We start from the raw sequence: 72,089 nt of genomic DNA on the forward strand, positions 1-72,089 counted from the left end.
TCCCACAACTCCGGGATCACGCCCTGAGCCGAAGGCAGACGCTTAACTGCTGTACCACCCAGGCGCCCCCAGATTCCCTAGTCTTTGACTTCTGTCCCCTTCACCTTGCAAATTTGCCAAAACCACAACTCAGTCTCTCAGTGGTTTGTTTTGGCTCTAGAAATGACCACAGAGTGGGGCCTTGCACAAAGATGCCCAGCTAAGGTGGGTAAGTGGGATCAGAAATATAACCCCGCCCTATGTCACAAGACATGTACTGGAGGAAGAAGGGCCTTTTAAAAATTATCTGGCCGTAGGGAACATTTTTTGTAACTATCTGGGCAGAGGGGCTGCCAGATATGCCAGTGGCATCCTTGCCTCAAGCAAAAGTAGTTTCAACTGCTGGTTTCCTCTCTGGTTTCTTGCCTTTTCCTACATTTTTGCCAATAGTTTTTTTGCTAGCACTTTGATAAGTTAAAAACATTTCATCCAGATTTGTTGGTTCTCCTCAATGGAAGGTGGTTCCAGATCATCTGGCCTGCTATTACTGAAGCAGAAGTTATAGTTAATTTTTTTTTAACTTTGTAAATGGTTCTATTTGGGGTAATCTCATTTACAGAGCAAAAGTCTGTAAGAACAGAATCACTATTCAAGAGTCATTTTTTAAACTTAGTTTCAGAGGTGGAATTTAGTGATCCAGCAGTTGTGTATAAACCCAGTGCTTATCACATCAAGTGCCCTCCTTAATGCCCATCACCCAGTTATCCCTTCCCCCCACCGACCTCCCCTCCAGCAACCCTCAGTTTGCTTCCTAGAGTTCAGTGTCTCTTATGATTGGCCTCCCTCTCAATTTTCATCTTAATTTATTTTTCCTTCCCTTCCCCGATGTTCATCTGTTTGTTTCTTATTTCCACATGAGTGAAATCATATAGTATTTGTCTTTCTCTGACTTATTTTGCTTAGCATAATACCCTGTAGTTGCATCCACATCATTGCAAATGGCAAGATTTCATTCTTTTTGCTGGCTGAGTAATATTCCATTGTGTATAAATACCACATCTTCTTTATCCAGTCATCTGTCAATGGACATCTGGGCCCTTTCCATACTTTGACTACTTTGGACACTGCTGCTATAAACATTGGGGTGCATGTGCCCCTTTAAATCACTATGTTTGTATCCTTTGGATAAATACCCAGGAGTGCAATTGCTGGGTTATAGGGTAGCTCTATTTTCAACTTCTTGAGGAAACTCCATACTGTTTTTCAAAGTGGCTGTACCAGTTTGCATTCCCACCAACAGTGCAAGAGGATTCCCCTTTCTCTGCATCCTTGCCAACACCTGTTGTTTCCTGAGTTGTTCATTTTAGCCATTCTGACTGGTGTGAGGTGGTATGTCCTTGTGGTTTTGATTTGTATTTCCCTGATGCTGAGTGATATCGACCATCTTTTCATGTGTCTGTTGGCCGTTTGTATGTTTTCTTTGGAGAAATATTTGTTCATGTCTTCTGCCCATTTCTTGACTGGATTTTTTGACTTTGGGGTGTTGAGTTTGGTAAGTTCTTTACAAATTTTGGATACTAGGCCTTTATCTGATAAGACATTTGCAAATATCTTCTCCCATTCCATAGGTTGCCTTTTAGTTTTGTTGACTGTTTCCTTTTCTGTGCAAAACCTTTTTATCTTGATGAAGTCCCAGTATTCAAAATTCCCCTTTTCATTGATATTTTAAGTTATCTTTGTTCTTCTAAGATTTACTCTAGCTTATGTACATTGCAATAACTTGACTAGTAATGGCTATGATTTGAATTTTGACTTCTGTAAAGCCTCATTTTTAGAATAGTGTATCAACATATCATGCTCATAAAAATTCAGCATTATAGAAAAAGTATGAAAAGCTAAAAATTCACCCAAAATCTACCCAGAAATAATGATCATTAACATTGTCATGCTAGAAATTTTTCTCTGTAATGTACAGTAACATATCAGATGATTAATATTTTAACATCACACTCTATGTCATTGTGTAATAGTAATAAACTTAATTTATCTGAAATTAACCTAAGAGGATCAAACTGTAAGAACTGACTAACAATGTTCCCTGAGTTCCTCAGGCTTCCTCATGTTGATCCGTTACCTCTGTAGCCGGTCAGGCACGATTTGGCGGAGTACAGAATTCTTTCTGGCCGACCTTACTGTTTTGTAACTCAGGAGGCTTTGTTTTTAGGGTATTTGTTTGCATTTTAAAGTATGCTATTTTCATCCTTTTTTTTTCTTTGTAAGCCTGGATTTAACCAGTAAGCAAATTTGTCAGAAGGGGCACATGGGTCCCTATTGCCTGAGTTTATATCGGCAATGTAAGTCTTTAGCCTTTATAGTTGAATGATGACTTTTTATCTATTCTAATTATTTTCCTTCTGTATCTGTTGTGGTTCTGCGTCCATTAGCCATTACTCTGTTGAGAGGATTTTCATCCATGTCTTTTATTCTTTTACATGGTACCATGGTCTCTGCTTTATTCTATAATCGTACTGATTTGGTTTTCATTTTGCTTCCATATCTCCACCTTTTTCCCTGTGTGTCACGTTTCACTGTTGGTGTTCAGGGATTATGTTTCCTTTTAGAATCGAACCTTCAGCCGTCTTTATATACTTGTTTTGTTTTGCTTCATTATGTTGTTTAAGTGTCATGTAATTTCTTTTCATCTTCCTTGTGCATAATAAATGTCATCTGGACCCATTTGACCTAATAAGTGGAGGGTGAACTCTTCTGACAAACCCTCCCTCTTTATCTGGGGCTGCTTTTGGCCGTCTGTGTTTCACATTACCACTCATTCTCTCTTCCTTTATCTGAAGGTGGGAGGGGGCAAGAGTTGCCCCAACAGCACAGCTGGGCTGAGTCCTGTACTGTCTTTGTTAGGAGATGGGGCCACTTGGCCCTCGTTTGAGGGTTTTACTAGACTAGAGTCCACTTCACTTAGAGTGATTGTATCTTATTCCCATGAGGGCTTCAGAAAACAAGACTTATTATATTGGTTTTTGAGTGTTTTAACATTTTCAATGACAGATGAGGTCTCCAACCTCAAGGCTTTTTCTTTAACTTTGCTCAGCACCTTGTTCCTCCTCCATTTCCACAAAATACAGACCTATCATCAAAATTCTCAAGATTATATTGATTAACCTTCTTTCCGAATATCACTTATTTTTCTTAACCACTGCTTTTCAAAGTTAATGGCATGAGCTTTTAGTTCTTTCGTTTTTTTTGTTTGCTGCTGAATAATTTTTTCCGATTTTTCCTTTTTTTTTTTTTCCTATTTTTTTTCTCCCTTTAGTTAGGTACTGGGGGAGAGAAATTTGCTGTTGTGACTTTGTCACTTTTTAAAGTTAATGATGTGTGAAAAGTTTTATGAAGATATTGCAACAAACACGCATAGATTTTAAAATCAAAACTGGGTTTAACCTTTGCTCTCGATAGTTTTGAGACTTTGTACCAGTTTTATAATTTTTTTTTAATGCTTAGTTTTCCTATCTCTAAAATATGGCTAATGAAGCTATTGTGTGTGTGTGTGTGTGTGTGTGTGTGTATGTATAAAATACACCCAAAAGTGATACACCCAAAAGTCTAGTTACCATTCATCATCCTACAATTTACCCCTTTCATCCACCCACCCCTTAACACACTTCCCCTTTGGAAACTACCAAGTGTTCTCTGTATCTGAGTTTGTTTTCAGTTTCTTTTTTTTAGATTTCACATATGAGTGAAATCATAAGGTATTTGTCTTTCTTCTTCTAATTTCATTTAGTATAATACCCACTAGGTCCAACCATGCTGTTGCAGATGGCAAGGTTTCATTCTTTTTTATGGCTGAGTAGTAATCCAGTGTGTGTGTGTGTGTGTGTGTGTGTGTGTGTGTGCACGCACGCGCACATCTGCTTTATCCATTCTTCTGTCAGTGGACACTGGTTGCTTCCACACGTTGCCTATTGTAAATAATGCTGCAAGGAACAAAGAGGTACATATATCGTTCTGAATTAGTGTTATCTCCTTCTTCAGATAAGTACCCAGGAGTGGATGAGCTATATGTTAGTTCAATTCTTCATTTTTTGAGGAATCTCCATACTGTTTTCCATAGTGGTTGCACCAATTTCAATCCTGCCAACAGTGTTCCTTTTCTTCCACATCCTCTCCAACACCTGTTATATCTTTTTTTTTAAGTTTATTTAAGTAATCTCTACACCCAACATGGGGCTTGAACTCACAACCCCAAGGTCAAGAGATGCATACTCTTCTGACTGAGCCAGCCAGGCGTCCCATCTTTTTGATATTAGCCATTCCTGCAGGTATGAGGTGAAAATCTCATTGTGATTTTGATTTGCATTTCCCTAATAATTAATTATGTCAAACATTTTTTCATATGCCTGTGTCCATCTATATGTCTTCTTTGGAAAAATGTCTATTCAGATCCTCTGCCCATTTTTTAATTGGTTTTGTTGTTGAGTTGTATTAGTTCTTTGTTTTGAATATTAACCCCTGCCAGGTGTACGGCTGCAGTTACTATCTCCCACTCAGTAGGTTGCCTGTTCGTTTTGATGCTGATTTCCTTCACTGTGCAGAAGCTTCTTAGATTGATGTGGTCCCATTTGTTTATTTTTGCTTCTGTTTCCTTTGATTTTGGTGTCTGACCCACAAAAGCACTGTTAAGACCAATGGCAAGGAGGTTACCACCTATGCTTTCTTGTAGGAAGTCTATGCTTTCAGGTCTTATATTCAAGTATTTAATCCATTTTAGTTGATTTTTGTGCATGGTCTAAGATAGTAGCCAAGTTTCGTTCTTTTGTGTGCAGCTGATCAGTTTTCCAAAACTCATTTAGTGAAGAGACCGTCCTTTCTCCATTGTATATACTTGGCTCCATTGTTGTAAATTAACTGTCCGTATATGTGGGGGTCTGTTTCTGGGCTCTCAGTTCTGTTCCGTTGGTCTGTGTGTGTGTTTTCGTGCCTGCACCATACTGTTTTGAATACTATACCTTTGTAATACAGTTTGAAAACAGGGAGTGTAATAACTCCAGCTTTGTTCTTTCTCAGGATTGCTCAGTTCCATCCATGTTGTCAAAAATGGCAGGATTTCCTCTTTTCTCATACCATATCATTTACTTTCTCATGGCTGAATAATATTCCATTGTAGTACATATCAAATCTTCTCTATCCATTCATCTACTAATAGACACTTAGGTTGTCTCCTTATCTTGGCTATTGTGAGTAATGCTGTAATGGACATGGGAGTGCAGATATCTCTTCGATATCCTGTTTTCATTTCCTTTGGGTATTTACACAGAAATGAGATTGCTGCATCATATGGTAATTTTAGATTTTTTTTTTTTAGGAATCTCCATACTGTCTTATGTAGTGGCCACACCAATTTACATTCCCACCAACAGTGCACAAGTGTTCCCTTCCCTCCACGTGCTTGCCAGCACTTGTTATCACTCATCTCTTGATGATAACCATTCTAGTAGACATGAAAGGATATCTTACTGTGGTTTTGATTTGAATTTGATTTGAACTGATGATTAGTGATATTGAGCACCTTTTCATGTACCTGTTAGCCATTCGTATGTCTTCCTTGGAAAAACACCCATTTTAAAATCAAATCTTTGATACTTACTATTAAGTTGTATGTATTCTTTATATATTTTGGGTATTAATCCCACATCAAATAGATGATTGGCAGATATTTCCTCCCATTCAGTGGGCTGCCTTTTTAGTCAGTGGCTCCTTTGCTGTGCAGAAGCTTTTTAGTTTAATAATGTTCCAATTTTTATTTTATTTTTTTTTGCCTCTGTTGCCTTTGTTTTTGGTGTCACATCCAAAAAATCATTGCCAAGACCAATGTCAAGATGCTTATCAGCTATGTTTCCTTCTAGGAGTTTTATGGTTTAAGGTCTTACATTCAAGTCTTTATTTTGACTTGATTTTTCTGTATAGTACAGATAGTAGGTCATTTCCATTCTTTTGCATGGGGCTGTCCAGTTTTCCCAAACACCATTCATTGACAAGACTATCCTTTCCCAACAATATATTCTTTTCCATAAACTGACCATATATGTACTGGTTTATTTCTGGGCTCTCTATTCTGTTCCATTGATTTATTGTCTTTTTATGCCAATATCATACTATTTTGGTTACTGTAGCTTTGTAATATAGTCTGAAATCAGGAAGTGTGCTGCCTTGTTTTTCTTTCTCCAAAATCACTTTGGCTCTTTGGGGTCTTTTCTGGTTCCACAAGAATTTTAGGATTGTTTCTTCTATTTCTGACAATAAATGCCATTTGAGTTTTGATAGGAACTGCATTGAATCTATAGATGGCTTTGGGTAATATGGACATTTTAGCAATATTAAGTCTTCCAGCCCATAAGCGTGGAATATCTTTCCATTTATTTGTATCTATTTCTTTCATCAATGTCTTATAGTTTTAGTGTACAGATCCTTCACCTCGTTTAAATTTAGTCCTAGATATTTTTTGATGCAATTGTAAATGGGATTGTTTTCTTATTTCTAATAGTTTGTTATTAGTGTATAGAAACCTAATTGATTTTTGTATATTGATTTTGTATCCTGCAACTTTACTGAATTCATTTATTCTAAAAGTTTTTTTGGTGGCGTCCTTAGTTTTCTAAATAAAATGTAGTCTGCCAATAGAAACAGTTTTACTTCCTTTACAATTTGGATGACTGTTCTTTTTCTTGCTTAATTGCTCTTGTTAGGCTGTCCAGTACTATGCTTAATAAAAAGTGGCAAAAAAAAGGTGGGGGGGAGCGAGAGTGTGGGTACTCTTGTTCCTGATCTTAGAGGAAATGCTTTTAGTTTTTCATCTCTTCATGTTGTTAGCTATGGGCTTGTCATATTAAGTTGCGGTACATTCCCTCTATATCCACTTTGTTGAGTTTTTATCATGAATTAATGTTGAATTTTGTCAAATGCTTTTTCTTCCTTCTGTTAATGTGGTGTATCACATTGATTGATTTGCGGATGTTGAACCATCCTGAATCCCTAGAATAAATCCCACTTGATCATGGTGTATGATCTTTCTAATGTGCTGTTGAATTCAGTTGGCTGTTATTTTGCTGAGCATGTTTACATCTGTTTCATCAGGGATGTTGTGTCCTTGTCAGGTTTTATTTCAGGGTAATGCTGGCCTCATAAAATGAGTTTTGAAGTATTCCCTCCTCTTCTACTTTTTGGAAGAGTTTGAGAAGGATTAGTATTCTTCTTTAAATATTTGGTAGAATTCACCAGTGAAATGATGTACTCTGAGACTTTGTTGGATTTTTTTGACTATTGATTCACTCTCCTTACTAATAATTGGACTGTGTAGATTTTCTGTTTCTTCACAATTCAGTTTTGGTAGATTGTATGTCTAGGATTTTCTCCATTTCTTCTGAGTTGCCCATTTTATTGGCAAATAATTGTTCCTGTTAGTCTCTTACAATTCTCAGTATGTGTAAGTTGTAAGTCTCTTCTTCTTTTTTAAGTTCCAAAAAGGCTTTATTACTTAGAGGGGAGGGGTTCAGTCCTTCTTGGCTGCCACTTTTCTCATAGCTGCCAGGACGTTGCTCAGCTCCTCTCTCTTCCTCCTGGCATGGATGTGTGTTCCCACCCCGTCCTTGATGAACTTGAGGGTGCACTTATCCTTGGAGACCTTGAGCAGCTCCATAGGATGCCGCTCATGTGGTGACCCCACATACCTCTCGGATTATGGTCCACACGAACTCGATGTGCTTGGTGAGGCACCTACAGCAGCAGCTGTGCCTCTGCTTGCTCACGTTCACTTTGTGGACCTTGTTGAGGCCTGTGGCCGTAAGGTAGCAGTGGAGCCATGGCTGCTGCTCTTCAATAGCTCCCTTGGAGGAAGGGCCTCCTCTTTCATTTCTAATTTTACTTGTCCTCTTTTTTCTTGGCATGAGTAGCTAAAGTTTTGTCTATTTTGCTTATCTTTTCAAAAGCCAGCTCTTAGTGTCATTGATCTTTTCTATTGTGGTGTTGTTGTTGAAGTAGGCTCCACGGCTATCATGGACCCCAGTGTGGGGCTTGAACTCATGACCCTGAGATCAAGACCCAAGCTGATATCAAGAGTCAGACCCTTAAACAACTGAGCCACCCAGGAACCCCTCTATTATCTTTTAACAATCTATTTATTTCCATGCTGATCTTTCTTTCCTTCTACTAACTTTGGGTATAGTTTGTTTTTCCTAGTTCCTTAAGATATAAAGTCAGGTTGTTTGAAAATTTTTCTTAATGTAGGCATTTACTGCTATAAACTTCCCTCTTAGAACTGCCTTTGCTACATCCCTTAAGTTTTGGTATGTTGTATTTCCATTTTGATTGGTCTCAAGGTACTTTTTATTTCTTTTGATTTCTTCTTTGACCCATTACTTATTCAGTTGCATGTTTAATCTCCACATATTTGTGAATTTTCTAGTTTTCTTTTCATTGACTTCTAGTTTCACACCATTGTGGTCAGTAAAGATGCTTGATAGGTTTCAGTCTTCTTAAATTTGACTTGTGGCCTAATGTAGGACTTATCCTGGAGAATGTTCAGTGTGCACTTGAGAACAATGTGTATTCTGCTACTGTTGGATGGAAGGTTCTGTAGTTCTCTATTAAGTCTATCGGGTCTAATATGTCATTTAAGTCCAATGTTTACTGAGTTCTGTCTGGATGATATATACATTGTTGAAAAGTGGGGGACTGCAATCCCTGCTAGTATATCGCTGTTATTTTACTTTTCAGGTGTGTTAATATTTGTTTCATATATTTAAGTGCTATGGTGGGTGTGTAAAGGTTTATAAATGTTCTATTCTCTTGATATATTAACCCTTTTATCATCATACAATAACCTTCTTGGTCCCTTATTACAGCCTTTGGCTTTACGTCTATTTTGTCTGATATAAATACAGCTACCCCAGCTTTCTGTTTCCATTTGCATGGAATATCTCTTCCATCTCTTCACTTGCAGTCTCTGTGTGTCCTTAAAGCTGAAGTGAGTGTCTTATAGGCGGCATATTGTTTGGTTTTTTAAATCCACTCAGTGACTCTGTTTCTGAATTAGAGAATTCAGTCCACTTACAGCAATGGTTAATAAAATGGCAATAGTAAGGCCATGTCTAATTGTTTTCCTTTCTCTTTCTCTTTTGTGTATTTGCTGTAAGTTTTTGCATCGAGGTTACCATGGAGCTTACATACAACATATTTATAAATCCTTTTAAAACTAACAATTTAAGTTCAAATGCCTACTAAAGCTGTTTTTACCCCTCCCATTTGTTTTTGATGTCACAAATTACATATTTTTACATTGTATATCCATTAAATTGTAGTTATAGTTGTTTTTAGTACTTTTAACCCTCATACTAGATTTATAAGTGACTTACCCACCATTACATTAGCATGTTCTGAATTTAATTATATATTTACCCTTACCTGTGAGACTTATATTTTCATATGTTTTCCTGTTATTAATTAGCATCATTTCATTTCAGCTTGAAGGATTGCCCCAAACATTTCGTGTAAGGCTGGTCTAGTGGGGATGAACTCCTTCAGCTTTTACCTGTCTGGAAAACTCTTTATCTCTTCTTCAATTCTGAAGAACTTTGCCAGGTAGATTATTCTTGCCAATTTTTTTCTTTCAGCACTTTGACTGTATTAGCACATTTTCTGGCCTACAGTTTCTGCTGAAAAATCTGCCGATAGCATTATGGGGTTCTCTCGTACATAACCATTTGTTTTTCTCTTGCTACTCTTCAGATTCTCTGATCTTTAACTTTTGGCAATTTAACTGTAATGTGTCTTGGTGTGGATATGTTTGGATTCATTTTACTTGGTATTCTCTGGACTTCTGTTTGGGGAAGAATTCAGCCATTATTTCTTTGACAAAGCTTTCTGCCCTTTGCTCTTTTCCTTCTGTGAGTCCTATAATGCAAATATTGATTGGCTTGATGGTATCCCATAAGTCCCTTTAGCTATCTTCACTCTTTTTCATTCTTTTTTCTTTTTGGTCCTGATTGGATAAATTCCACTGCCATCTTTGAATCTGCTGATCCTTTCTTCCACACAATCTAGTCTGTCACTGAAACACTCTATTGGATTTTTCAGTTTATTTTCCAGCTTTATAATTTGTTTGGTATTTGCTTATATTTTATAGGTCTTTGTTGAAATTCTCACTTTGCTCAATGATTATTCTTCTGACTTTGGTGAAAAACTTTATTATTCTGAACTCTCTATCAGGTCACTTATCTCCCTATCATTAAGGTCTATTTCTCAAGTTTATCTTCTGTATTCCTGTTTAATCATTTTCCTCAACACTTTCTGTTGATTTCTGTGCATTATGTAAAACAGCCTCTTCTCCCAATCTTGACAGAGTGGGCTTATTTAGGCGATGAAACTTGTCATTCAAGTTTCTCAACTCCTGCTGAGCTCTGGGTTCAAGTTTCTCCATCTCCTGCTGAGCTCTGGGTTCTCTCTCAAACCTTTGTGACTATCCAGAGCCACCGCCTTTGTTCTTAGGGTCTGCCACCAGTTGATGGTCGGCCGGTCTGCCAAAAACCTGTCAGAGTTCCAAAGGGGAGGAGGATCTGTCAGTACCTAGAAGCAGGCTGATTGGAAGCTGTTCTTTTAAAGTATGTAAATAGACTTCTTTCAGGGAAAGACTGGGAGATGGGTGTTTCTGCCTGCTCTGTGCTGAGCCCTGAATGGTTTGTTTGCTACAGTCCTGAGGGACCTGCAAACACAAGTTCTGCTGGCCACCAGAGCCAGGCGATCAAGGGGTGCATTCCCTGGGAGCAGCCACAAAAGCCAGGGCACCAGACATGCACAAAGTTCTTCCAGGAGACACCCGTGACCTGAAATGGGCCAGGAGGAGAACGCAGATATGGCTCCCTTCCACCTCTCCAGTCTCCATGGAGTATCACAATCAGTCTCTACACGTGTGCTAAATTAGAAACCTGAGCCTTAGGCTGCAGCTTTTAAGATATGCAAGTAGGCATCCATTAGCTAGTACTTATTGTTAGCTAACTTACTATTGTTAGCTAATGGTTACATTCACTGTATCTACATAATAAAACAAGTGGTTAAGTCACTTTATAGGTTGGTGCATAATTAATGTTGATGACCTCAGTTTACCTTCAGATGCTGTAGTCCAGTTTTAGCTTTGACTATCCCAATCTACAAATGTCTACCATCTTCAAAATGCTAAAGACAGGACCCAGCCATTCCATTCTTAGTATATATCCAAAAGAATGGAAAACATATGTGCACATAAAAACTTGTACATAAACGTTTCAGCTGTGTTCATAACAGCCAAAAACAGCACCCAAATATCCATCAGCCGAAGAACACATTAACAAATGTGGTATATCCGCACAACCGACTATTCAACCATAAAAAGGAATAAAGTACCGATACATGCTACATCATAAATGAACCCTGAAAACAGGTTAAGAAGCCAGACACAAAAGGCCACACATTGTATGATTCCATTATATGAAATGTCCATAATAGGACAGACCCATAGAGAGGAAGTAGATTAGTGTTTGCCAGGAGCTGAGGGGAAAAGAGGTGAGGAATGATTGCTAATGTGTATAGAGTTAATTTTGGGGATGATGAAATACTCTGAAATTAGTGGGGAGGGTTGTACAACACTGTATATTTAAAAGGGTGAATTTTAGAGTATGTGATTTCTATCTTAATAATGCTGTTATTTTAAAATAAAAAGTCAGCATGATTTCCTATTTATTCTTTTTTACAGATTTTATTTTTAAGCAATCTCTACACCCAACGTGGGGCTAGAACTCACGACCTCAAGAGTCACATGCTCTACGGACTGAGCCAGGCACTCCATGATTTCCTATTTCTCACATGCTCAAGGTCAACTGATGCAACTTTCGAATGAGCATGAAAGAAAGGTAAACATTATTTAGCTAAAGAGAATCTTGATACTAAGTATTGTTAGTATATATAATGGTTTACAATGGTTTTATTTCATACTCTGGTCAATAATGGATTAGCTACTTTATCGTTATCTGGGAAAAATTAGAAGTATAGGTAGCTACAGTCTGGAAAGAATTACTACAGGCTAGAATTCTCTTAAAAAGAGAAGTATTCTCAGCAATATGAAAATAAAAACTTATAAGGAACTGACCCATGGGTGACAACAGGTCTGACAAAGTTAACATATGAGACGAAGGTTTACACGGATATATATTTTTTAAATTTACAGCACATGGAAACCCAGAACAAAAAGTTTTTATATTCTAGTTCAGTCTCCTCTCTAGTCTAGGTACTTTCCAAATGGTATTTTTATGGAAGGTGAGGATTGTTCTCTCTGTACAAACCACCCGTGTTCCTCCTAGCGTGGGCTGGAAACAGTCACCGATGACAAAAGGCATTTTCTATCCCTAGCAGCTTGTTCCCTGCACCAGGGACAACACTGCAAAACATAAGCTGGCACACATGGAATTTCTTCTAGCCCTTCATTCTTTGATTGCCACTCTGTGTTGGTGCTTTACAGTGCTTGAACTGAGAACCACATTCTGTTGCCTGCAACACGCTCCAGACCACTCGACGCCACAGTGACTATGTCCGCATGATAGCTCAGAGCTTAAAAAAAGAAACGGAACACCAAGTTTCTTGCAAAATGGAAGAAGATTAACTCAGTTTTCAAGGTCTTTGGCTAAAGTTTCACAGATGAACTGTAAGGTACGCTGGTATAAAAAAGCATCTTTTTTCTTTGGCTTACAAATGTTCAAATGGTCAACGTCCACAGGAATTAGATCTCCAATGCCTAAATCTGAAGAAAACAAAAATGTCAATACAATCTAAGTAAAAATCTAGACTTCCCCTGTCAATATGAAAAGATGATGAATGGATAGTTCTAAATGGTGATTTGGTTGTGATAAGGAACTCTAAAAATTAGATACAGACACTGGAAGTTTGACCAACTACGTGACTAATCACACGAGAATGGATTCTCAGTAGGTATAATTTTAAGCTTTTCATAAATTGTGTGTGTGTTCTGGCCTGCCTCATTTAATAGCAGAACCTGAGCGGTATCATCACACCCTTTATATGCGTGCATGCCACTTTTTCTAGAGTTTATATTATTATACTTCGGAATGAGCTCCCCTGTCCTGACGACAAGAACGGGAACGTCTCACATAGGATCCGTTCTTCACTCTGCCAGGGGGAAGATGACTTAGTGCTTGAGAGATCTAGTTGAGTTTCTGATGTTTCAGCCTAAAAAAGCGCACATAGATGGAAGTGGCAAGTAAGTCCTTACTGCCAGGTAAGGAATGCAGGTGCTGGTTATGAAGGAAGACAGACCTCCTTGTGACCCCAAAGAAAGGGCAGATAGAACCATGACAAGGTTCTATCGCTACAAACAGTTGGTCCACAGTATTACCTTTACTTTTGCTTCAAGCTTCCAAAGTCCTTTTGTTCTTCAACCACTAAATAGTAGCTCCTCCCTGTACAGCATATTACTTTATGGTAAAGCCTCTTTGGGTTCTGAGTCTTCCATTTTATTTAGATAATACATAACGGAGTTCAGACAAAACTTGCTCTACAGGCTGAAGAACCATCTGGCAGACACTCCAGACTCCCCCTGTCCCTGAGAGCTCTCAGTATGGCCAAGTGCCACTAACACAGCACCTAACCCTGCCTCAGAGGTCACCGGGTTGGCCAGGTGAGAGAAAAGCATTTCAAGGAGGGAAATGTGTGGGTTATCCACTACATACTAATTTAGGAATCAGTATAGAGAATTAGGATTTGGGCCCTACCTCAATGAGCCTGTAATAATTATAATACACCACAGTAATAGGTATTGGTTATTTCCTTCAACCCCAGGATTATAAAAGAAATTGTTGCTTGACTATTCCCCAAATGTTTAAAAAAAAAAAAATCTTTCATTTATTAAAGCTTCCACACCTTTAGCTGCATGGAGAAAGCTTTAACAATTATCAGGCTGGTAAATGCCCCTTTCGTTGTAGCTGAAAGAAGGACTTTGAATTCCTACCTTAACAGAACAGAGCTCACTGGGGCAACCAATTAACCCCCGCCAGCTAAATGACAGGAGGGAAGAGTAACGCCAGGTTGTATACTGGCAGAGAAATTTTAATCTATAGCTGAAAAGAATAATAGAACCTAGATCTTCATGAGTATAAAAATGGGTTGTTTATAATTAAATATAGGTACCACCAACCAGGCATCTAATAGCAACCAAATTTCAAAAGAAGGAATACCTGCTGACTCCACGGGTACCACATGCAGTTTAATCATGCTACCAATGTAAGTTGGCAGTGTTTCTACAAAATTCAGCACCTGGAAATTTTTGTCTTTAGCAAACTCCAGAAAGTCATCTTGTAGTGTTTTAAGTGCGGGAGAATCTGTAAAATTACAGAAAACAAGATTGTGACAAATTCTGTTTACGTAATTCATAATAAATGTACTAAAGAGAAAATTAGGGTTCTGAGTCAAGATAGTAACTTGTTGATTTTCTCTCCTTCCTAAGAAGTCATTAAGATGAGAGCAGAGCTAAAGCCACACACGGACGGACAGAGGCCAGCAGCCGAGGGAGAGGTTCCACAGGTTACCAGCTGACCAGAAGCATGTGGGGCAATGTGGTATGTGGGACTGGGGTCCCTCAGTGTGCTGGCTGGCACCTTCACCCTAAAGCACAGCTTCCCATCAGTGAGGCCTGTCTATAATCACAGAGTGTCTGTCCCCCATCCTCAACTAGGAAAAGGCAACCAAGACATACCAGACCCTAGAGGATAGCTTATAACCTAAAAGAGACCCAGTGAGCAAACAAAACACCTGGGCACAGAAGACACAGAACTCAGTGAAGAAACAAAGGAACTTTAAGGAAAAACTCTAATTAGTATTGTTAGAATGATTGATTTCAAAAGAATCAGAAAACAAGAAAGCTTCTGGAATATAAAACTTGACTGCAAAAAATAAAGTTCAGTAAAAGGTTTAGAAAAAGTTAAGTAACTCTCCATAAAGCAGAAGAAAGAAAAAATATGAACAAAAAGACAACTGGCATATTAAAGGCTCAGCCAGGGCCTCCAAATTGATTAACGGGGGTTCCAGAAACAAAGAAAATGTTTATTAATCAAAATAAGTATGTTATAATCAATATCCTGAAAATCTTAAGTTTGTTTATATTTTAACAGTTGATTTTCCAAACTCATGGAAAAAAGCATGGAATAATCCTTAAAACATAACTTAAAATTTTAAATATTTAAGATAGTATTAAAATTGTTATATTTGAGCAAATAATGGCTTAAGGAAAGGTATCAAAGAAAAATCAAGCCCAAACTAAAAATTTTCCATGAGAGTCTAAACACAATTTGTATACAAATAATAAAATGGGATGGATAATATAGCCAAGTTAGAAACCGTCTTCTTTTTCTCCTTCTCCTGTATAACTGATATTAATACAATCCCAATTCCCCTTCATGACAGAACATAAATATTACCTTTGCTGAGTTCCTTGACTTCCAAAGAGGGAAAGAGAAGATAGCGAATATTGACAGAGTATTCAGCCAGATGGGATCCATGATGAGGGACACTATAAAAAATTATTCCTCTGGTATTGTTTATAACAGTACTCATTTCTGGCTTCTTAGAGGCTTCCAACAGCATCTTTTTTACAAGAAGACCTAACCACACAAAGAAAAACAATGCATAAGCTGTTTTTCTTCCCTCCATTATTCTAAAACAAGAGGGCGTGGGGAACAACACAAAAAGAGATGTTTTCTTTAAAGTTTAAATAATTCTCTAGAGTCCAACAGACAGGGCCTTAAAATACTAGCACTGGGTAATAATGCTGATCTAGAATCCCGCTGACCCCTGAAGAGCATGGTTTGAATGGTACAGGCGCACAGACACACATGGATTTCATACAGTACTATTAATGTATCTTATCATTTTCTTTACATTTTCTTTATTGTAAGAATACATACAGAATACATACATAAAACATGGGTTAACTGTTATCAGTAAAGCTTCTGGTCTGCAGTAGGCTATTAGTAGCTAAGTTTTGGGGGAGGCAAAAGTTCTAGGCAGATTTCTGACTGCACAGGGTAGTCAGTGCCCCTAAACCCCATGCTGTTCCAGGGTCAACTGTATGTAACACAAGCCTACAAACAGGTAAGATTCTAGAAACTCACTTCAAAGGCAGATCTTCTATCAATCACAGGATACACTATCCCATAGAAGTACTAGGCATTGCTATGTTGGGTGTCCATCAATGAAGTAAATATGCAGCACCATGTCTCCCCATCCTCCCCCCAGTGGCCTACTAGTGACCACACCATTAGGACAGTACTAATATTCAAAAAAGAGCCCCATAAAGCTTCTCCACCATGGAAAACAACTTTTCTGTAGGAAAATGAACCTAGGAAGGCACCATTGCTTCCATCCCCGCACCCTGAGCTTGAAGCTGATAATGCAACACAAAGGTCACTTAGATGGTAACCGTGGATCTCTGTGGACACAAAGGGCTACATCTACCTCTCTCTCAGCAAAAAGCCCCAACTCAGAGTCTGCAATCCTGAGCATTTCATCAGATAAACTAGGCCAGAGGCTGTAGCAAGGCCCTCTCCAAGGCCACCCGTGACAACTCGCGTGAGCTGAGAGGAGCAGATGACACTTAGCAAGCGCACACCAGGACCCAAAGAGCAGACATCTGCCTTCACACCTCCCCCTGCTCAGCAGGCTCGAGGCTGAGCCTGTGGGCTCTGCGATGCTTGGGGGTGCAGGAAAGAAAGGGGAGCACAGGGACTAGCCAGGAATGCTGAAGGATATTCACAACTCAGGCTTACAGAAGCCACGGACTGCTTCTGATGTTTACTGATTATTGCTACATGAAAGCATTACGTTGCCGAATGCATGTTTCTTTGATAAGGTTTGTTACTAGTGATCCCCTTGTAGAAAAACAGGATGGAAGGAAAGTAGTAACTTAAAAACTCTTAGCTATAGCCAAAAACATTAATTTAGAGGGAAAGGGGGCCAGTAGTAAGTGAAACAGGGAGCTGAGGTAACAGGTTAGCCCCACCAGCTGACAATAACCTCACGCACTGGCTTCACGAAAATGAAACATACTTACCTCCCATGCTGTGTGATACCCAAATGACTGGCCTATCCCCAACACCAGCAGCTCTGAGCTTCCTTAGAAGTTCGTTGCTCCTGAATGCAATGGACTTTCTGAACAAAATGAAAACAGCAGGCGTGATATGAGGCTATTGATTTCACACCCTCCCCCCATCCAAATTTTACTATCCAAGTTTTTAAGGCAAGAACTTTTATTGGGCCAATATTACAATACTACATTTTGGGGTCAGGAATACCCCTACTCTCTCTACAAATGCTTGTTCCCCATTTCTAACTTAGGCACACTGGCATAACTGGCAATATCGAGGCCCAGAACAAGCCATTCACTTACTAAACAAGCAGGGTTTGAGCATTTAATACGCATCTGGCAATTTTTGCAAGTTGGATCTCACACTGACTGCCCCCACAACTTAGGATGTGTGTCCCTGTGATGATGCGGCCTGAAAATAATGCTGTGTTGTCTCCTCTGAGCTCACCTACATGGTCAGCTGCCATTCCACTTTGTTCTACTTGTATTTATGCTGCAAACATTAAGCTTTCATCCTTTTGGTTTATTTAGAAATACCAGAAAGCTATTAGAATCAGAAAATTCAAAGTGATTTTCGAGCTAAAAGGGAACTTCAAAACTATCTACTCTGGTAGTTTCAAACTGTTTATCTATAAAAACCTTTCCTTGCAATAAAGGTTTGTCAAAACTCCTCTTGGTGCAATGGGGAAAGACCCCTGAGCTCTTGCCTGCTGACCCTCAGAACACCTGCTCTGGCACCTACACGGGGGCCATTCAGAGACCGCGCTCAGCTTAGTAACAGTGACTCAGACCAACGCTCTCAATTTGCAGACCACGCTTCCCAGACAAGTTAGAGGACCTGAGATCACACAGTGGGTCAAAGGTAGAAGCAGCCACCATCTAGGGCCCAGAGCCCAGAGGTCCAGTGCTCCTCCTCCCGTATACACAATCAGCACATAGCACACAAAGTGACAGAGGCTCACAGAAGTGGTGAGCCTATGCTGCTCACCATCTTTTTCTTTGCTTCCTGTAGCCGATACACTTGCGAACACAAAAGCAAAAAGCCTCGCGTTTACTTCTGGGAGTAAAGGAAATTTTGCTATAGAATCCATGGTTCTTACTACTAGAAGAGTTATAAATGAACCCCTGTAGGAACCCAACACTGACACTGTATCTTAGCCTTACACTATTTCATTGTTTATATCTTACTATCTCCTTCTAGAAAGAAGAAAAAAAAGGTTAGGTTTTTCATAATAAAATTCTGTCTGTGGCATCAAAAGATAAAGCTCCCCTCTATCCCTGAGGATTCACTTGTGGCCTGGACCCCGGCCCTTCCTCCCAGTCCACAGCGTCCCCTCTGGTACCTCTCCATAGGACACCTCGTTCTCCAGTCGCTAAGGCTGGTGTCATATTCCACAGATATAATTCGGAGAGCGGGACAGTCTCTTGCCAACCATGTCTATGCAAAATATAAGGTACAGAAGAACACACATGAATTTCCCCTGCTCCAGTTTGCTAATGACACCTGTAACTAAAGGCCACTGTAGACTGACGACTATAAAATATAGCATTACAATAAAGTTAAAAGGGTGACTAGAAAACCAGTTCTGGCATTTTATCTTTTTATGTCTCTGGTCACAAAGAGGCATCAATATTCATAGCAGAAAGCCAATGGGAGTTTCAAGAGAATATTCTCAGTTTTAATGTGCTGTAGCCAGAAGGAAGGAGTTTTTGGAGTCCAGATCAAATTGGCTTTTCGAAAGCATTTAACAGAAAGTTATGATCTCAGGACAGACAGTACAGTGTGACAGTGGGAGATTCGAGCTGAGAATGCAGAGATACGAATGACGGTCACAGTCCTGTCTGTGGACCCAGGGCCAGTTGTCTTCTCCATACGTCAGTGTTGCCAAAGTGCAAATCATTCACCTCCGTGAAGGTGAGGAAGCTACGGTGGGACAAAGCCCTGGAAACGACGCGAATTTCCGTCTTCACTAAGCTTTAGCTATACTGCATGCAATCCGTTCATCCCAGACTTAAGGCTCTCAGAAGAAATATCACCAAGGAAATCCAAAGTTGAATGATTTCTTCAAAGTATTTCTATTTTTATAATTATTAAAATCCTAGAACTAGCTAACCATTATGAATGTATTATTTGTTATATTTTTAACAGGAGTGAACTAATACTGGTCCTTGCCTGTTTTTTCCTCAATGAACTATTCTTTTAGAGTTCTAGCCCACACCCTAACCAGAAAGGACACAACAGAAGGCAGGGTGACAAGCCCAGCTGTTCGTGAACATACTACAAGAGTCCCTAAAGGACAGAAAAACTGCATGGTAGAAAAATCCCAGGAAAAAGAGAAAAATAAGCAAATCCGAATGCAGGCTTCAATAGCCAGAGACGCCACAGCACGTCACAAAGAAGATGCCCTATCAGAGGTGGCACTTCCTTACCTTGGGCCAACACGTCGTATAGCTGGCTTCATCCTCTAAAATCTTTTCCGTTAAAACCTGCTCACTGTCCTGCTGGCGCCATGTTTTGAATGCTGCTCCCATAAGGCCATGAATAAAAAGGACATCTGCTTTAATGGGCTGACTGATGGGGGAGAGAGTTTTAAAAAGAAGCAGAATAAATGCATTACTGCTTTGGTAAGAGTCTGCCTAGCACTCTGCGGCTGGTGCTTAGCAAGTTCACATACAGAAAATAAAACCAGGAAGGCAAGCTGTATAAGCACAGGTGTGGCAAAGACATACATGGAGTGTGCTCACTGCTCTATGAAAACGGAGGCAGAGCCAGTCCTAGCCAGGCTGACCAACCAGAATCAACTGTGATGAGTTTAATAACCAATAAAGTGACGTATGTCATAGACCGCCCTCCAAAGAATTTGAGAATATTCCACAAATCAATAAAAGTATTTAAGAAATTAAATAAGAATGGCTAGTGTAGTTTCAAATTGAGTATGCATGAGAGATTTTTTAAAACTTATCAAGGGGGGCACCTGGGTGGCTCAGTCGTTAAGCGTCTGCCTTCAGCTCAGGGCGTGATCCCAGGTCCTGGGATCGAGCCCCGCATCAGGCTCCCTGCTCCGCTGGGAGCCTGCTTCTTCCTCTCCCACTCCCCCTGCTTGTGTTCCCTCTCTCGCTGGCTGTCTCTGTCAAATAAATAAATAAAATCTTTAAAATAAAATAAAACTTATCAAGGAAATAAATGTTTATCAGAAATGAGATTTTAGGGGCCCTGGATGGCTCAGTCGGTTAAGCATCTGACTCTTGATTTCAGCTCTGGTCATGATCTTAGGGTTGAGGGATTAAGCCCCATGTAGGGCTCCAAGCTCAGCAGGGATTCTGCTTGAGATTCTCTCTCTCCCTTCTCCCCTCCCCCCCACTCACTCTCTCAAATAAATCTTTAAAAAAATGAGATTTTAAAGTATTTCATAGTCTTTAGATATGACTTTTTTTTTTTTTAATAGGAGGGCAGGGGTAGAGGGAGAGGGAAAGAGAGAATCTTAAGGAGGCTCCGTGACCAGTGCAGAACCTGACATAGGGCTCAATCTCATGACCCTGAGATCATGACCTGAGCTGAAATCAAGAGTCAGATGCTTAACCACCTGAGCCACCACCCAGATGTTCCTAGTTATGACACTTCTAAAAACTGTAGATAGCATATGACTTGTAAGCTATTTATAGTACACGACATATAAAATACATTTCCATATTATTTTGTTTATAAATTAGAATTAACCACACAATCCATTTTTCAATTAAATGATTTTGCTATTTTCTGAGGTATTATTTTCAAGTACCTGTGAAAAATCCAAGAAATATGTTAATTTTTTCATTGTGGTCCTTCCTATATTTATTATCTCAGCAATGATACAACAGAAATAATCTTAAGGAGGAGCATGAGTCAAATTTATTACAACTTACTCCTTCCAGTGCACGATTTTATACATTGCATAAATTTTGTCCAGTCCTTCTGAATTCTAGACCCAGGCTAATAGATGGTTGCCTGCATAGGATGTCCTATCTCCTCCCATCCAGACCAGCCTCTACAATCCAAATCAGCTATTAACTCAGATCTAGAGGAAGCAAGTAGTGAAACAAAGAACAATGCATTACAGAGTTTAAGGGGGGCACATTACTAGAGGTGAAAGCGATCTTACTGAAGGTCAGCCCTTGGTGTAAAATCACGCTGATAATTTAGCTAGTTCCATACTTTCATGACAGCCTGCAATTCTTCTCAGGTTATTACAGACAAATTGTATCAGCAAATAAGGTTCTCGGGATTATTTTTAAGGTATTTAACATCTGAATTATGCAGAAATAAAGTAAAATGATAGGCCCCCTAGGCTTTACGCCCCCACAGGAGACAAAGTGTCTGATCTCACCTTGTGCGGTACTGGGGGTGTAGCACGTACACGCCATCCTGGTATTTTTCTTGCATGGTCTCTCGGTCTAGATTAGCCAGGGTTCTGGCGGCATGTGAGGCCTCCATAATGCGGTGAGACTTCACTGCCTCTGCCAGTATGGAAACCCAGCCTGGTGAAGAGAACAAACGCACTCAACACCCACACCACTCCGTCTCAGACTGTGAGCGGATTCTGACTGAAAATGGCGGGAGAAAGGCAGACACCAGTGTCTGCCTCACAGAAAAGAAAGAATACTTCAACTCCATTCTGCCCTAAGGGCCTCCACATCCCACGGCACATGATGTCCCAAGACAGGTACCCTGTATAGGGGTCTCAAAGAAAGTAGGAGGGGTTTAAGAACCATTTCCTTTATTTACAAAATCTAGCTAAAAGTTGCAATTACTAGAGATATCATCAATAATATGATATTCTGCTTTTAGTGAGAATTACTAAACTCAGTAAGTTTTAGTGTCTTAGATTTAATCCAGAAACAAAAATTCAGAAATCATATTCTCTCAATAGATGCAGAAAAAGCATTTGACAAAATACAGCATCCTTTCCTGATTAAAACCCTTCAGAGTGTAGGAATAGAGGGTACATTTCTCAAGATCATAAAAGCCACCTATGAAAAACCTACAGCAAATATTATTCTCAATGGGGAAAAGCTGAAAGCTTTTCCCTTAAGATCAGGAACACGACAAGGATGCCCACTCTCGCCACTATTATTCAACATAGTACTAGAAGTCCTTGCAACAGCAATCAGGCAACAAAAAGGTATAAAAGGTATCCAAATCGGCAAAGAAGAAGTCAAACTGTCTCTCTTCGCAGATGACATGATACTCTATATGGAAAACCCAAAAGAATCCACTCCCAAACTATTAGAAGTTATGTAGAGCAAATTCATAAAAGGCAAAAGCAAAAGGCAGCAATGTGGCAGGATACAAAAATCAATGCTCAGAAAATCAGTTGCATTTCTATACACGAATAATGAGACTGAAGAAAGAGATAGGAATCCATCCCATTTACAATAGCACCAAAACCCATACGTTACCTTGGAATTAACCTAACCGGAGCAAAGGATCTATATTCTAGAAACTATAAATCACTCTTGAAAGACATTGAGGAGAAACAAAAAGATGGATTTGAAAGAAATTAACATAGTTAAAATGTCCATGCCACCCAGAGCAATCTACAATTTCAATGCTATCCCAATCAAAATACTCGATGTACATTTTCGGAACTGGAACAAATAGTTTTAAATTTTATGGAACCAGAAAAGGCCCCTGCCAAGGAACAGCTGAAAAGGGAAAAACAAAGCTGGGGCATCCAATGTCAATTCGAGCCACTACAAAAGCTGTGATCACAAAGACAGCATGGTACTGGCACAAAAACAGACACATAGACCAATGGAACAGAATAGAGAACCCAGAAATGGACCCTCGGCTCTTTGGGCAACTAATCTTTGATAAGGCAGGAAAAACCATCCGGTGGAAAAAAGACAGTCTCTTCAATAAATGGTGCTGGGAAAATTGGACAGCTACATGCAAAACAATGAAGCTTGACCACTCTCTCACACCATGCACAAAGATAAACTCCAAATGGATGAAAGACCTCGATGTGAGACAGGAATCCATCAAAATCCTAGGGGAGAACATAAGCAGCAACCTCTATGACATCGGCCACAACAACCTTTTTCATGACACATCTCCAAAGGCAAGAGAAACAAAAGATAAAATGAACTTGTGGGACTTCATCAAGATAAAAAGCTTCTGCACAGCCAAGGAAACAATCAAAAAAACTAAGAGGCAGCCCACGGAATGGGAGAATATATTTGCAAATGATGCTACAGATAAAAGACTGGTATCCAAGATCTACAAAGAACTTCTCAAACTGAATACGCAAGAAACAAATCACAAAATGGGCAGACGATATGAACAGACACTTTTCCAATGATGACATACAAATGGCCAACAGACACATGAAAAAATGTTCAAAATCATTAGCCATCAGGGAAATTCAAATCAAAACCACACTAAGATACCACCTTACGCCAGTTAGAATGGCAAAAATTAACAAGGCAGGAAACAGCAATTGCTGGAGAGGATGTGGAGAAAGCAGATCCCTCCTACATTGTTGGTGGGAATGCAGGCTGGTGCAGCCAGTCTGGAAAACAGTGTGGAGGTCCCTTAAAAAGTTAAAAATTGAGCTACCCTATGACCCAGCCATTGCACTACTGGGTATTTACCCCAAAGATACAGACGTAGTGAAGAGAAGGGCCATATGCACCCCAATGTTCATAGCAGCATTGTCCACAATAGCCAAATCGTGGAAGGAACCGAGATGCCCTTCAACAGATGACTGGATTAAGAAGCTGTGGTCCATATATACAATGGAATATTACTCAGCTATCAGAAAGAACGAGTTCTGTTGAGAACTCGGATGGCACTGGAGGAGATAATGCTAAGTGAAATAAGTCAAGCAGAGAAAGACAATTATCATATGATTTCTCTCATCTATGGAACATAAGAACTAGGAAGATCAGTAGGGGAAGAAAGGGATAAAGAAAGGGGGGGTAATCAGAAGGGGGAATGAAGCATGAGAGACTATGGACTCTGGGAAACAAACTGAGGGCTTCAGAGGGGAGGGGGGTGGGGGAATGGGATAGACTGGTGATGGGTAGTAAGGAGGGCACGTATTGCATGGTGCACTGGGTGTTATACGCAACTAATGAATCATCGAACTTTACATAATGTAATAAAAAAAACATGAAAAGAAAAAAAAAAAGAAACCAGGGATGTACTGTATGGTGACTAACATAATAAAAAAACATTAAAAAAAAATAAAATTCTACCTATAGAGATATACAGGTATATTACTGGTATACATACAAAAATATGGCTTTATTTTTAATGGAGTCTCAAGAAAGGAAACACAAGAGAAATCATGGCACAAGACATTTCTATGGCTTTTTTTAGTTGACAACGTATTTTCACAATGCCTGAGATGCTTCACCTTTTACAAAACATCAAATGCCCCTTGGAAAATGTGTCTTCTTTAAGATTCAGTGTTTTTTAAATTATGTGACATCTGAATACATAATTATAAAAACAATTAAAAAATAGTACCTAATAATCAAAATCCCACTTTAGCACTCCCATCATTTACCAATTCCATTTCCATCCTCGAAAGTAACTAGAGTTAAAAGTTTGGTGATGACCCTTCCAAACCTTTTTAAAAATTCAGTCACATACCCATAACTTCTACATACACACTACAGCTCTATATGCAATTTTTTTTTCTTTTTTTTCCTAAATGGAATAGTACTATTCCTACTGTTCTGTGACTGGATCTGATACTTTCACTATTGTGTCTTGGAATGCTCTCCACATACTTCTCTTTTTAATTATAGCATTTAACACAGTTGAAGTATTCCATTGTTTCTTTAACATTATTCCTACTGGCAAACATTTAGGTTTTTCTATTTTTTCCATACTGCAAACACCAGTCCAATAAACATTTTTATATACAAATCTTTAAGAACGCCCATGAGTACTTAGGTAGGAGAGAATTCTAGTAGTATTATTACTAGGTCAAATGGCATATACATTCTTTTAATAGACACTACTAAGTGCCTATCAAAAAACTGAATCAGGGGCGCCTGGGTGGCTCAGTCGTTAAGCGTCTGCCTTCGGCTCAGGGCATGATCCTGGAATCCTGGGATCGAGCCCCACATCAGGCTCCTCTGCTGGGAGCCTGCTGCTTCCTCTCCCAATCCCCCTGCTTGTATTCCCTCTCTCGCTGGCTGTCTCTCTGTGTCAAATAAATATATAAAATCTTAAAAAAAAAAACAAAAAACTGAATCAATGTACATCCTCACCAATGATACATGAGAGAAGCAGTTTCACCCACCTTCACCAGCAGTGGATATTACCAATATCTTTTTAACTGTTGTAAATCTGAATGGTAAAAAGTTACAGATCTGATACTATTAAGATTTTATATATATATATATAGTACAGTACATAGATATAAAGATACAGGATACCTAAAAAAAAAAATACAACAAGGTAAGGCAGAATTCAAACTGAAATATTCAGAAATAATGGGAGCTGAGCAAAAAGCAGCACAGATAACTTTGAAAAGTTTAGACATAAAATTGAAAAGCAGAAGAGGGGGTGAAAAACCAGGGGGATGTGGTGTCACGAATTTCGGTGGTTTTTCACACCGTCCCCTAATCTGTTGATCAAAGGCTCCTGTTGAGAAGGAGCCACTGACTATGCAGATTAGAAAAGACTGGCAATTTCTAAGATAGTGAAAGGAGCCAGGATCCAGATGTAGTTGGAGGTCTCCTAAGAGATGTCCTTTTTCCTACCATCAAGAGCAGGAAAGGAGAAGACCAGTTTGGTTTTGGTAGTGAGAAACTAAGGGAAATCCCTTTCAGAGTCTCAGCTGTCTCACTGGAGGAGGAGGGGTCATCTGCGGAGAGGGAGAGAGTCAGTGGAAGGTCTGAGGAATGTGGAGGAGGTTTGAATCGTCTCTGCTAGGAACAGTAAGGCAAGCCGACTGGAGAAACAGGACTGCTGATACCGAAGGTGACAACCAATCTGCAATGATTCTACGCTCAGCCACGGAAGCAGCAGATAGTAGGTTTTCTCTGGTGTTGGGGTCTGACCAAGGGTGTGCTCAGAGGATGGAAGAGAAAGGGCGTTCGAGGGCACTGAGGATAATGTCAGTGAAATGAGGGACCATGGAATATATATACACTGTGTCAGGAGGGGAGTGCGGATAAAGAGGACTGAGGGACTGGGAGAAAAAGGGGTCAGCAGATAAATTTCTGGAGAGAATAAAACCGGTCACTGTGGGAGTAGGTGCAAAAACAAGGCTTGAATGAGAGAAGGATGTGCCCTGAGAGGTGAATTACCGATTTTATAGGTGAAATGGTTTCAGGCCGTGACTAAATCCAGGTGCGGCATGGGAGTGGAGTACTAGACAATCGGGAGCAGAGAAGGAAGTCAATGGAGATGAGAAGGTCAAGGGACTGAGAGACCAAGGTGTTCAGTGGGCTGTCCACTAGATACTGAAATCCCCGAGAGGATGGAAGACTTGGGCTAAGAGCCAGCGTTCAGTTTGGGGAAGAGTGTTTTGTGGGTTTTTTAAATAAAACACTGATTTGATCAAGGCTCTATCCCATTAAAGAAACTGAAGATAAGTCAACAGAAATTATCCAAAGTAAAACACAGAGAAGGAAAAAAGTATTTGAAGAGAAATGAAGAGAGTCTCAGTGACTTGTGGAACAGAATCAAGAGATCTAATATCCATGACTGAGGTCCCAAAAGGAGAAAAGAGCAAAAAGGAGACAAGAAAAAGTATTTTAAGATACACTGGCTGGAAATCTTCCAAATTTGATCAAAAACATCAACGCACTGATTCAGTCTGCTCAGCAGACACTGAGCAACACAAATGTAAAAAAGGAACCAAGCACTTCATAGTCAAATTGCTAAAAACCAAACATAAAAACCTTAAAAGAAGCCAGCAAGGAAACGACAAGGTACATACAGAACAGAAGTGGGAATAAGACTTCTCATCAGACAGCAGTGGTCAGGAGAGAATGGAATGACAGTTTTAAAGTGCTGACAGAAAAAATAACACACTGTCAACACAGAATTCTTTATCCATGGAAAATCTCTTTCCTGGGATAATCAAATAAAGGCAAAGTAAAGACTTTCAGAAAACGAAAGGTGAGAGAATTTGTCCAGCAGACCCAGGTCTTCAGCCTGAAGGGAAATGTTATCAGATGTAAACATAGATAAACAGAACAGAAGGAAGAACACTGGATATTATAAATCTACAAATAAAAAGACTTTTCTTTTTTTCTTATAGTCTTTAAATATCACTTGACTGAATAACAACAATGTATCACAAAGCCTATAACATATGCAGGAGTAAAATACATTATGACAATACCACAAAGGATGGCAAGGGGTGGAAAGTGAATTACACTGTTTTAAGAATCTCACACTACATATAAAGTGGCATAATAATAACTCAAGATAGACTGTGATAAATTAAGGATACCCCAATAAAAAAATACATAAATACTACTATATAAAAAGCCAAAAGAGGAGAAAGAACAGAATGTGAAAGATATTCAAGTAACCCAAAAAAGTCAGTAAAGGAGAAAAAAGAAACAATAGTTATGATTACATTAGAGGTAAAGAGACAAAACACTCAGATTAAAAGGATCAAATTGGATTTTAAAAAAAAGATCCACCTATATGCTGTCTATAAAAGATGTATTTATTTTTAAAGTTACAGAAAAATGAAAGCAAAAGAAGGTGAAAAGATAAAAGATCGGTAATGCAAACAGCAAGCATAAGAAAAAACCAACGTGATCATCAGGGAAATGAAAATCAAAACCACAATGAGCTATCACCTCACACCAGTGAGAATGGCTAGAATTAAAACGACAAGACATAACAAGTGTTAGTGAGGATGTGGAGAAAAGGGAGCCCCTGCAAACACAACATAAACTGGTGCAGCTGCTGTTGGAAACAGTATGAAGCTCCGTCAAAAAATTAGAAATAGAAATAGCATACAATCCTGGAATTCCACTACTAGGTATGTACCCAAAGAAAATGAAAAAGCTAATTCAAAAAGCTATAAGCCCCCCTATGCTTATCACAGCATTACCTACAAGAGCCAAGAAACGGAAACAACCTGTGTGTCAGCGGGTAAATGGGTAAGATGTGTATGGGCGTGTGTACGTGTGTGATAGACTATCACTCAGCCATAAGAAGGAATGAGATCTTTCCATTTGTGATTACACGGGTAGACCTAGAGGGAATTATGTTAAGTGAAAGAGGTCAGAAAGAACACCACAAATACCATATGTTTCACTTACACATGGAATCTAAAAAAACCAGAAACACAGCCACAGAGAGAACTAGTCGTTGCCAGATGGAAGGGGGACGGGAGGATGAGTGAAACAGGTGAATGGGATTAAGAGGTAAAAACGTCTAGGTACAAAATAAATAAGTCACAGGGATGAAGAGTACAGCATAGGGAATATGGTCAATAATATAATACTGTGTGGTGACAGATGATAACTACACTATGGTGAGCATTACATAATGTATAGAATTGTCAAATCACTATGTTGTACACCTGAAACTACTATAACATTGGATGTCAATTATACTTCAATAATAAAAATGTTTTAAGAAGAAAAAGCTAGTGTGGCTATTTTAATACCAGATGAAGTAGACTTAAGGAAAAGGAGTATGCCCAGTGGGAAAGACATCACTTATTAATAAAAAATGAATAATTTTACCAGGAAGAAAAACCTGGCAGAACTAAAGGGAAAAACAGATAAAGTCAAAATCATAGTTGAAAAATTTCACACATCTCTCAGTAATTCGTAGAACTAGACAAAACGCAATGCAGACCTAGAGAAGATTTGAGCAGTACTGTCAGCCAATGTGGTTTGTTATATATTGAACACTTCACCTAACAACTACAGAACACTCATTCTTTTTAAGTGCACACAGAACATTCACCACGACAGACCATACAACAGGCCATCAGGTACGTCTCGGTAAATTTCCAAAGACTAAAATCTGTTTACAGGGTCTGTTTTCTGAACACATGAAATACTAAATTAAAAATCAGAGACATATGATATCTAGAAAACAATATTTACAAACTATGCAGCACACTTTTAGGTAACCCATGAGACAAAAAATTCACAAGAAAATTAGAAAAATGTCAAACAGAATAATAATAAAAATACAATATATCCAAAATGTGAAGGATGCATCTAAAGCAGGTTAGAGGAAATTTACCGCTTTAAATACTAAATTGTAGTGATCTGAAAACCTATCTTCAAATTCTTTGGCACTATTCTCTATTAAGACGTTACAGGCAAATAATGAATCATGGAACACTACATCAAAAACTAAGGATATACTGTATGGTGACTAACATAATAAAAAATTATTAAAAAAAAAAAAAAGACGTGATGAGTCTAAACCCCTTCCAAATCTCCTCCCCTTGAATAGGAGCCAGCCTCAGTGACTAGCTTCTAATCAATAAATCATGGCAGAAATGACTTCCAGTGCTTGATTATAAAAGGAAAAGAGCTTATAGCTGGCCCTCTCTGGGGACGTTTGCCCTTAAAACCTAGCCATCGTGCTTAAAGGAAGCTAAGCTGCATGCAGTGGTGCATGTGGAAAGGAGCCGGTGTCCCCAGTCCCAGGTGAGAGCCAGTAGCAGTTCGCAAGCCAGGAAAGCGAGCAATCTTGAAAGCGTGTCCTCCACCCCATGGCTGAGCTGCTCCAGTTACTACTGCTCAGAGGGATGTAAGCCTTCCTATCAAATCTTGCCCGTTTCAGATTCATGAGGAAAATATATGACCACTATTTTAACCAATGAATTTTGTGTTTGATACACACACAGCAACAGATGACTGAAACAAGGAAAGAGGTTAAAATCGGTGATCTAAGTTTCTACCTTAAGAATCTAAAAAGTCAGAATAAAACCCATAGAAAGTAGTCCTTTATAGAAAAAGTTGGCTGATCCCTGAATGAGACTTCATCAAATTAAAAACTTCTACTGATCAAACGCTCTTAAATGTAAACCAAAAAAAAAAAAAAAGCAGAGACACAAGAAAAAATGTAAATTCATAGTTTCTAATAAATATGAACATATGCATGTACTGGAGCACCTACGTACGCATTTTTGTCTGTGCGTATTTGTATATATCACCTTGCTTTTTCCACTGAAAGAGCCAAGCAAAGACACTCCAGGACCAATAAGCACATCAAGCACCCAGATCCTGATCTCTACCAATCAATCTGCACTAAAATCTATCTGCATCTCTCCTCAGAGAAATGAGCCTGGAACATCTTGTTATTCCAGACAGTAACGAATGCCTCCCAAAATGAGGTAGGCACTTTGCAAGGACACAGCGAGCCAGTCTGTGGGGCTCCCACTAACCAAAACTGAGGCAATCTGGCATCAAATGTTAAGTAAGGTAATGAGTTATAAACCATTAAAAAAACCAGCAATCTATGTGCCCATACTGATAGGGGAGGGAGGGAGGGAGGGAAGGACAAGAAGGAAGAAAGGAGGGAGCCAGATGGAAGGGGAGAGAAGGAAGGGCTCTTGCTTACGAGAAAATGCCAAATGCTGAAAAGCACACGGGGAAGGCGTGCTGCAGTTGGAAAACCATCGTTTTGCAGCCATCATGCTAAAGGCTAGATGAGGCCAGAATGTTTGGTAGATGAGGAGCAGGATATCTGCATGGTCTTAAGTATCTCCCCACCATCAGTTTATTAGTTGCAAGGGGGGAAAATCACTATACTCCAAGTACACCTCTTGGTTAACCAAATCACATCAAAGATGATGTAAACAATTAGTCATCATGGCAAACACTGCTCTCCTGTGACTATCCACACACCGATTATCTTAGATGCGGATTATCCACGCCTCAAGCAATTCTGTGCCCCTACTAAAATGACATGGTCTAAGGACCCATACGTAACCCTAAGCAAAGTCTTAAGTCTATTAAAAAACTACTGTATCGTGAGGGGTGGAGGTGGGAGAAGAACAAAGGACCAAACCCAAAATATTCAGTACATAAAGGTGTTACCTGAGCGAACTATAGTAGAATGAAGATGTTCATTCAAAGCCATATTTCCAATGATACGCATTATATTTCTCTGTATCTTAGGACAGTCCTTGTGAAGTTGGTACAGCCTCTGAAGTAGCTGCAAGCCTCCGTTTGCTTCAATTTTATCACAATGCGTAGGTATCTGGCACAATAAAGTAATGAAAGCTCACTTTATGTTGCACAAATTCACTAACCAGGTGACCCAGCATGCTGATGGCACAGCCCGGAGGCTCCTGCTCAAGGACAGAGACCTACCTGAAACTCTTGTCTCAACTTAAACACGCACACCCCTACCTATGGGAGAGGTGCCTCGAAATCACTGAAAAAATTAAGGCTTATCTCACAAGGACTTCGGAAATTTTTATCTTTATTCTCTTTAGCTCTTGGTGGGATGTGTAACCTGACAATGTCATTATTACAGAATTGTTTCAATTTATAGTGATACTTTGGCTGGCTTGAAACTACCTTAAAAAGGTTTTCTCTGCTTGAGAAACCTGCCATCTGATAACAGGAAGAAAAACTCCGTATAAGTGGCAGACTTTGCTTCTGCATACAAGAACTCCCAGAGATAAGCACCATCTGTGGCCCCGCACACCACCCCACACAAGCCCACAGCTGTGGGGCTCTCCTAAAACTCAGGAGTCAGACAATTTTTTAAAGAGAAAGATCAAGTGGTGAAAATCAAAAAGAAAGAAAAAGGGATATGAATTTTTAATGGAAAAAAAGAGATAAAAGAAAGTCAAAAGAAATATGTAATACTATTTTAAGTCCTCACCGTGTGCCAAGGTCATTGGCACGGCCTTGGCCTCTTCCCATCACTAGTTGTACTCACTGACACTGACACGTCACATATATGCAACAATTTCCATTCTCCAAATTTTTATTGAATTTTATCACATTTTAAGTGCATTTAGAAGTATGTCTTTTAGACATAGATCAGTGAGATATGTAATGACTTGAGAGGTTTCTGGAAAGGTATTCCATGCACTGTGCTTTCCACTGAAGATGCACCTATTGCTTCAGAAACTAGTCTCAAGTTGCCAAAACTCCAGCTCGTTTTCCCACGTGCTTTTTTGAACTACAATGCTAATACCTCTGCTTTGTACTGGATTCCTAACTCCACTGGTGGGAACTAGAGATGACCAGAGATACTTCTGAGCCGTGTCTAATGGCTCCCAAGATTGAATCGGAGAGTTTAAGATCTCTAGGATGGGGTTTCTCATGACGTGGGATGAACCACTTCCAGCAGCCTCACCAGGGATGCCTGTTACAAATGCAAATTTCTGGACATAAGCCCACATCTACTAAATTAAAATTGTTAGAGGTGGTCAGGAAATGCTTTAAGCATGCTTCCTGAGTGACTTTAATGCACTCATGTTTAAGCACCACAGTTTGTTGCTTTTTTCTTTTTAATATCAAGAAAGCACCACGGGGCGGCCTGGGTGGCTCCATCGGTTGGGCACTATCAGCTCAGGTCATGATCTCAGGGTCATGAGATCAAGCCCCACGTCTGGCTCCACTCTCAGCATGGAGTCTGCTTGCGATTCTCTCTCTCTCTCTCTGCCCCTCCCCCTTCTCTTGCTCTCTCCAAAAATAAATAAATCAATAAATAAAACCTTTAAAAGAAATATAAATAAATAAATAAAACTATGATCACAACAGAAAAGTTGCCATAAATGCCAAAAAAATTTAAAAACCACTAATATATGCTCTGGTTAAAATTCAAGAGTATGGTCATCTAAATATTGACTTTTTTTGCATCTGTTACATCTCTACCAGATGTTTTACTGGAAATTACTATCTGGTCATATCATTTGTAAAAATAATCTGAGAAAGGCAGTAGGAGATAGCATAAATCAAAGGTCATTGCCATATTTAGACTATGGGTTGCTTTCTTTACGTGCAATTAAGATTAAATACATTTTTAGAAATACTTGGCAAAAATGAAATACGTGTTTTGGTGTTAAATTATGATTATCAATTCTAATAAGCAAATGGGGAAAAAGCAGAAATTTTAAAACAAGCAAAAAGTTGTGTTTTTTTTTTTTTTTTACAAAAAATGAGGATTACTTCCCTTGAATGAGCAATCATGTACAATTTTTTCATTGTGATCATAAAAACTAAACCACATTTTGAAAATATAACTTACCTCAGAATGTTTTACCAAAGCTTCCAAACAGAACATTTCCACTGTAGCTGAAGGAACTTCTCCAAAACTTTCAGCATAAGGAAGTCCATTTCCTCCAAAACACCATAAGCCACCCTGAAAGATAATTAAAATGTTTACTGAAAAGAGTGACTCATATTTTTTGTTTGATAAAAAAATCCCTGAGCTATACACAACATATTTTGGAAGCTAAAAGGGAACTAGTTATGCAAATTGTTGCTTACTAGAACAGAAAACATATGGAATCATTTCTAGGAGAGGCAATCTTTATGTCTTTCTAACTTCTTTCCTCTGTGTCTTCTTCTCTGAAGTATGAAGACTAATACACAATTCTTTATCAAGTAAGAAAAGCCCAGGGTTGACCATAATGTTCTACTGTCAGATGATGCTAGTAGAGTCTACTTGAAGTCTATTAATCAAAATAATAATAAAGAGAAAAGGTATTACTGGAAAAATTTAAAATGAAGATAACCTATGATGATAATCATCAGAAAGCTTTTAGTTCTTCCTAAACTGAAATTCAAGTTCATATGGAAGAGTAAACAGAAGAGCTAGGAAAACCATGAGACAGAACAGGAGTGTGTACTAGCCCTAATAGATAGTAAAATACAAGAATAAACTGGGAAAAGAAAATTTCAACTTTTACTATAGATCAAACGCTAATGTCACTAGTATACAACAATCCTCTACAAATCAGTGACAAAAATACCAAAGATGCTACGGAAAAATGAGCAACAGTCATATACAGAAAGTTCCTCGGAAAGGAAATCTACGACACGATGCCCAGCACTTCTCATAATGAGAGGTATGCATGGTGACACTACATAAGAGCAGTTTTCATTTGTCAGAGGGTGGGGAAGCAGGCACTCCTACCACCCTGCTACTTCTACGGAGGACAACTCAGGGACAGCTGTCTAAAGTGCAAGCACCTGTGCCCTCCAACAGTTCACCCTACAGAGACACACAAAGGCAAAGTGATACAAGTATAGGTTTGTTCACTGCAGCATTGTTTGTAAGCACGAAAGACTGAAACTACTTACTGCCATTAACACGGGGTTGTTAAATCATGATGGGACTACTGTACAATGGAATGCTATGTGAACATGAACATTTTTGAGACTCCTCATATTGATATATACCAATCTCCAAGATAAACCCTCAAGTGAGCAAAACGGGCAGAAGAGTGTATCACGTGCTACAATTTGTGTAAGAGTATGTATAACTACATGAATGTGTATGTGTGTCTGTGTGCGTGTGCTGGGGTAGGGGAGATGGAAGGGATGGAAGGAAAACTTAACTACTCTATCTCCTTTGAAGCTCTTGTATTTGAAGGCGGGGCCATAGCTGTGTATACAGGCCACCTGCTGGTAAAAGAGCTCAACTACAAGGTAATGTTTTTCAAAAATGTATAAAGCCCAGTGTTTCCTATAGGAAATACAATCTGTAAATTTCTGCATTTTGAGCTAATTTATAGGGCCCATGGTTCAGTAAACCCAGGAGACATTCAAAAGTTTGGCCATTCTATAATTCTTACTCATGCTATCCTCTCTGATGTAACATTCTGTTTTTCCAAGTTTAAACACGCTTGAATTTCAAACATTTTTGCTCTTTAAATAGAGGTCTGGGAAGGGACTAACTCACTAAGAGTCACTCTCCCCTCTAGCATACATAAGGGCAAATAGTGAACTGGTGGGCTCTGGGGGATGGGAAACTTTTCTTAAAGATCTACCACCACAACCTGCCTCCCCCAAAATCCCTCTCCCTACCTCACACCCTTAAATCATCTGACCTCTAAGTTAAATGCTCCAAGGAAAGAAAAAGAAGAAGGAAAAAAAGCTGCCTAGGATTCTGCGTTTTTCTGGATCATTTTCTAAGGGTGATATAAGAATACAGCTCCATTTCCAACCTCATCGGCAAAGCTTCGAAGTTATTTATGATCTGGCAGATTGTGTGGTAGTAAAAAGCACAAGCAAAAAAGAATGAATAAATGGTGCAAAGTCATGGTGTGGTCATACAGATTATATTCTCTTTTTTTTTTTAAGATTTAATTTATTTGAGAGAGAGTGAGCAAGCGAGCACAAGCAGGGGGGCAGAGGGAAAGGGAGAAGCAGGCTCCCTGGTGAGCAAAGAGCCCGATGTGGGGCTTGATCCCAGGACTCCGGGATCATGACCTGAGCCAAAGGCAGACACTTTACCCAACTGAGCCACCCAGGTGCCCCTATATTCTAATTCTTAACATGAAAATAAATACACATAGGTTACTGCTGCTTTATCACTGGATTAAGATAAAGATTACATAAATTTGTAAAAATTTAAGAAATGCCACACACCAAATTCTGTAAGTGTAACTAAAAAACAATTTCTTAAGGATCAAAGAAATGTAGAGGAAAAGAGAGTGACAATGTTAAAAGCAGTAATAAGGGTAAGGTATAAAAATTAGAAGGCCATAATAATAATAAAGTATAAGAGGAAATGTCAACTAATAATGTTACAAAAGAATTTGTATCCATATTATATATTAATCAGGTGTGTAACAAAAACATTTTATGTATAATTTGTTTATTATGATACTTCACTAGAGACACAACATTACTGTGGATTAACATGGTATTTTTCAAATGCATCTCAATAAGTTTATAACAGCCAAATAACTTAATACATAATAGATATTTTCTTACCATATAACCTACACTCCAATTAAACAATATCTCCATTTTTGTCTGTCATACAAAAATACTTTGATTCATAATAGAAATGTGCCAGTTGTTACTTAAGTATGTATAAGTTTGTGCACAGCTGGCTCTTTTAACAATGTCATGATTCATTCATTCATTATTCCATAAATATTTATTGAGAACATATTGTGTGGGAGGCTGTATCTGGTACTTTGGAGATTATTACAGATTACTGGAAGGGAGTAAGAGAATTAAGTAAGCAAACAAATAAATATAAAGCATATTACACAATGGGATAAATGCTATAAAGGGCAATAAATGCAATGATCATTTGAAATAAAGAGAAAGGTCTCCCTGAGGAGTTGACAAGCTGAGAGCTGAAGGACGAAGAGGCATCCATCTGACAAGCTGGTAGCAGAGAATCTCAGGCAGAGGGAACACGAGAAGATAAATACTTCGTAAGTTCAAGGCCTGGAGAGCAAAGGCCAGTGTGGCTGCGGCATAGTGAGTATGAGGGAGGGGACAGTCAGGCAGTGAAAAAACAGATTCAGGTAAGCTGAAGCCAAGGGCTGCTAAGAGATGTGACACCTGAAACTTATTATCCATTCTCCTAGAAACACTCAGAAATAAGCTGTGTTTGCCTTCTGTTACTTACACTGATCAGCAGATTTACCCACAACCAAAGTCGGGAGGAGGGGAGGTACAGGGAGTTTGCAGATGACAATGATGGGTTCATGCCAACAAAGAAACCTCAATGTGCACAGCTCTGCACCACAGGGGACTGCAGGACTGAGGAAGCCTGTCCAACTATGTGAAAGCAAGCTTCACACTCTCCTGTTTAGTGTAAGCATCTGTGTCCAAATCCTCTGTCGTTTATCTCCCATCCTTAAACCAAGTCTGTTGGTGTCTGTCTCTCAATCATAACACATTGCTATGCTCATCCAGATCGATGTCAGCGGTGTCTTAATGCAAGGACTTCAGACCCTAATACCTAAGCTGATTTCAGAGAGACTAGGAAATTACAGGGGCAAATGATAATACTAGTACTGCAGAATTTCAGCTGGACTGTCCTTAAGCCAAGACCACAAAAGCTTTATGATGGGAAATCATTTCAGTGCACCACATCCACTGTCCTCTTGACTCCAGGCAGCTTGTCATATTAGAGGAAGAAGAAAGCACAATCTATAACGTTCAAACTTCGGCATCTCTGATTGCTTCCTTAGGCTCGGATCACAGACACCTGAGGTCCTCCAAGAAAGGTTGAAACTGGGGGAGGCTGACTGACTGGAAGGGTCAAGATGGTAACAAAAACAAAACAAGACTGAAAGCTGGATCCTGACACTAAAGAAGGAACGATCTTTTTTTTTTTTTTTTAAAGATTTTATTTATGTATTTGACAGAGAGAGAGACAGCCAGGGAGAGAGGGAACACAGGCAGGGGGAGTGGGAGAGGAAGAAGCAGGCTCTCAGCAGAGGAGCCTGACGTGGGGCTCGATCCCAGAGCTCTGGGATCACGCCCTGAGCCAAAGGCAGACGCTTAACGACTGCACCACTCAGGCGCCCCAAGAAGGAACGATCTTGATGGTAACATCTGGGACGGTGGAAGGCCAAGGACCACCCCTCCCTGTCCCCAGACTCTTAGCAGATTGTAGTCAGCAAATTCCCGGGGCAGATAATGGATGGTTGCCAAGGTTGTAGCTGTGGAGGAGGTGACAGCAAAACTGGGAAGTGCTTTTGCTCTCCCTGACCCAGTTCTCCCAACGAACAGAAGGAACAAAAGGAGGGAAGGCAGATCACTGCCAGGGTGGGTGGGGAGCAGGGGGACAGAGAGTCCTGATACTGCTTCTAATTGTGGGTCCCTTTGTTTTAACGTGCGTAAAAGCTAATCTCTGATGTTTCTGCATAAAAATTTACCACCTCAGAACTCTGCAATTTGTGCAAACCAACCGTGCTTCGAAATGGTGTTCATTCTAAAACAGGAATTGCTAACCCAGGGTGATCCTTAAGTGCCTGGGGTAGATAGATTCAGGGCAGGGAGGGCATATGCATGTACAGGAAAACGTGTCTTAATTCATGACACCTCACAGAAATTCTGCATTGCATTCAATTATAAACACAGACAATAAACTACAGTAACAGTAGCAATCTGTGTGACTCTGTCAGCAATAGAGAGTGCAGATATTTTCCTATCACATCTTATCTGCTGCAGCTTTCTGAAAATAATGCTAGGACCTTCATTCCTTTGAATGCCAACTGCGCATCTCCGTACTGGTGACCCAGAATTGACACTGCCATCTAGTGTCCAGTCACCAGCAGTTATTTGAGACCCACACACGGACAGACTAATCCTCAGTTTTATATTCTTATTCAACCAAGCAACAACAGCATTCACGCGGATGTCTTTAAAAAGCAAAATTTACACATTGAATTGAACCACACGAAACCGCAGTTCTCCCCAACTCTGTCCACTGAAAGGACCTAAAAGCAACGTTGGCAGCAACGAGTGAGCTTACACCCAAAAGTTGGTTTCTAACAACCACCAGAACCAGGGCTTCTTGAAGATTCAGCTGACTCCAGAGGAGCAGAGAAAGTTTAAGATGGAGCCTGGAATGTTTTCTAATGCCAGAAAATTAGGAGGTACTCAAAAACAATGGAGACAATTCCAAAACGCATGGGAGGCAACCTGAAGGGGTTCCCACACCAAATCTGAGACACTCTGAGCATCAGTATGAGTACTGTAGTACTAGGTTATGATCTAGTGAATAAAATAATAATCCATGAACCCCTGGATCCATGGATCAGGAAGGAAGGAGGAAGGAAAGCTTTTTCTTAGAGCAGACAGAAGAGGGATTGCCAGAGTTGGGAAGGGAGGAGATCACCATTTTGCAACCATCCAAGAATAACCATTAATCAGGCACGATTCATTCAAAGGAAACAGAAACCATCGGCCAAAAGTTTGAAGAACAGGATAGACTAATAGTCTCAAACATCCCTCTTCCCCTCAGATCCTACATTCATCACAAACAAAACATATATTAACATTAAAGGAGAGAAACCTGGCAAGTTAACATCAGCAACAAGGGGACCAACTGGCATCATGTGCTTCTGGATGTGGCACACTGGGAAAGACACAGATCGCCTATGCTGTGTTCCTGTGATAAATGCATAAGCAGACTCAAATCCTGAGGACGCGTGAGACAAACTAAACTGAGAACATTTTGCAAACCACTACTTTGTATTCTTCAGAATAGTCAATGACATGAAGACTAAGAAAGGCTGAAGCATTTTTCCAGATAAAAGCAGACATGACCATCAAATGCAATCTTTCATCCCACAACTGGATCAGATTTAAAGCAAACAACAAACAAACAAAAACAATAAGCTGCCATAAAACAATTACTGGGATACTTGGCAAAATTCAAACACGGAGTCTATATTAGATCACAGTATTCTATCAATGTTAATTTTCTGAGTTTGATATCTGTACTGTGGTCATATCTCAGAATGTCCATGTACTCAGGAAATACACGCTTAATACTTTAGAGGTAATAGGACATCATTTCTATATCTAACTCTCAAATGGTTCAGGGAGGAAAACAGTAAATGTGTGTAAAAAGACATATAAAATATATCTATAGAGAGATACGGAGTAAACTGGGGGGTCAGAAAACAAATGGGACGGGGGCACCTGGGTGGCTCAGTCGTTAAGCGTCTGCCTTCAGCTCAGGGCATGATCCCAGAGCCCTGGGATCGAGCCCCACATCAGGCTCCTCCGCTGGGAGCCTGCTTCTTCTTCTTCTCCCACTCCCCCTGCCTGCATTCCCTCTCTTGCTGGCTGTCTCTCTCTCTGTCAAATAAATAAATAAAATCTTAAAAAAAAAAAAAAAGAAAGAAAGCGAATGGGACAAAATAGTAATAATTAGTGAATCTTGGTGAAATGTATTATTTCTGCAATTCTTGAAGTTTGAAATTATTTCAAAATAAAAAGTTAAGGGGCGCCTGGGTGGCTCAGTTGTTAGGCATCTGCCTTCAGCTCAGGGCATGATCCCAGGGTCCTGGGATCCAGCCCCGCATCAGGCTCCCTGATCAGCAGGAAGTCTGCTTCTCCCTCTCCCCCTCCCCCTGCTTGTGTTCCCTCTCTTGCTGTGTCTCTCTCTGTCAAATAAATAAAATCTTAAAATAAATTAATTTTTTAAAAAAGTTAAAATATTTAAAAATAAACTTCAACTTTCCTGTTTTAAATGTACTGTTATTTGGGCACCTGGGTGACTCAGTCAGTTAAGCATCTGCCTTTGGCTCAGGTCATGATCCCAGGGTCCAGGGATTAAGTCCTGCATGGGGCTCCCTGTTCTGCAGGAAGACTGCTTCCCCCTCTGCCTCTGTGCCTCTGTCTCTCATGAATAAATAAAATCTTTTTAAAAAATAAAATAATAAATGTATTGTTATTAATGCATCAATAAGAAGTACATGTATTACACAACAAAAATTATTTTTGATAACAGTATTTCAATATACTTGGTTTCCCTTGTAATCCTATGTATTGTGTTTTATGCATCTAGAAATGACTTCACAGACTTCACTAAATCACCAAAAGGGGTCCATGGTATACAAAGGTTAAGAGGCCCTGTTCTAAAACCCAACAGCCAAGGCTAACCCCTTGAGGAGGTAGTTTTGTATAGAAGCAGCAGCATATTGCCCCCTGAAAGGTGCTTGGAGACTCTCACAAGGCAGCTTTGGCATATATCTAAAAACCATGGAGGGGCACCTGGGTGGCTCAGTCAATTAAGTGTCTGCCTTAGACTCAAGTCATGATCCCAGGGTCCTGGGATCCAGCCCCGCATCGGGCTCCCTGCTCCGCTGGGAGCCTGCTTCTCCCTCTCCCACTCCCCCTGCTTGTGTTCCCTCTCTTGCTGTCTCTCTCTGTCAAATAAATAAAAATAAAAATAAAATAAAAACCAGATGGACACCCGTCCTATCTCTTCATTCCCAGCTTCTTGGTTAGTAAAAAATCTGAGACGCGTGACTAAGTGTGGGGGGGGGCGGGCGGTGGTGTTGAGAACTAACATGGAATTGCTTATTAGCCTGATGAGATGGGGCCTCAGAACTGAAACTAAGTTAAACATTCTTTTTTTTAATGTTTAATTAAAGATGTGCTACTTTTGTTTTTTTAAAAAAAAAAAGGTGTTCACCTCTTTGGTTAGGTTTATTCCTAGGTATCTTATTGCTTTGGGTGTAATGATAAATGGGATTGACTCTAATTTCTCTTTCTGCTGCTTCATTATTGGTGTATAGAAATGCAACAGATTTCTGTATGTTGATTTTGTGTCCTGCAACTTTACTGAATTCGTGTATCAGTTCTAGCAATTTTTTGGTGGAGTCTTCTGCGTTTTCTATAATAAAATATCAGGTCATCTGCAAATAGTGAGTTTTACTTCTTGCTTGCCAAATAAACTTAACCAAAGAGGTAAAAGACCTATACTCTGAAAACTATAAAACCCTGATGAAAGAAATTAAAGATAACACAAAGAAATGAAAAGACATTGCATGCTCATGGATTGGAAGAACAAATGTTGTTAAAATTTCTATATTACCCAAAGCAATCTACACACTTAATGCAATCCCTATCAAAATACCACCAGCATTTTTCACAGAGCTAGAACAAACAATCCTAAAATTTGTATGGAACCACAAAAGACCTTAAACAGCCAAAGCAATCTTGAAAAAGAAAAGCTGGAGGCATCACAATTCCAGACTTCAAGTTTTATTATAAAGCTGTAGTGATCAAGACAGTATGATACTGGCACAAAAATAGACACATAGATCAGTGGAACAGAATAGAAAACCCAGAAATGAACTCACCACAATATAGTCAATTATTTTTCTACAAAGCAGGAAAGAACATGCAATGGGGAAAAAGTCTCTTCAACAAATGGTGTTGGGGAACCTGGACAGCAACATGTAAAAGAATGAAACTGGACCACTCTCTTACACCATACACAAAAATGAATTCAAAATGGATTAAAGACCTAAATGTAAGACATGAAACCATTAAAATACTAGCGGAGAACACACCCAGTAACTTTTCTGACATCAGCCATAGCAACTTATTAGATATGTGTGCCGAGGCAAGGGAAACAAAAGCAAAAATAAACTATTGGGACTTCATCAAAATAAAAAGCTTCTGCACAGCAAAGGAAACAACCAACAAAACTAAAAGGCAACCTACTGAATGGGAGAAGATATTTGCGAATGATGTATCTGATAAAAGGCTAGTAGCCAAAAGATATAAAGACTTATAAAACTCAACACTCAAAAAACAAATGATCCAATTAAAAATGGGCAGAAGACATAAATAGACATTTTTCCAAAGAGACATACAAATGGCCAACAGACTAATGAAAAGATGCTCGATATCACTCCTCAGGGAAATGAAAATCAAAACTACCATGAAATAATCACCTCACACCTGTCAGAAAGGCTAAAATCAACAACACAAGAAACAACAGGTGTTGGGGGGGGCACCTGAGTGGCTCAGTTACGTAGATTAGTGGCTGCTAGTAGCTGGGGCCAGGGGGAATAACGATTGACTGCTAATGGGTTCAGATTTCTTTGGGGATGATGAAAATGTTCTGGAATTAGTGGTGATGGTTGCACAACTCTGTGGGTATACTAAAACCCAGTAAGTTGTACATTTTTAAATGGCAAATTTTATAGAATGTGAATTGTATCTCAATAAAGCTGTTAGTTTAAAAAAAGAAAACTGGTTGAATTGGAAATATCATCATGGTATTTAAGAAAATTTAAGAAAAGGTAACTTCTCTGCTCTGTTAGAGCTACGAGCCCTGGCGTCTATCTTCGTGTAGAATGATACAGTATATGCACCCCTCAGGCCTGGGTTTTGGAGTCTAATACTATTTTCCACTAAGAAGAACCAGATCTCCTTTGGGGAGCAACCAATTCATGTTGGAAGGTGGGAAAATTCAAAAAAAGCCAGAGACATCTTATTGTCAGAAAACAAAGGTGCTTTCATAGCCACCTTGGGGACTGAATTAAAAAGAACAATAAGGTCAGCCTAAACAAAGAGCTCTAGTGGCCAGGCAGGCAGTGGCATTCTGAGCATCAAAAAGAAAATGATGATAATTCACTGGACTGATTCCAAGACATGGACCAACTGGGGAAATTATATAAAGTTTACTAGAGAAATTCTATCTATTGACGTGTCCCTAATCTGTTCCTTTCTGTCTCAAATGAGAAAAAGAAAAATCATTAAATTGGCAAGAGAATATACTATAAATTGCTTTACTGATAACATACTTTCCTCTCACTGAGATTATATAGTTGCTGTAGTAACAGTGACGGTAACTTGTTTTGGTTTGTCTTAGATATTTTATGAAGACAAAGAACTTGCTGAGATGATACCGCAAGAATAATGGAATTCAGTAACTGCCCTCAGGTGGGACAGAGTTGGAGTCTGTTTAGGATGTTACATTCAGGACACCATGCTCTGATTCACTCGAATGAAGCCTTCTGCTATGTATGCCAGTTATTTACATCTAGTGAGTGGGCCCACAGCTAAAGCAGCGGGAGTAGGGGATGCAGGGGGAGAGAACATAAACGCCTCAATCAGAATGGCTTTCATGTGTGAAACACCCTGAAGAGCACTTTGAGAGCTCTGACAAGACGACGCATACACCTGGGCATGCTGACCCATGACCTTCTGACCTGTGTTTGGTCACCTTGTTCGCACACCATTTGCCACTACATCCTATAACTGCCTACTGGCGCCTTCCTGTCAATTTCATCACTATCCCAAGGGGAGCACCCTGATAAACAATGGCCCAGTCCATGCCTTGATCACAAAAAGTGAAGGGCTCAGACTTATCATGTAACGGAAAGCCATTTGGAAGGCTTAACGCAGGAGCGTGAGCGGATCTAATTCATGTTTTTGTTTGTTTTTAATCACTCTGGCTGCTGTGAAGGCATACAACTGGAGAGACAAGTAAGGAAGCTGCTGTGGTGTCTGAGATGAGGAGATGTGATAAGGAAGCTTTCTGGATCCAGCAAGATGGTGAACATGGCTTCTAGTGAATCCCCCCATCTACAAACATCTAGAAATGTCTAATGAAATATAATACAAGCTATTTTAAAACACAGCCAAGTTCTAAAGAAAACAGGAAGAAGAAATCAAGGAGAGTCCTCAGGTGACAGAACTGAAGACAGAACCTTCAGCAGAAGCGGTGAGCATGGAGTGGCTAACATAAAATGCCCGCAGGCTCCTTGGATGGGATTTTACCACTTGTTCAGCGCAAGAGATGTGGTTTTGAGTCTCACGTTCAATGGGAATCAAATCTGAGATACCTATATAAAGGCAAGGCCCTGGAAAGTTTGCCCTCTCTCCAACAGAGTCTGGAAAACTCTGCCCACCAGCCCACAGAAGTAATGAGAAAAGCCTATTTCTGCTTGGGGCTTTGGATGAGAAATCAACCCTAAGACTATGCCATCTACAGATGTGTCTGAATTTATACTCCCTATGTACCACAGGGATCCCAAACCAGGGAATTAATATCAAACTAGTCCAGTAACAGTGAAACCCCTGGGGGTAAATACAAAAGCTGCTCTGTGAGGACAGATTTACAATCCAGGGTGCTTGGGACTCCCACAGTAAACGATCTGTTCGGCAAACTCACAGTAAAAATACATAAGCCACGTTAACCCACAATCTAATATAAGAGAGTCAATGCAACTCCAAACAGTAACTAACACCTCAATAAACTGAAATAATAGAAGACAATGAAAGAAACTTAAAAATTATTCAAAAAATGACAGCAAGAACAGAGCCAAGATGAAAGAACAGGACAGTATGAAAAAGAGATGATGGCAGCCAGGGCGAGGTGGTTACAGTGCAGATACTGAGGCAAACGGACTCAGGCTGTATTTGAAGGGACAGCTTGCAGGAACTGCAGATTGGCTGAATGTAGAAGGAAGGAATAACAAGAGTTCCTAGCTGTTAGCTTAAGCAACTAGGTGTACGCTGTGCCATTTACAGAGATGGAAAAGCTAAAGGAAGAAGAGCTTGGCGGAGGAAGGGTGGGGTCAACATGCTGAGTTTGGGACATCAATTAGACATCCGAGCAGAAACAACAAGTAGGGGGCGCCTGGGTGGCTCAGTCATTAAGCGGCTGCCTTTGGCTCAGGGCGTGATCCCCGCGTTCTGGGATCCAGCCCCCCACATCAGGCTCCTCCGCTGGAAGCCTGCTTCTTCCTATCCCACTCCCCCTGCTTGTGTTCCCTCTCTCGTTGGCTGTCTCTATCTCTGTCAAATGAATAAATAAAATCTTTAAAAAAAAAAAAAAAAAAAAGAAAGAAACAACAAGTAGGAGGTTGAATACTCAAATCTAGGGCTTGGGTTAGAATGTAGGATTAGAGATATCACTTTAGGGGTCAGTAGCATACAGATGATATTTAAAACCTTGTAAATTACTATCTATTCATTCTTCAAGATGTAACTTCAGACTTACCTCCATGGAGCCTTACATGACCTCATAAGCAGAGTGACGGGCTCTCAGAGTAACCGATATCTCTTACACATTCTACGATTTTGTTTATTTACCTGTCTCCCCCCATCCCTAACAGTGTCTGGCACACAACCAGGAGCCAACATGCTTATTCTGTTCCCGGATGACCAGTCTAAGGTTCCACGTGCTAGCCCCTGGCACAGTATCCCAGAAAGGGTGGGCAGGGACTCCAAAATATTTACTGAATGAATAAATGAGCTAACCTTCTGAGCAGCTAGACTTTGACTGCTTTCACTCAGAGCCAAAGATGTAAAATACTGGATACACTCATCTAGCTCCGTTTGAGGTAAAGAAGCCAGCAACTGTCTGAGCTCTTCTTCAATGGAAGAATCCTGTAATAAAAAGAAAATAAATTCTTCATAATTAAGCTCAACAACTGAGTATAACAAAAGTACCCAAAGAATCAAGGCCAAAACAAAAGAGCAGAGATAAACCAGTGCTTTTAGTCTTGAAAACTGGTGCCCACCTAAGTACATAGAGAGTCACTTACTGTTGAGTTCTGTACCTCAGTCTGAAAGCCCTATTGCAAAGGGCTTTGACTCAAAATGGATTGTTATACTCTTTCTAATGAAATCTTGCTTCTATAAATCCAGAACTCATTACTATCTGATTTTCTCTAATAACTTCCATCTAGCATATTCATTTTTCTATTTTCCAATAATTGATTCCAAGTTTTCAGATTTTCATTTCTAGGAAAGGTGCTCAAAAGCACACCCTAATACCTATCAGTGGTTGGTGATTAATATCTACGTGGAGTAACACATTAATATCAACATGTAGTGGTTAGTAAAAACCTGTGCAGAAGGATGTATTAATATCCACACGTAGTGGTTCTCCCCCAAGAAACACTCGGCACCCCAAGAAGCACTCGGCAGTATCTGGAGATAGTTTTGGTTGTTACAACTGAGGGGATTGCTACTGGCATCCAGTGAGTGGACCAGGGATGCTGCTAGACATCCTACAATGTGCAGGACAACCTTCCACACCAAAGAATTATCTGGCCCAAAATGTCAGGAGAGCTGACAAAAACTCATCTACAGCAGTATTAGAACTAGGGCCAATTCACCAATGTTGGCTGGCTGTGAAGTTACCCTCTGCTGTACAGAGACTCCCAATGACCAAAAGGGGAAAATAACACAAGAGAAACAACATCTCCTGATAAATCAAGAAATCTTTGTATAGAAACTACAATTTCAGGTTTACATCTAGTCTACCTGCTTGTGAAAAGTAGCTTTTCACAAGAAAACAGACTGCTTTTTGAATGGTTACTTTGTACCCACAGTGAAGATGATGTATTAATATACTTTACACTCACTGGACTATTTTATTTACTTACTTCTTTTAAAGATGGCAAAGGAGGTGGTGGAAGAAAAAAGCGAAGATCACTCTCTTTGCTTCGTGCCAAACCAATGAGAGTTCTCAGATCACAGGCTTGAGCAATTATCCTATACTGGTAATCTATTGTAAAAGTATGCTGTTAGCACCCAAATTAGCTTATAGTTGTTTCAAGAATTAAATGGACAATTTAATTTTTAAACTACAAGTTTGTGATTCAAAACTTCCCAAGTCTCTTTTCATAATTACCACTGCATTTACAATACCGGTACGCCAGATATCCATTTCCACGCCTGATCTCACAATTCTCCTCAACATATATGCAGGAACATCATGGTCTAACCAACCTATTTGAAGGACTGAACTTCAAATGTGAAAATTGATAGGTCAGAACCAATTTAACTTCTCCTTTTCTTTGTAATAATTCTAGTGTTTAAAAACTGTTTTGATCACTACTTAAAAAACCTGAGGTTGCACTGAGATCTATTGTCCCTGGTACCGGGTGGTGCGTTGCTTCCCATGATGTCTGTGAATAATCTGGGGTTCCAGATGGTGGTACTTTGTTCTAGCCTTCATGATTTAACCAGTCCAGCCTTTATGTATTGCTCTGAATGACTGTGCCCACCCCCCCAGATTCATATGTTGAAACCGAATTCCTGATATCATGGTATTTGGAGGTGGGAAACTTTGGAAACCCCGTGACTGGGATTATTGTCCTCATAAACAAGACTCAGAGAGATCCCTTGTCCCCTCTGCCACACGAGGACACGCAGTGAAAAGCTGGTCATCTATGAACCAGGAAGCAGGTCCTCACCAGACATTAAGTCTGCTGGCACTATGATCTTGGATTTCCCAGCCTACAGAACTGCAAGAAATAAATTTCTATTGTTTATAAGCCACCCAGTCTACAGTATTCTGTTATAGCAGCCCAAATGGACTAAGCTATGTATCGAAAATAAAATTACAACCACCTAAACAGACAGTATTTTTAATAATGGCAGTTCATAACCTGGGTGAGTTCTTTAAGATCAAGTAGGGAACTTTCCCAAAATCTACATGCCTGGCCTCCAACTCTGATTTTTCTGATATACTAAGTCTGAAATGGAGTCCCGGAAGGTAGATTTTTTTTTTCCAAGATTTTATTTATTTATTTTGAGAGACAGAGTGTGTGTGTGCAGAAGTGGTGGGGGGAGGGGCAGAGAGAGAGGGAGAAGCAGATTCCCCACGGAGCAGGGAGCCCTATGCAGGGCAATATCCCAGGACCCTGAGATCATGCCGTGAGCTGAAGGCAGACGCTTAACTGAATCACCCAGGCTCCCCTGGAAGGTAGATTTTTTAAAAGATTTTTATTCTTGGGGCACCTGGGTGGCTCAGTCGTTAAGCATCTGCCTTCAGCTCAGGGCGTGATCCCAGGGTCCTAGGATCGAGCCCCGCATCAGAATCCCTGCTCCACTGGGAGCCTGCTTCTTTCTCTCCCACTCCCCCTGCTTGTGTTCCCTCTCTCGCTGGCTGTCTCTCTGTCAAATAAATAAATAAAATCTAAAAAAAAAAAAAAAAAAAGATTTTTATTCTAAGTCTTCACTCACAGTGAGCAAGCTTATAAGTTATATAACTATATATATATATATAAAATAAATTATTATAATTATAGCCACCAATCAACTTGTATGGAGGCAGAGATCTTATTCAGATACTTTTCTCTGAAAATATTTTTTTGTTTCTCCCTTTTTATAAGTTGACTCTACTTACTGATAAAGTATACTTTAGTCCCTGTACTATAATCACAGATCTGAACTCTTGCTTATGTACTTTTACTGTAGAACTTGCAATTTTTAAATACAATTAAATATTTTAAATCTTCCTTTAAAAACAATTAACACACACAAATCAGGTACATATGACTCATTATTAGTATTAGAGCCAAGTAAACTGTCAAAGTGAGAACAAGTTTAACTGTATGGTGCAGCAAGCAATTAAAATGTATTTCGTTAAATAGGAACCAAAAGAAAATGCAAATACGATATTAGGCTATCACTATCAGCACCAAGAGTTTCTCTCATCAAGTAAAACTTCGTTCTGGTAGAAAGTTACACAAATACATCTTCCTCAGGTTTGAGCCCGTTCTTATCAAACACATCTGGCTACCAGGCCAGCAGTTTTCTACTTTCTCTATCAGTAGAGTTTCTTTTTTAAAATTTTAATATTCAGATTTCCTGAATTATTTCCCTTTCCTGACATCTCCTCTCCCTCCCTTGCTGTCAGCAGTCAGGAGCGAGCTGGTGGCGCAGCAGGTGCTCCGAGGGCCGCATTACCCTGCCAGTGATGGGTCTCCGACATTTCCTGCACAGCCTGCAGTCGTGCTGCTCTGTCCCCCGACTGGCTCTTCCTCAGGAGCAGCCACACAGCACATTCGTGATCCTCTACATCAACTGTACTAAAGGTGTCTTTGCGAAAAGAAAAAAGAACAAGACAACATAAGCAGTGTATACAGTTAAAACATGTTATCCTCCCACTTATTTAAGATGGTAATTTATAAGTACTTGAAATCTACAATAAGAGACTGAAATCCATTTCCAGGTATTGGTAATGACTGACAGATTTGTTCTTAGTTCTGTCATATTATTTTGTTAATATTTATTATGTTATCATGTGCTTTTATTTTATATACTATGTTGCTTTCACAACAAGGTCTCTTTTTTTGTTGCTCTTTTCCCCTAAAAAACTTTTCACTATATGAAAATTATCGATCATGTGGAAGAATTAAAAGAATAATACATTAACATTCATATGTTTACAACTATATATTTTTTTCAAGATTTTTTTTACTTATTTGACAGAGAGAGACACAGCGAGAGAGGGAACACAAGCAGGGGGAGTGCAAGGGGGAGAAGGCTTCCTGCCGAGCAGGGTGCCCGATGCGGGGCTCGATCCCAAGGCCCTGGGATCATGACCTGAGCCGAAGGCTCACGCTTAACGACTGAGCCACCCAGGCGCCCATGTTTACAACTATATTTAATAAATTTTATTATTTTTCCATATTTGCTTAATCTATATGGCTATGTATTTATTTTTTTTGAAGATTTTATTTATTTATCTGAGAGAGAGAGCACAAGCAGGGGGGAGGCGGAGGGAGAAGCAGACTCGCCACTGAGCTGGGAGCCTGATGTGGGACTCGATCTCAGGACCTGGAGATCATGGCCTGAGCCGAAGGCAGACGCTTAACCATCTGAGCCACCCAGGCGCCCCTGGATATGTATTTTTTTCTAAACCATGTGAAAGGAAGTTGCAGATGTAACATTTGACCCTTTCTTAGTCAACCTGCATCTCCTAAGAATAAGCCTGCATTCTCTTATGTACACACAATGCCATTATAACACCCAAGAACACTAACAAAAATCTTCTACAACCATCTAAAATCCAATCTAACTCCATATTCAAATTTCTCCAACTGTTCAAAAAATACCTTCAGAGCTGTTCTTTAAAAGCAGGATTTGATTAAGTCTCTTTAGTATTTTTTAATTCTTGAAAATGTTCTCACCTTTCTTTTTCACAATGGCAACTTTTTGAAGAGATCAAGTAAGCTCTTTCATAGCTAGCTCTACATTGTAGATTTGATTGTAAAATCTACATCATTGATGCAATATTTTCTTTTTTTTTTTTTTTTTTAAGATTTTATTTATTTATTTGACAGAGATAGAAACAGCCAGCGAGAGAGGGAACACAAGCAGGGGGAGTGGGAGAGGAAGAAGCAGGCTCATAGCGGAGGAGCCTGATGTGGGGCTCGATCCCAGAACGCTGGGATCACGACCTGAGCCGAAGGCAGACGCTTAACCGCTGTGCCACCCAGGCGCCCCTGATGCAATATTTTCATTATGAGAAAGCACGGGAGTGATTTTCTAATAAATTTAAAATTTTAAAACATTCACCAAGAAAAAAGTGTATATTTAGTCTCAATATTTATTTACAACTATCTAACAACAATACATCCACAAAGTGGAAGGAAGAAAACTATCCAAGGCATCAAAATTAAAATCACCCTTAAAATTAAATATAGCCCAAGGAATAATATCACTCAATTTTCCATAGCTATAATAAATGTCAGTATAAGAAATGGGGAAAAAAGATCTCAAGTTGATCATCAAATGACTTTCAGATCACTGATAAAGACTCCAAGTTAAATATTTGATACTTACCAGCAAATGGGCCCCGCAGTATCTTAGCTGATGTTGCCAATACTTTCCTTAATGCTTTGTGAAGCTCTTTTCTTGCCTGGTAGGTGATTCCTAAGATGATTATAAATTTAGATAAAACCAAGTATACATTCTCAATGCTATGCTCCACTACTTTAAAGAAAAACGTATGAACTCTAAATTTTTTCAAAAAATATAAAATAGCATTTTTTTCTTTTAGTGTCACTATCAAAACAACTAAAACCATTATGTGAACACAGAGCTCTAGATCCCAAAAGAAGATTGCTCTCCAAATCAGGAAAAAAGTAAAAAACTAAACAAACACAAAAATACCATCTAACTAAAGCTAACAAAATCCTCATATGCAACATAGGATCAGCTACATTCAGGAGAATGTCCCTGAACAACAGCCCTTCTCAAACTGAAATTTGGAGATGCCTTACTATGAAGATGAAGCTTTGCTATATGGATAAATTGTAAACTATAAAAATTATCTGTGTAATTGAAATTGTAACACACCAGGTGAGACAATAAATACAAACAGGACAGATGGGGATTCATACAGCTGTAGAAAGGGAAGAGTAGAGCCTGCCCCACTCAGAGAACATCATGTTGTAACAGGCAAGGTCACTCTGGCCAACAGTGTAGGAACAGGCAGCTGTAAGTCAAGGGTAGTGACTCACCAGGCTACCCATACCTTGACGAAAAGATACGCCTCTGCTCTAAAAGTTCATGTTCATCAAGCAACTGTCTGGTTACTAACTAGGTTTCCCTGTGACCTAAATAGAGAAGAGGAATGTTCTGACTAGTAAAGACAGGTTTTCCGGTCTCTGTGACAGATTTTTCTCCCTCTGTTAATAAGTTGGTATTCAGATTTATGAATTCATGTCATGATTTTAGTTTGCATGAATCAATCCCTTGAAGCAAAAATATATCTGAGCGAAGTGACAAAATCATATCACTAAGGTGTGGAATTCCAAGTTGAGACAAAAATAGTCAGCTAGTCTTCACTTCACTTAGTTACATGAGAGTTGCAAACCTGAATTAAATATGGTAGTCCAAAATTTGGTCTTCAATTACTTCTTTAAGAACTTGGTTCTCACAGGATTTGTTGACTTTTAGCATGAGCTGAACCTGCCTTGTTAACTGTGTTTTAAATACTCAATTTAATAACTAGCTTCCATTTTTCACAGAAATGGGATTACTTTACCATAAACTTACCATAATTTTCTCTTTTATCTAAAGAAACCGTGTGCACATATATATATGACTTCATTTTTTCTTTTTCTACTACTTGAGTATCTAACGTCAAAGATTTCTTCAGGGCCAGAACTTCATATGTAAGAAATAAAGAACCGCTTAAAAAGAAACAAAAAAATTCATCATAAATACATGATCTAAAGGTAACACAAGAGCTACTTTTTTTTTTTTTGTACATGACAGAATAACAGAATTATATTGGTTGTGGAGCTCATCAGATTACTGAGTATCACATAAATTCAATGGCTCAACCCATACGAAGGCAGAGCTCTTGAGCCTATGGATCAAGAGTTAATATTTCCTACAAGTGGTGAGAAAAGGTTAAAGGGCAAAATTTCCCCAAAAAAAGGATGGGAAAAATAAGTGCTTAGTAAACACTGAGTGAAATAAAATTTTTTTCTGAATGAAAAGTTTTATATAAACTATCAATTTGCATTCCATAATGAACAGAAATTTCCTCAACATATGCCCTGTTGCCTGAGCCAGTCTTTTTTATTAAGCTTTTTGTCACGGAATCTTTCATTCTTCTTACGGGGAAACATAATATATACACACACACAATATAATAATATGTACGCATATAACATACACTTTATTTATATACACACGTATAAATGTATGCACACATTTCCATTTAATGAATAACAACAACAACATCCAGGCAAAAAATGGAACATTAACAGTACCCCAGACCCCACAGTGTGTCCCTTCCTGATCCTGACCCACTCTCTCATCTCTATAGCTAATTACTATTTTGATTTTTATTACAATAATGTCCTTGTCTCTCTTGACAGTCTGCCATCTATACACGCATTCTTACACCACCGAGCTTAGTTCTGTCTATGGACTTCACCGCGATGGAATCACACGGTATGCATTCTCTTGCTCAGCCTCTTGTTTGTGAGATTCGTTCATGCCGCACGTATCAGTAGTTCATACATTGGTATTTTCATACACTATGTGACTCAACAGTTGCATGGATATACCACAACTTACCCATTCTACCGCAGATGGGTATTCAGGCAATTTCTAGCTTGAGCCTATTACAAACAATCCTGTTACACACCTTATACATCTACACTGTGGTACACATGTGTATATGTTCCTCTAGGATACTCCTCTAAGAAGGAGAATTACAGACTTTATGACAGTATACATACTATTCAACCTTATTAGATACTACCAAACTATTTTCTAAAAAGTTTAGCCAATTTGTACTCCCATCATGACCAGCATATTTCTCTTCTCCTAAGAGCTATGCCTAAAGTCAATTTTTAGATGTAAAATACAACGTTGTTATGTTCTCAAAATGAAGGGTTTTTTTCCTGATCAGACTGGCCTACACACTCCCTAAATCCAGACACAAAGGCTGCCCTGTCTGGATTCAGGACTTAGTTACATCAGTTATACTAAGCATTCTCACCTTTGATTTACACCCCAAAGTTAAAGCAGATAAGATAGAAGGGACAGACACTGGCCAGCACCAGAGAAATAGAAGGCTCCAAAGAATCCTCTCCTCTCCAAGAACTGAGCACCCAGAAAGAGCAAATGCATTCGATATTTTTATTGTGCTTTCCATGAAAGATAAAATTCTTCACTAGAAATTATGTGATTAGTTTTCACTATATTCCTGAATATAACTGTAAAACAGACAAACAGATGTGACTATATATTTTGCCTGGAATGATTCAAAGGGAAAAGTCATCTAACTACCTTTTGTCTTACATTAGTGTCACGGAGAAATGTATGTATTTGAATAAAATGCCAAATGCATCTCCTTTATCATTTCAGCATCTAAGAGTTATATATGTACGTGTGTATATACATATGATGTCATATGTATAATAGTGAAAAAGAGTATTAACAAATACAATAAAACAGTATTAGACATATATTAACATATATACCCCCCTTCCAAAGAAAGGGAAGAAGGTCACTCCATTCACTGAGCACACGCCTCTGAAGAGCATGAAAGGGAAGATGTCAAGCTGCTGGTTTTCTCAGTCAGCCTCAATCTCCTTTCATGAGTGCTCTATGGCAGTTTAAGGGGTCTTCAAAAATAATTTTGGCTACAGTCATTTTTTACCTTCAGTCATTTTTTACCTTTCTGACCACTTTAGAACCTAACACAAGATGTGATTTTAGATACGTGAAAGCTAATTAGTGAGTGCCTGCTCTGTATGGGTCAAGGGCTTTCCTCAGAGCAATGGTACCTGGTGGGTACCATCCCCATTGTACCCCTGGACCTAAGATAAAACACTTCTCAGATAGTAAAGTAACTGGATCGAGACAACACTGAATGGTAAAACCACTGATTAATCCACCTAATTCCAAAATCTATACCTATCTGCCACCCCATGCTACTGTAAATCACTTCCACTGGGATTTCAAATAGTAGTATAAAGAAGCCAATTAATATTTCATAGTTGACACTTACCCTAAAATAAGTGATCCAGTAAACTTTATTAAATTTCCTTCAAAAAGAAAGGAAAAAAGCAAATGTGATGAGTTTCATTTTTAAAATGTGACAGGAAATAGGCAACAGTGTCTCTACCTATATTATATAATTGGATAAGAACTTACTGATATTTTCCCATGATTATGATCAATTACTATCAACACAAGGCTTCCTATCGCCAGATGTAGACAGACAAACCAATAAGCACTGGGTACGAAAATATACTCCGTATTCCATACTCATTCTCACTTCCTACTATTCTCCCCTTCTTGTAGCTATTATCCCGTCGTCCCCAGCAAATCAGCAGAGACACCAGCACTACTGCACAGTGAGGCTGCCAGGCCTACAGAGCTTCCACTGAACGCGACAGCCTTGAAACTAACGTGCCATCTGATTCCTTCCAGTTCTCAACCAATTAAATAAGGGAACGGGGAGAATTCTATCACTACTACGATGATACTGCGGGGATTGTGTTTGTGAAGCAGGGACACAAAATGACTTTCCCCAAAGTAATTACAGTATAGTTGGTGCTTAACTGCCATATGTATATAGCCCCATTAAAAATACCGGTTACATCCTACAAGTTTACTTATAAAATTTTTTGTTTGGAACTTGGAAAACTTTTTTGTTTAATATAAAAAAAATCTCCTGGGGAAGACACATCTAGCTACCTATTTGATACACATAAGCCCCTTAATCCTTACTAACACAACCTAATTACTATCTGGAAATATTCAAATTCCTGACTCTTGCAGCTAGGGCTCACCATGCAACATAGTTGTAGCCCGTCGGATACAGATGGAAGTCTGTAAGTAGAGATCCCTCCCCAAATAAAAAGACAAAGCTTCGTAAGATGACTCTTGGCCTTTCTGCCTTCTTGCTAAGAGATTCAGCAACCATCTTGTGACCGTGAGGACAATAAAGATAATGGAACAGGAAGACAGGAGGATTACTAAACCATGTTCCTGCTCTGAACTGTCTCTATCTTAACTCCCTGTTATATAAGAAAAATGAAAACTTTACTAACTTAAGCCACTGCAGTCAAGTTTTTATTACATGCACTGAACACAACCTTTACAGATACATTACCCATAATCGTCAGGTACTGCTACCTGCCTGCAAAGCCTACATAACCTTTAATTTGTTAGATGTGTAGAGGTAACCTGTTGTCAGAGTTTCAACTTAGGCTACTGAGAACACACTCACCCTCCCCACGGAGAGATAAGGAACTCTCCTCGACCGACTTCTCTAGACATCAGGCAAGGGAGATGAACATTCCTCCCAAAGTCCAAGACCTTAGTAGTGGTTCCAGAACTGGGAAGGGGACAGTTCTAGGAGGTCTTCAAGGATGAGATCAGAAGTTGTGACAGAGCTTCCTGACTGTGGGACTCCTCTACGATGTTTTTCATTCTAAGATGGCTTCCTGCCCTCCCCACCCCCAAACCCCCCGCCCAACCCTGTGGGCCCCGGGAGCAGCTTGTTTCCTTCACTACTGGTACCACCTGCTATCTTTCTTTTTCACTGGGTCCTGGGAACAGAGTACAGTCTCACAGCCTTTCTCCCATCCTAAAGTAAATTCACTACTCTTTGTTCTTTAGGAATGATGAGAGAAGAAAAGCTCCCTTCTCTGTCCCAACCCCTCTTTTTATATTTAAAATAAAAATCACAGAATTTTCTACATGAAAAGGATCTATCCCCAAAAAAAATCTATCTTAAAGAACAAACAGAAGCTCCATGAAAACAGGGACTTTGTCTTAATCCATATTGTATCCTCAGGGCCTAGAATAGTACCCTGGCATACAGTAGATAGTAAATAAATAATTTGCCAAATGAATGAAAGATGATCTAGGCCTATCTTCTCTTTTACAAATAAAGATTACTAATAAATAAGGCAAATAGAGATTTACAAATAAAGACAGTAGACCAGCCCTAGATCCTAAACTCCCACAGGGCAAGCACAACATCCTTGCCCACTGCTGATTCCCAGAACTTAATACTTGTGCCTGGCACCTTGTTTTGCAGAAACATAATAATGAACGAGAACATAGTGATACTTGAGTTTGAAAGGAGTCTGAATCTGACAGAAAACAGGGGAGGAAAAAGATTCCCAAGAAAAAGGAGTATTCACAGCTCTGGGCCTACAAATTTGGGGTGCACCAATGATATAGAAAAGACAGAAACAAATCTGAGATTTATCATGGATAAAGTAAGTTTTTGTGGACTACCTGGAAAACTCAGCCACAGTTCTAGCAATGTTTCTTTAAGAAATACTGTTTAAACTGTACTCACTGATATCTCTCCAGTATGTGGTACTTTTGGGCGGAGGAGTTAAGGTTCTTATTCTTCTGCAACAGATGACACAATAAGCAGCCAGGGACATTCTGTGTATTTAGAACAATTAAAACAAATTTAACTTGACAGCTAATTAAAAACACTTAACTATAAGAATATGCCACAATCACAGTGGTTTGCCTATAGAGTTAGATTTTTCAAGACCAGGAAAAAACCTTTTCCATTAAAAAAGAAATTTCATCCTTAAAAAAGACATACTAGAACAGAATTTTGTTAGTACTTTATTTTTCTTCACACTGAGTCCAACTGTGAACAATGACTGTTAGGAAGCAGAAAAACACTGATTATTAATCAGAATGTCAATATACGAATTTTAAAATTTTTTAATATCTTTTAAAAATATATATATGCATACAAAAATAGATATATTTACCTCTGATGACTGAAGGCCCTACAGAAATGAAACGTACTCAAAATGGAAGACATACTTAGAACTCATGGAAGTATTTCGCTCTCCTCTAGCTCCTTCAGGATGGTACCCAACATGGTTTAAGATCTTTGTTAACTGTTGGCATCCTATCAAAGAAGGAGAACTGTTGCTCAACTACTTCATCGACTGAGTAAAGATGATAGAAATATGATGCAATGGTTCCTAGAACAACTCAGTATTCTAGAATCATATCAGATTGTCTTTGGAAAAGACTTTTTTCTTTTGGTTTTGCTATAAAGGAAAAGAAGAAAAGCGTATTGAGGGATTCATGTGAGAAAAGGTCTTTTGCTTCAACAAGTTCTAGCAGCTTTATAGGGATAAGGGGGAAATTATTTGGTGTATATATGTAAGAAATATCTGTTAGAGATAGCACAAAATAGGGGCACCTGGGTGGCTCAGTCAGTTAAGCATCCAACTCTTGATCTCAGCTCAGGTCTTGATCTCAGGGTCAGGAGTTCAAGTCCCACGTTGGGCTCCACATTGGGTGTGGTGCCTACTTAAAAAAAAGAGAGAGCGAGAGATAACACAAAAATAAAAAGATTTTACATTTTTTCTTGTAATTCCAGCACATCAACTGATGACTAAGCAAACTGGTTTAGGCAAGAGGTAAACTTGTAAAGGTCACTATTTTAAAGATCATTGTTTCTTATTTTCTCACTTGTTTAATGGGTTGCTACTACTTCTTCACTGAGACATAAGGGTACTATAAAAATGATATAAAGACTGCAATGAAGTAGATGCTCATAAAACCAGGGCGGAATGCAATGTAAATTACTTTGAGTTTGTGTACAGATTTGCATTTTAATTACTACATGACAATTTAAACAAAAATGCAGAGAAAAATACCTATCGCTTCTTTCAATCCTGAAATTATGAAAGCAATCAACTCTAAAATATTATACAAATACTCTTTACTACTACTTCCCTGGCCTAAAAAGCTTCACATTGTTACCTTAAACATACCCCACCACCACCACCACCCCAGCAGGCTTCCTTCCTACTAAATCCTGGGAATAAATCTAAGTCTACTGGAAATATGTCTTCATCTTATTTCCTTCTAGGTTTCCTCAGATGACATCACTGGCCCTTGCAGTTCTCTTGCAGAATAAACTGCTCCATTTCTAACTCTCTCAGTTCCCTCAGAGTCATGATTTCTCTGCTCTCTAGCCCCAGCTAACCTTCCATCCCTTACTTGTCTGGGAGTGAGCAGCCAGGCTCATAGCTGTCCTTCCCTCCCCACACATCATTCTCTGGCTCCTTTCTCAAAGTACGAGACCCCTCCTCTTTCTTTTCTTTTTTAAGATTTATTTATTTATTTATTTGAGAGAGAGAGAGAGAGAGAGAGAGAGAGAGCAAAACTCAAGGAGACTCCATACTGAGCACCAAGCCTGATGTGGGCCTGATCCCATGACCCTGAGATCAGACCTGAGCAGAAACCAAGAGTCAGGGGCGCCTGGGTGGCGCAGTCGTTAAGCATCTGCCTTCGGCTCAGGGCGTGATCCCAGAGTTCTGGGATCGAGCCCCACGTCAGGCTCTTCCGCTGGAAGCCTGCTTCTTCCTCTCCCACTCCCCCTGCTTGTGTTCCCTCTCTTGCTGGCTGTCTCTGTCAAATAAAGAAATAAAATCTTAAAAAAAAAAAAGAAACCAAGAGTCAGATGCTTCAACCGACTATACCACCCAGGGGCCCCTAGACCCCTCCTCTTTCTAGTAGCCTGTAACCCTAACCTGAAACATGTGCTTTCTTTGTTCCTACGCACTGACAGCTAAAATGGGGAGCAGAGGAGGGGTCAGGGGAGGCGCTCAGGGAGTGGTTCAGGGAGAATAAAAGACAAATTGGGAGTGGGCTCTCAGAATCGTTTCTGCTGTTCTTCATCAGTTCTCTCCTCATCCCCACAATGATGGCTCTAAATGACCCACATACCCTTCTAAGCCTCCTTCCCGCCTCCACCCAAATGATCTTGTCTCTTATTTGACTGAGAAAGTTAAAACTAGGAACTCCCTCAACTTCTTCCCCCAGGAATATATCCAGGTATTGAGGGCTAGTTAACCTCTGTGTCTCACTTTCCTATAGGACTACTTTAAAAGGTTGTTATCAGTATTATATGAGTTACACATGTAAAGCACATAGAACAGTGCCTATTTCAAGATAAATGCTCAATAAATGTTATTCATCATAATCATGATTATCATTTTCCATCTGGTAGTTTTACAATCTGTTTTTGACGTTCTTAAACTCTACTTTATGTCTGGGTATGGGTTTGTTTTTATATCCTGCTCAAGATCTGGTGTGTTCCTTCAATCTCAGAACACATAATTTTCTTCAATTCTGCAGTACTGGTGACAAGTATCACTTTGACCCCCCCCCTTCAATTTTTTCCTTCTGGCCTCCTGTTATATGTATGTGAGACTTTCTTATTCTGTTCTCTAAATCTCAATTTCTTCTATATTTTCTTCCTTTTTCTATCTCTAACATGCATTATGGATTAAGAGAGAGACCCAAATCTATCTTCCAATTCACCAATTCTTTTTTTAGCTGTATCTAGCTTGCCATTCAATCTAACCACTGAGTATTTCAATAACTTTTTATTTCTAAAATTTCTAATTGGCTCACCTTCATACTTGCCTGCTCTTTTGACACACTATTCTGTTTTTGTCTTCAAGTATGGTAGAGTTTTTAAAATGGCCATAAGCTATTCCTTTCCCTATTTCCATGTTTTCTGGTTGTACCCTCTCATACTGACTCTGGACTGGCTTATACCTGACTTTGGCTATAAGACCATAGAAAAATGATGCAAGCAGAGACTGGAGAAGCACTTGCACAGAGGTTTCTGTCTTTGCTGTTCTTGGGAACCTTTGACCACCATGTGAAGATGCCCAGGTTAGTCTGCTGGATGATGAGAGAAACGTTGCCCAAAATCCCCATTAGTCCAGCCACCAGTGCCAACTGACAGCATCAATGGCCAGGCATTGAGGCATCCCAGACTCATTCACTCCTAGCTGACCCTACAAACCCGATGTCTAACCTTTAGCCTTCTAAGCAATAATAAACTGGTTGTTTTAGCTATTAGGCTTTGGGGTAGTTTAAAATGCAGCAAATAGCTAACTGATACACATGGTTTCTAAACCTTCCTTTATGCTTTAAACATATTTAAAGTTTGTCTGTTGGAATCATTAGTTCTGATAATTAGGGCTGGTTACCCTTCTTGGTGGTTTGTTTGCTTAAGTTCTTTGTAATCTTCGATTAAGAGCTCATCTTCAGCAGGAATATTTCCTATGCTCTGAGCTATAGCACGGTTTCAAATTTTCTCAGCCAAAATGTAACAGGTATTACTAATTTACAGTTTTCTCAACTTGGGTTCCCAGCATTATGAGGATACTGTCAATCCAAACCTCACAAGCGTAAGTCATGTAGAATTAGAGTTGCAATTTCCACTCTTCATATTCCTGGTAAAAAGGAAGTTTCCAATGTTATTTCTATAGTCTAATGGGAAGACATTTTCTAGTCCCTATCTCCTTGAAGGTATACGCTTTTTTTTTTTAAGATTTTATTTATTTATTTATTTGACAGAGAGAGAGAGAGTGGGGGGGGGGACACAAGCAGGGGGAGTGGGAGAGGGAGAAGCAGGCTTTCCACTGAGCAGGGAGCCTGATGAGGGGCTCAATCCCAGGACCCCGGGATCATGACCTGAGCTGAAGGCAGACGCTTTAATGACTGAGCCACCCAGGCGCCCCAGTGGATGCCTTTAGATATCGCCTTTAACTCTACATGCACGTTAGGTCCAAGTAATTAAGTTCTCCATCAGTGTCTGATAATCCTGTAAATTCTTCAACCTTCCCTCAGTGCTATGATTTTCTTCTGAGTTTCCTCTTCTCTTCCTTCTCACAATTCCAAGTTCTTCCATTACATTTTAACTAAAGTTTTCATGTATATGAAAGAAGCAAAGGGTGCTGCCTGGAAGTAAAAGTAACTTTTTAAATCTAAGCACATTTTTCCCTTGCTTCAAATCTTTCACTAATTCCCCAGTGTCTAAATCAGTATCTCCTAAAAATTTTGGTCTCTAGAAAATTAGTGGTACTAAGTTATCAAGAGTACTGCAGATTATCTCTCAGTTTCAGAGGAAAAAGTGATAAAAAATTTTGTTCATACACATTTTTTTTTCATTTTAAGGTGATTTAGATATGGTAATATTTACCTTTTAAATGTACAGTTCCAAAGTTTTGACAAATGCGATCAAATCAAAATCTAACACTTTATCAACCCAAACATTTTTGTCTCTTTTTGTAGTCAAAGTTCTTCCATACCAGTTTTGGAAACCACTGATTTGTTTTCCTGACCCTAGTTTTACCTTTGCAAGAATGTCATATAAATGAGAACATATAGCATGTAGCCTGAGTCTGATTTCCTTCACTTAGTAAATGGCAATTGCAAATTATCTGTGTTATCAGTAATCCATTCTTTTTATTGGCTAGTACTCTTCTATTATATGGACATTACTAGTTTGCTTATACATTCCCCAGCTGAGGGATATTTGGGTTGTTTCAGCTATAAACATTGCATACACGGTTTTTTTGTATGAACATAAATTTTCATTTCACTTAGGTAATAACCCAGATGTGAGTCAAAAGGTAAATGTATTTTAACTTTATAAGAAACTGCCAAAGTTTTCCAAACTGTATATACCATTTTATATTCCCACCAGTAAATTATTAGAGTTCCAGTTATTCTGCAACTTAATTCATACTTGATATAGTCAGTTGCTTTTATTTTACCCATTCTAACAGGTGTGTAGTAATAGTTCATTATAGATTTAACTCACATCCTCTCAATAACCAATAATATTGAGCATCTTTTCATGTGTTTATCTGCCATCTCTATTTTTTCCTTTTTTAAAAATTTTTATTTAAATTGAATTTAGTTAACACATAGTATATTACTAGCTTCGGGGTTAGAATTTAGTGATTCATCAGTTGCATATTACACCCAGTGCTCACTACATCAAGTGCCCTCCTTAATGCCCATCACCCAATTACTCCATCCCCTCACCCAACTCTCCTCCAGCAACCCTGTTTGTTTCCTATAGTTAAGGGTCTCTTATGGTTTGCCTCCGTTTTTATCTTATTTTATTTTTCCTTCCCTTCCCCTATGTTCATCTGTTTGTTTCTTAAATTCTACAATTAGTGAAATCATATGTCTTTCTCTGACTTATTTTGCTTAGCATAATACTCTCTAGTTCCATCCACCTTGTTGCAAATGGCAAGATTTCATTCTTTTTTGATGGCTGAGTAATATTCCATTGTATGTATGTGCCGCATCTTCTTTATCCATTCATCTGTCAATGGACATCTGGGCTCTTTCCATATTTTGTATCTGCCATCTCTATTTATTCTTTGGTGAAGAGTCTGTTAAAATCTTTTGTCCATTTTTAATAAGGCTGTTTGTTTTCTTACTGAGTTTTGGGAATACTTTATATATTCTGGATAAAAGATATTTGTTAGATATATAATTATCAAATATTTTCTTCCAATCTATGGCTTGTCTTTTCATTTTATTTACTGTGTTTTTAGAAAGCAAAAGTTCTCTGGAGTGCCTGGGTGGCTCAGATGGTTAAGCATCTGCCTTCGGCTCAGGTCATGATCTTCAGGTCCTGGGATCAAGTCCCACATCGGGCTCCCAGCTCAGCGGGGAGTCTGCTTCTCCCTCTCCCTCTGCCTATCCCCCTGCTTGTGCTCTGTTTCTCTCTCTAATGACTAAAATCTTTAAAAATAAAAAAAAAGCAAAAGTTCTCAATTTTGATGAAGTCAAATTAATCGATTTTTTACTTTATGGATCATGCTTTTGCTGTTGTATAACAGAAATCTTGCCTAACCCACAGTCACCAAGATATTTTTCTATACCTTTCTCTACAAGATTTATAGTTTTAGGTTTTTACATTTAGATCTATGATTCATTCTAAGTTAATTTTTGTATAGGGTGAAAAGTATTGATCAGGGTTCCTTTTTTTTTCTTTTTCTTTTTCTTGCATACAAATATGCAATTGTTTCAGAATCATTTGTTGAAAAGACTACCATTTCCTCATTTAATTGCCCCAAAAAATAATTGACTATGTGCATATGTGTTTACTACTACATACTATTTCATTAATCTCTATTTGACACAATCTTTTTCAATGCCACACTGTCCTGATAATTGTAGATTTACAGTAATCTTAAAATTAAGTAATGTCTCTGAATTTGGTTGTTCTTTAACAAAGTTATTTTGGCTACGCTAGTTTGTTTGCCTTTCCATATAAATTTTAGAATCAGTTTATCTCTTAAAAAAAAAAAATCTCCTGAGTTTGTAATACAGACTGAGTCTTCCAATCCATGAACATGGATTACCTATCTATTTGTTCCATCATCTTTTATTTTTTTTCACCTATGTTTGGTAATTTCCAGCATAGAAACATTGCCAGGTATTTAAAAAATTTTACACCTAAGTATTTCCTGGGTTTTGGTACAACTATAAATAATACTTTCAGGATTTTTTTCTTTTTTAATGTCAAATTCCAATTTTCTTTGCTAGTATATGAAAATGATTGATTCTGTGTATTTCCTTATATCCTGTGACCTTTCAAAACTAAACTCATTACTTCTGGGACTTTTTTTGGGGGGGGGTGACTATTTAGGATTTCTACATACCCAATTATGTTGCCTGTGAATAGAAACTGTTCAATTTCTTCCTCTCCAATCTATATGCCTTCTATTTCTTAATCTTGCTTTATTTCATGGGGTAGGACCTCCAGTAAAATACTGAATAGTAGTGAGAACAGATATCCTTATACTGTTCCTGATCTTAAGAGAAAAGCACCCAGTCTTTCACTGTTAAGGATGATATTAGCTGTAGACTTTTTGTAGCTGTCCTCTACCTGTTTGAGGACATTCCCTTCTGCTCCCAAATTGTTGAATTTTGACAAAAGCATTTTGTGCATCTATTAAGGTGAACATGTGATTTTTCTGTAGTCCGTTAATATTTTACATTAATATTTCCAGAATAAATTGAAGTCATGATATATTATTTTTAATTTGATCTGCTAGTATTTTGTTAGGGATTTATGTGTCTATGTTCACAAGAGATATTAATCTCTAGTTTTTTTGGTGAGATCTTTAGTTTTCCCATCAGGGTAATGCTGGTCTTATAAAATAAGTTAGTAAGTATTCCATCCTCTTCTATATTCTGAAAAAGTTTATCTAGAACTGGTATTCTTTGTTCCTTAAAAGGTTGTAAGTAATATTCCTGTATTATCTTTTTAAGGTCTTAGGATCTAAAGTGAGGCCTTCTCTTTCATTCCTGATTTTGGCAATTTGTGTCGTCTTCTTTTTTCTCAGCCTGTCTGGCTAAAGGTTTATCAATTTTATTCATATTTTCAAAGACACAGCTTTTAGTTTCATTGAATTACCTTGTTGTTTTTCTATTATCAACCTCTTTGATTTGTGCCCTTACCTTTATTAGTCTCTGCCCTCTGCCTGCTTTCATTTCAAATAGCTCTTCCTTCTCAAGCTTCTTAAAATTGAAGTTTAAATAACTGATTTAAGGTTTCTTCTTTTCTGTCAGTATTCAACACTAAAAATTTCCCAAGTACTGCTCTGGCTGCATCCTTCAAATTTGGATATACTGTTGTCTTCCTTCATTCAATTAAAAATATTTTCTGGGATGCCTGGGTGGCTCAGTCGGTTGAGCATCTGGACTTTGCTCAGGTCACGATCTTAGGGTCCTGGGATCGAACCCCACGTTGGGAATCCCCGCTCAGAGGGGAGTTTGCTTGTCTTTATCCCTCTCCCTCGTCCCTCCCCCCACTCATGCTCTATCAAATAAATAAAATCTTTAAAAACTATATTTTCTAATTATATTGTGACTTCCTTTTTGACCCACGGAATATTTAGAAGTGTTAATTTCCAAATATTTGGTAATTTCCAGATACATCTGTTGATCTTTAGCTTAATTCCATTGTGGTTGGAGAACAGGCTTTGTATGTTTTCAATTCTTTTAAAACTTGGTTTGTTTTATGGCACAGAATATGGTCTGTCTTAGTGAATGTTCCACATGCACTTGAAAAGAATGTATATTCTGTTGTTGTTGGACAGAGGGCTATACATATGTCTATTAGGTCAAATTGGTTGATAGCGTTTTTCAGGTTTTCTCCTTACTGATTTTATGTCAGCTCATTCCGTTGATTACTAAAACAGGAGTATTGAAGGCAGGGGCTAGTCAGATCATCAAAGTCTTTTGTAGCTAAGTTAAAGAGTCTGAAGTTTACCTTGAGTTATGGGAAGCTGTTGGGAGATTAACCTTAAGAAACGGAGTAACATGGTAAAAAAAAAAATTTTTTTTAACTTGACAAGATTGAAAATAGGTTGGAGGAAAGCCAAAGCAGCAGTGGGGAAAACTATTAGGGAGGCTTTTAATGATAACCAAGAAGAAACATGTACTTGATTTAAAGCAGTGGCTCTGAGAATGATGAAGAAACAGATTTAGGAACAATTAAAAGAACAGAATCTAATAACCATTTGAAAAAGGTGGAGAGTCATGAATAACAGAGAGGAGATGGTTATGGTTCTTGGTTTCTAGTTTGGAATATTTTATAAGACACTGCCAGATATTTTTCCGACATGATTGTACCATTTTACACTGCAACCAATGATGAAGGAGTATGAGAGTTCCAGTTGTTCCACATCCTCACCAATATTTGATGCTGTCAGCCTTTTTGGTTTTAGGCATTTAAGTGGGTACATGGTAGTATCTCCTTGTGTCTTTAATTTGCAATTCCCTGAAAACTAACGATGCTGAGCACTTTTTCATATTCATGTTAGCCATTTATGTTTATTTTTGTGCGAAGTGTCTGTTCTTTTACTCATTTTTAATTTGGACTGTTGGCGTTTTAAATGAGTTATCAGCTCTTTATTCTGGAAACAAATTCTTCATCAGATATATGTACATATATACTGCAAATATCATCTCTTCTGTGACTTATCTATTCACTGTTAAAGGTACCTTTTGATGAACAGTTTTATTTTCATAATGTCTCTTTTATCAAATTTTTTCTTTTATTGTTATTGCATTGTGTCCTGTCTCAGATATTGCTGCCTACCTCAAAGTCACAGAAATTCTCCTGTAAGTTTGTTTTACCTTTTACTTTTAGGTCTTTGATCCATCTCAAATTAATTTTTGTGTGTTGGATGAAATGCATTCATTTTTCCCCCATATGGATATCTAATAGTTCCAGAATTATTTGCTGAAAACATTTTACTTTCCTCACTAAGCTGATTTGTGCTTTGTTTGAAAATCAATTGCCTATATAAGTATGGGCATATCTCTGGACTCTATTCCATTTCATTGATCTATTTGTTTATTATTATATAAATACCATAACTGTCTTCATTACTAGAGCTCTATAATAAATCTCTAAGCTAGGTAGTACAAATTTTCTGGTTTTGTTCTTCCTTTTCAAGATTGACTATTCTAGGTCTTTGGCGTATTCATATAATTTTAAAGTCAGCTTGTCAATTTCTATTTTTAAAGAGCTTTTGGGATTATGATTGTGATTGCATTAAATATGAAATACTAATTTTAAGTAGAGAAGAGAGGAGAAATTCTGAGGACATAGAAAGTAAAAAGGGAGAGCTTATGCGTACCAAGTGAAACAAATACTCAAAAATTCCATTAAATTTCACAACAGGAAAGTCACCAAAGCTTTCACAATGGTAGCTTCATTGCCCTGGTTGGAGAAGAAACCAAACTGAAATTATTTCCTCTTCATTCTTATTAATAAAACACCTGAATTGTAGCTGGCCATACAGATAACTGAATAAAGAGTACATTACTTATCTTTCTGTCTACTTAAGTGTTACCACTGATTAAAATGGGCTCTAAGTGGATGTGTCACATGCAACTTCTGAGAAGTATCCTTAAAAGAGTATGTGCCTTTCTTTACCCTTCTGTTTTCCTTCTTGCTATGAGCAGGTGGCAGCTGGAATTAAAGCAGCCATCTCAACCATGAGGTAGCATGCTAAAGAAGGCAGAACAGCAAGAAAGAGGAGCCCAAGTCCCTAATGATCATGGAGCTGCTGCCACACCAGCTACGGCCTGCCTACCTATGGAATCATATGCAGAGTTAAGCCATTACTATCATCTACTTTCTTCGTAATGCAGCCAAACCTAACTCTAATACATCACAGTTTTAACTATCTATATGCCAGTGATCCTGAAGTTGTACCTTCAGCCACAATCTTTCCAGACTCATCTATCCAACAGCTACTGGAACATTTCCACTTGGATGTCCAACAGGTCTTTCAAACTTAACTATCCAAATCAGAACTCTTTACTTTTTTTCTCCCTAAAGTCTTCCTCCATTCATCCTCCCCACTGCAACTAAATGGCAAACGGTTTTTGGTGAAAAATGATAACTGATCTATCTTGTAGCTCAAGCCCAACACCTAGATGTTGCTTCTGATTCCTTTTTTCCCCCCTCACCCTGTTCAAACCAACTGTCAAAACAATTCCTGCTCTCTGCCATCTACATACATCCCAAATCCGTCTACCTTTCTTCACCTTTACCGTTACACATCTAGTTGAAATCACCACCATCTGTGACCTGGAACAGTGCAAAAGCACCCTCAATGTGTTTTTTGTAACCTAAGAAATCCTTCCCAGAGAGATGAAAAAGTTCTGGAGACAGACAGTAGTGGTAGCTTCACAAGAACATAAATGCCACCAAACTATACACCTAAAAGTGGCTAAAATGGTAAATTTTATGTTAGGTGAAAAAAAAATCTTTCCCGGAAACAATATAGCCTCCTATATATTTTTCTAATATTATATAGATGTCGTTCACACTGAAGTCTTTAATCCATCTGGAAACCACTGTTGTGAATGCAGAGTAACAGGAATCTAATGTAGTCTTTATTCTATATGGATACCACGTATTTCAACATCATTTAGTGAATAGGGTATGCTTCCCCCTGTTTTAGAATACCACTCATCGGTATGCGAAGCTCCCATATTTAGGTGGGTGTGTTTCTAGGCTTTCCATTCTATTCCATCTGACCACTTTTCTAACCCTGAACCAATCCTAGCAATTAACACTTAACAATTAAGTAGTCTTAATTATTACAGCTTTATATTAAGTTTGATATCTGGGAGGAAGGGACTTCATTTTATTTTTTTTTCAAAACTGATTTACCGATTTTTAGTCCTTTTCCTTTCCATATATATTTTAGGTTCAGCATGTCCAGTTCCATGAAAAATCATGTACAATTTTAATTGGAATTGCACTGAACTTGTAGAATTGAGGAAAACTGACAGCTTTATGATACTGAGTCTTCCCACCCATGAATATGGTGTATCTCTTCATTTACTTGGGTCTTCTGTTACGTGTTTCAATAGAACATTATAATTTTCTCCCTAGAGAACTGTACAGCTTCGGTTTGATCTATTTCTAGATACCTTTGGTTTTGAATACTGGTACTAATAGTACCTTTTTTTTACATTTAAATTTCTAGTTAGTTATTGCTGGTACATAGAAGTTATTTTTTAATTCAGAAATCTTCCTGAAGACCATTTTTTTCACCATTTATTGAGTACTACTTCCTATTCCCAATAATTTGTGTCTCTACCTTACAAATACATGTATATGTATGCCTACACATATACACACATTTTTCTTTTGTTTTGTGTCCAGGATGTTTATTCTGTTCCACTGTTCTGTCTTGTACTACTACCACACTGTCTTAAATGCTGTAGTTTTATATTTTGACAGTATTAGTCTTCTGCCTCAAACTTTTTTTAGCTATTTATGTTAGTTTACTTTTCCAGATAAATACTGCAATTATTTTGCAGGTTCCTCCCCAGAGCCTACCTAAGTTATATGATTTGGGGGCTCTGAAGACCATTCTGACACCCCTAAACAAAGTAGCCTCTCCAATCACTCTTTATTACATCACCATCTACCTTCTCGTTAACTGATTTTGCTATCTTTCTCCCCCCACTGTAATTGGTTGCCTGTTCCTAATTGTATTCCCAGTGTCTAGAACAGCGCCTGGCACATACCAGGTGCACAAAAATGTTTGCTAAATAAATGGATGGAGATTTTAAATCTGGATGATTCAGAGAAACACAGGAAGAAAAGCAGGTTTTGAAGTAATGGTGAAAGGTAAGACCTATCTCAGTCTGAGAAGAGGTGCTTTGATTACTCACAGGTGATTAATGTGTAGGCCTCAGGCCAGCACCTGGGCACAAGAGCGGATGATCAATGAGATGGTCAAGGAGAAGTATGCATGCAAAATGGGGGGGGGGAGATACTTGGAAATAACAAGTGCTGACAAGGATGTGGAAAAAAAGAAACCCTTGTTTTCTTTTGCACTGTTGGTGGGAATGCAAGCTGGTGCAGCCACTGTGGAAAACAGTATAGAAGTTCCTCAAAAAATTACAGAATTACCATATGATCTAGTACTTCCATTACTGGGTATTTACCCAAAGTAAATGAAAACATTAATTCAGAAAGATATAAGCACCCTTATGTTTATTGCAGCATTATTTACCATAGCCAAGATACGGAAGCAGCCCACATGTCCATCCATTAGTGCATAGATAAAGCAAGTGTGATCTATATATGCAATGGACTATTGCTCAGCCTTAAAAAAGAATGGAATCTTACCATTTGCAACATGATGGATCTAGAGATTACAATGTTAAGTGAAATAAGTCAGACAAATACCATAAGATTTCACTCATATGTGGAATTTAAGAAACACAGAAAAAAGAGACAGACTTTTAAATATAGAGAACTGGTGGTTGCCAGAGAGAAGGTGGATGGGCAGATGTGTGAAACAGGTGAAGAGAATTAAGAGTACACTTAACAGCGATGAGCACTGAGTAATGCAGAATTGCTGAATCTTTATATTGCACACCTGAAACTAATCTTACATTCTATGTCATACCTGAATACAAATTTTTAAAAATTAAAAAAAAATGCAAAAAAAATTTTTAATTAAATAAAGACACTTTGTAAGAACCATACCTAGGGCGAACGCAGAACCAGCAATACGGAAACCAAAAAGAGGAAAAACTCTGAGGGCTAAAAAGAGGGAAATGAATATAAGAGCTGGGTTTATAAATCACATAAACCCATGAAGTAGTAATGTGCAGCAGCATTAGCTTAATTGGGAACTACAATTTAACCTAAGGGACCAAAGCAAGAGTCTCATACCTCCACTGGTAAAAATAACTAAAGAGAGAAGTCTATCAGACACACATCAAAATGTGGGGAAAGGATTAATTTTAGAACCCTCTGGGGTCTTACAATGACCGTTCGGGGCTTAAAAATCTATTAGCATTCGATCTATGCACCCTCTCAGGTCACAGCTAGAAGCTGTGATCTGGCAGGTTCCGATCTGAATGAGACTGTTTCTTACTCCTTCTCATCATCTTTCCGTGACTACCCAGTGGGAGGCTGACGGTACCGGCAGGTGCTCTGGGGGCCTCAGAGAGGAACCAGAGATGGGCAGTGACAGGGAAAGAAGAGTCGGGCGGCCCAGGCTCCGAGAGGCCCTCACTCCCGGCTAGGGGTCGGCGGGTCAGCCGGTGTGTCAGGGGCCGCGCCCCCGCGCCGTCCTCCCCACTCCCCGCAGTGCCGGCTTCGCCGACGCCCTCGCCCGCCCCCACGAGCCCGGGTTCCCCTTCCTACCTACCGGCACGCGGACTCCGCCAGCCCTCAGTCGCTCACTGCCGACCCAATTGGCATTGGAGCACCCCTTTCTCGGCCGTTCCCAGCCTGAGCCCTCCGGCCGGCTCCCGGCGGCACGTGATACCGCCCCCGTCGCGCCCCGCTCCGCCCCCTCAGCCCAGCTCCCGCTCCGCCTGCCTCCGGCGCGCCCCACCCACAAGAGCGTCGCCGACCGATGACGTAGCCGGCGCAGGAAAGCTTGGCAAGGCCCAAGGGCTGGTGGTTCCGAGGTTTGAGGTACGTGGTGCGGGCTCTGCCAGCGAGAGGGGAAAGTGGGGTACGTGGAAAACCGAGGGCTCCCGAGGAAAGGAGGCAGGGGAAGAAAAGACCTAGAAACCTGTCTTCCAGGTGCTGGGGTACAGGGCGGTGCCCCGCACCTCTCGGGGCCCTTCCTGAAGAGGCTTGGAAGCTGTCCCGCAGTAATTGAACCGTGAATTTCATTGCGGGAGATAATGGCTCGCGCCCAGATGTAGAAGTTTAAGGATTAAGTTGGCGTCGGTGCGTGGGATATTTTCCTCCTTGGGCAGATCATTGGGAAACCTGATTTATGTGGTAAAAGAACACGAGATCTGGAGACCTGGCTTCTCTCTCTCTTTTTTTTTTTTTTTTTTTTTTTTTTTGCCCCGGAGCCAGTCTTTTCTATCTCATCTGTGAAATGAGATAGTC

General features: G+C 39.1%; 2 protein-coding genes across 5 annotated transcripts in view; one reads left to right on the plus strand and one right to left on the minus strand.

The window, feature by feature from the left end:
• Positions 1–12,211: 12,211 nt before the first annotated feature.
• On the minus strand, positions 12,212–58,114 carry SERAC1 (serine active site containing 1). 4 transcript variants are annotated; one of them, XM_008688518.2, is made up of 18 exons: positions 58,053–58,092; positions 57,610–57,897; positions 57,174–57,265; positions 54,864–54,900; positions 52,388–52,524; positions 51,170–51,259; positions 49,289–49,420; positions 46,978–47,099; positions 45,845–45,973; positions 33,375–33,488; positions 31,205–31,367; positions 21,535–21,685; positions 19,601–19,742; positions 18,514–18,608; positions 17,138–17,235; positions 15,507–15,689; positions 14,268–14,411; positions 12,212–12,817 (listed from the first exon to the last, which is right to left on the minus strand). In XM_008688518.2, exons 2-18 carry the CDS (start codon positions 57,660–57,662, stop codon positions 12,681–12,683), a joined length of 2,019 nt encoding a protein of 672 aa, XP_008686740.2. In that variant the 5' UTR covers positions 57,663–57,897; positions 58,053–58,092; the 3' UTR covers positions 12,212–12,680. The 4 variants fall into 4 exon arrangements, with proteins under 4 accessions (XP_008686740.2, XP_040483942.1, XP_008686741.2 ...); XM_040628008.1 differs by having other exon boundaries at positions 57,665–57,752; positions 58,053–58,071; XM_008688519.2 differs by lacking the exon at positions 57,610–57,897 and having other exon boundaries at positions 58,053–58,114.
• A 13,451-nt stretch (positions 58,115–71,565) lies between these two features.
• Positions 71,566–72,089, plus strand: part of GTF2H5 (general transcription factor IIH subunit 5) — a 12,382-nt gene continuing 11,858 nt past the window's right edge. The window contains exon 1 of the mRNA XM_008688517.2: positions 71,566–71,660. The gene's annotated coding sequence lies outside the window, so the exon portion shown is untranslated. The remainder of the gene's footprint in view (positions 71,661–72,089) is intronic.

The sequence above is a fragment of the Ursus maritimus genome, unplaced genomic scaffold (assembly GCF_017311325.1).
Source record: "Ursus maritimus isolate PB19 unplaced genomic scaffold, ASM1731132v1 scaffold_13, whole genome shotgun sequence".
In the NCBI taxonomy this organism is placed as follows: Eukaryota; Metazoa; Chordata; class Mammalia; order Carnivora; family Ursidae; genus Ursus; species Ursus maritimus.

What these genes read in the sequence shown, in the direction of transcription:
- SERAC1 (XM_008688518.2), bottom strand. Translation starts at nt 57,662, where the DNA reads ATGTCTTCCATTTTGAGTACGTTTCATTTCTGTAGGGCCTTCAGTCAT. An exon ending in CACATACTGGAGAGATATCA is followed by an intron (nt 54,901 to 57,173) that starts GTGAGTACAGTT and finishes TTCTTTTTGAAG; the next exon opens with GAAATTTAATAAAGTTTACT. An exon ending in AAAGTCTAGCTGCTCAGAAG is followed by an intron (nt 33,489 to 45,844) that starts GTTAGCTCATTT and finishes ATTATCTTTCAG; the next exon opens with GGTGGCTTATGGTGTTTTGG.